The sequence below is a fragment of the Bos javanicus genome, chromosome 9 (assembly GCF_032452875.1).
Source record: "Bos javanicus breed banteng chromosome 9, ARS-OSU_banteng_1.0, whole genome shotgun sequence".
In the NCBI taxonomy this organism is placed as follows: domain Eukaryota; kingdom Metazoa; phylum Chordata; class Mammalia; order Artiodactyla; family Bovidae; genus Bos; species Bos javanicus.
In genome coordinates this window covers 79256731-79328819 of record NC_083876.1, presented here as the reverse complement: position 1 = coordinate 79328819, position 72089 = coordinate 79256731, and positions in this window count along the sequence as shown.

Sequence of the window (72089 nt, the reverse complement as noted above, 5' to 3'; positions counted from 1 at the left end):
ATAAAGTCTGACACTGTTTCCCCTGTTTCCCCATCTATTTCCCATGAAGTGGTGGGACTGGATGCCATGATCTTAGTGTACATAGAAAACCCTAAAGATAGTATCAGAAAATTACTAGAGCTAATTGGTGAATTTAGCAAGATTGTAGGATATAAAATCAATACACAAAAATCATTTGCATTTCTATATACTGACAATGAAAAATCAGAAAGGGAAATTAAGGAATCAATCCCATTCACAATTGCAACAAAAAGAATTAAATATCTAGGAATAAACTTACCTAAAGGAACAAAAGAACTGTACACAGAAAATTATAAGACACTGATGAAAGAAATCAAAGATGACAAACAGATGGAGAGATATTCCATGTTCCTGGGTATGAAGAATCAATATTATGAAAATGACTATATTACCAAATGCAATCTACAGATTCAATGTGACCCCTACCAAATTACCAATGGCATTTTTCACAGAACTAGAACAAAAAATTTCACAATTCATATGGAAACACAAAAGACACCGAATAGCCAAAGCAGCCTTGAGAAAGAAGAATGGAGCTGGAGGAATCAACCTTCCTGACTTGAGATTATCCTACAAAGCTACAGTCATCAAGACAGTATGATAGTGGCACAAAAACAGAAACACAGACCAATGGGACAAGATAGAAAGCCCAGAAACAAACCCAAGCACTTATGGGTACCCTATTTTTGGCAAAGGAGGCAAGACTGTACAATGGGGCAAAGACAGCCTCTTCAATAAATGGTGCTGGGAAAACTGGATGGTTACATGTAAAAGAATGAAATTAGAACACTTCCTAACACCATACACAAAGATAAACTCAAAATGGATTAAAGACCCAAATGTAAGACCAGAAACTATAAAACTCTTAGAGGAAAACATAGGCAGAACACTGGATGGGATAAATCAAAGTAAGATCCTCTATGACCCACCTCCTAGAGTAATGGAAATATAAACAAAAGTAAACAAGTGGGACCTAATTAAACTTAAAAGCTTTTACACAGCAAAGGAAACTATGAGTAGAGTGAAAAGACAACCCTCAGAATGGTAGAAAATGATAGCAAATGGAACAACTGACAAGGATTAATTTCCAAAATATACAAGCAGCTCATACAACTCAATGCCAGAAAAACAAACAACCCAATGAAAGAGTGGGAAAAAGACCTAAACAGACATTTCTCCAAAGACATATAGATGGCTAACAAACACATGAAAAGATGCTCAACTTGCTCATTTTTAGGGAAATGCAAATCAAAACCACAATGATATATCACCTCACACCAGTCAGAATGGCCATCATCAAAAAGTCTACAATCACTAAATGCTGGAGAGGGTGTGGAGAAATGGGAACACTCTTGCACTGTTGGTTATATAGCCACTATGGAAAATGGTATGGAGATTCCTTAAAAAACTAGGAATAAAACCACCATATGACCCAGCAATCCCACTCCTAGGCATATACCCTAAGGAAACCAAAATTGAAAAAGACACATGTATCGCATTGTTCATTGCAACACTTTTTACAATAGCTAGAACATGGGAGCAACCTAGATATCCACTGACAGGTGAATGGATAAATAAGTTTTGGTACATATACACAATTGGAATATTACTCAGCCCTAAGAATGAATGCATTTGAATCAGTTACTAATGAGGTGGATGAACCTAAAACCTATTACACAGAGTGAATTGAGTCAGAAAGAGAAAGATAAATATTGTAGTCTAACACACATATGGAATCTAGAAAAATGGTACTGAAGAATTAATTTATAGGGCAGCAGTGGAGAAACAGACATAGAAAATAGACTTATGGACATGGAGAGAAGGGAGGAGAGGATGAGATGTATGGAAAGAGTAATATGGAAACTTACATTACCATCTTTAAAATAGACAGCCAATGGGAATTTGCTGTATGGCTCAGGAAACTCAAACAGGGGCTCTTTATCAGCCTAGAGGGGTGGGGTGGGGAGGGAGATGGTAGGGAGTTTCAAAAGGGAGGGGATATATGTATACCTATGGCTGATTCATGTTTAGGTTTGACAGAAGACAACAAAATTCTGTAAAGCAATTATTCTTTAATAAAAAAATAAAAACAACAAAAAATTAAGATTTTATTGGAGGTTCACAGCTACTTCCACCCTACCATGGTGATTACTCTCAACAATATTACCAATGGTCAACTTAGGAACACATTGAATGTTTTTTCAGTACATATTGGGCATGTGTTTATTTTGTTAATTAAATTCAAAGAAATAACTCCTTCATATTGCTTGGCACTTAAGTCACCCTTTTATTGTAGATTTCTTTCTGTTCATCTAATTGCTCATTTTCAGTGTTCTGGGATCTTTTTATTCCTTTTATGCTTTAAAGATTTGAGATTCCTGAAGTTCTCTTTTGATCTTACCCTCTTTCTGACATTCTTGTTTTTCACTCTTATCCATATCCATGGCTTCAGTGACCACATATATGCTGATAATTCAAGAACATTTATTTATAGAGACTGTACCAGCCTCTGAGCTCACACGCATGCACACACACACACACAAACACACCCCTCTGCTGGTATTAATATTACCTAGTGTATTTTTCCATTGAAGAGTCACAATCATTTAAACTTAACAGATATGAAGTCAATCTCATTATCTCTTCTACCAAAAATGTCATTTCAATTTACTATTATGATGGAAACTAGGCAATTTACCTCAATACTCAGACCATAACCTTCCCCCCTTCTTCCTACAATCTAGCTCCATAAAATTATCAAATCCTGTTTATTCTATTCCTACTTTCTGTGCGCTTACCTATCACTGTTTCTAATATTTTCATGTTGGCTCTTGTCATTAACTGTGAAGTATGTCAGCATTTCCTATCTGACCTTCCTGACTCCAGCCTCATCTCTCTTTTCTACAATGCTGCCAGGTCAGTATTTCTAAAGTATATATGTGCTTATGCTGCTATGTTCATATATATATATATTTCAATGTCTCTTTTTCTCTTTTAGGATAAAAGCTAGTATCATTAATCATCTAATTATCCCTAGTTGATTGGTGCTAGATCATTAAGAAATTTCCCCAATTTGACAGTACATATCCTGACTGTCTACCTAGTGAAGACCCTCAAGGTGGTTTAGAAGAATTTCTCACTAGGAATCCACACACTCTTTAAATTCATGATGCCATTTAAAGTAGAATTTTAAACAATGAAAACTGAAATGAATTAATTTTAAAAAATCAAAATTTTCATACTCTTAAAAACAGCATGGAATAATGATACAGATCCTAAGAACTTGAAAACCAGGTTTCCCTCTTACTATCTGAATTATCTTGAGCAAGCCATTGAAACCCTTCACAACTCAGCTTTCATTTCTATAGGGGGGGTATAACACAGCAAGCAAAATAATTCATGAAAAGAATTTGCTAAGAGTCAGTTTTTGAAAATACAATTTTCTGAAGAGTCAGATAAATTTAGGAAAAGTCAATTTGCAAAAACATAATTTATAAAAACACAATAGAAGAAGTATAATAGGATCGTTTACCTTGTTGTTTAATTGCTAAGTTGTGTACAGCTCTTTTGTGACCTCATGGACTGTAGCCTGCCTGGCTCTTCTGTCCATGAGATTTTTGTTTATCTACTTCTTATTAATTTCAAATGATTGAAGGCCACTTTATAATTTTCAAATTTGAAGCACTTACTATCAATCTTAATTTTTATCAGAAATAAAACATACATTACAATTAAATTTGAATTTTAAAGTATCTAGGCTAAATCAGATATTATAATTTCATGCCTCTAAGACAAAGCAGTTTGGATCTGACAACTAGAAGCAGTTTTCAGGTAAAACAGAAACTGCTGAATATAGAAAACTGCTGAATATAGAAAAAGAATAATAATATGAATGTAGTGATCTTTATGTTTCATACTTAAACTTTGATAATTTAATTACAAGGAAAAAATAAAGATTCAAAGATAAATTCATAAAAATGACAAAGAAAAAAGTTTGGCAAGAGTAAATGATATAGAGAATTTAAAGTCACTATTAAGAATTCCTTTAAGAAATAATAATTATTTTCAATTGATGAAATGTGATATTTATTATAAATAATATCCTTATTTAATATTTCAGAATTCAAAATACATCAATTACAATCATTTCACATTCTTGGTAATGCTATTCAATCTCCTGTTAATTCTATTGAAACCATTTCAGTCAATTGATAAATGTTTTCATTTGACAAATTTGGAAAATTGAGAATTTGAAATTGATCATTAGATAATTGGATCTTCAGCAATTTGATCACTTGTTGAATATTGGAGGCTTTTATATTAGCAATATGTGATAATTTAAAACCATAAAAATAATTTCTATTTAATGGTGTCATGGTAAGGAAAAATGTGATTATGCAGGTAAAATTTTGGCACATTGTAAGTAGCTAACTTAGTAACTATTAATACAGATTTATTATAATTACTTCATTGCCAGTTCTTACAATTGTTATTGTTGTTGGTGGCAGCAGAACATAATTTTTATGATATTCTTTCTGCTTAACTTTGTAACTTAATTTGTCACCACTTGTTAAATTCTCCAAATGCCATGGAAGAAAGTTATACCCAAACAGATCTTGACAGAGCAGACAGCAGTTTAATGAATGTCATCACGCAAACGCAAAGCAAATAAAACACTCTTGTTTTGCAGAAGTGTTATATTAAGACCTGTTCTGATGTTCAGTGAAACCTTTCTGTTGTCATACCCCAGGGGACAAGAACAGAACACTTTACATAAGAAACCAAGGGATTTACTGTGAAAGAAATCATAAAAAGCCAAACACTCAAGGCCTCACAGTAGAAAGTTAAAAGTGGCCCTGGATAAGGCTAATTGCAATAAAAGGGGAAAAATAAACATCAGTGATCCTAGCAGGAACAGCAAGGTATGAATCGGTGTACCAGCCTCAACATGAAAATAAAGACTGGCTTGAACTTGCTGGCCCAGGATAATCTTATATTAAAGCTGGAAATCTAGCAACTCTGACAGAGTGACATGATTTAGAAACAAGGCTCAAACATGTCGAGTAAGCAAACTAACACATACCTTGATATTATTTGGTCTATTTATTACATATTATGATCAGAGAATTAAAAAAAAAGATATTTTCACTTTACCTGAGATATCCAAATCATGACAACCAAACAGATGGAATGTTGAGTCATTTTCTGTATGTTCACTAAAGGAAACAACTTTATTACTGATTTTTATAAAACTGTGGCAGTCATTGCCTGATATAATTTTACAAAATGACTACTTATCCACTGTGAACAGACTATCTGTAACCTTAGTAAACTCATTTATTTAAGGTACATTTTTTTAAAAAAATCATGATTAAAAAGATTCTTCTAAAATCTGTACTTGCAAAAACATTTGAAAGCTTTTTTCCTCCTTATTCATTTATTTCACAAATAACGCTTTCACTGAGCTACCGCAGTGGATCTAGTCATCGGCCCTGATGATACTGTGCTGCTGCTGAGAACAACACTTCTGGACCTCTTGAACCCAGATGCACAGGATTCTTTAGCTCCCAAGGTGGATTTCACCATTCTACTAGAGAGCTTCCACTCTATTCCTAATTCAGTTCCATTTTCTGAATCAGGTGTTGTGTGTCTCACTAACTCTTTTTCTGGATCAGCATAAATTCTTTCCCAAAACTGTTTCTGGTTCCAAATCTGGTTTGGCTTGTATTTGTGTGCCATTTTTATTCCTACTTGTGGTTTCAGTGGTTTCGACTACATGGTCCAACCAACTTTACCTTTTTAATGTTTGAGTTTTTTGTTTCTTGATTTTTCTGTTTGTTTTGACAATTTTGATTTCTTCTGGCCTCTGAGACACCTGCTTCTCTTTTATCATTTTCCCAAAATGATGGTTTAGTGATGCTGAAAGTAAAGTTTCTGTCACTACCTACAGTGCTGCCTTTTTGGCTGCCAATTGTCAATAAAATCCTGTGTTATTCATTTTCTTGTGTGCCACTGTGAGCTCAAATAAGTTAGAACAAGAAAAAAGAGGAAAAGCAAATTTATGTTCACTAGAATAAAAAGCAGCCAATAGATCAGTAAATACCAGGATAACTATGCTTTTGAGGTTGTCTGTGTCATTCTGACCTTCTGTTCTGAAACTAATGGAACCAACCAATCAATTTTACAAAGACACAACAATCTGTCCATATTTATTTGACCCATGGCTGAAACTGTAACACTGAGGCTACCAATGCATATGTGTATTTGCTTAAATGAGAAAAAGATATAAAAATTTTGTTTTTCTCAAAAAATAAAGGTAATTTGTTTCTCACAATGACCTGTTTTTAACTCATTCTGTGTCTGTAGCTTGCTTATTCCTTTTCTCTCTCTCTCTCTCTCTTTTAACCTCTTTTCATGTTTGGGAGACTTATATTTATTAATCTGTCAAAACTTTTAACAAACTGTCTACATTCAGATGTGTCTAATCCAAAGACATATCTATTATTACTTAAAAAGATGCACTTATAGAAATTGCAGCTTAGAAAATACATAGCTTTGATTATTACTAAGAACTTTGCTGGTTAAGATAATAATTCTATCGAGCAGCCTGAGGGGTTCTGAAATGAGGATATAAATGATACAGGATTGATTGATTCTGGCCTGCGGAGAGCTTCATCTCCTCTTGAGACATCAAAAGGGCTCATAGTGCACAGCATTTCCTCCCTCTTTTCTTAAAAGAAAATAGAAAATCCCTATAGAAATACATAAGTAAGCCAAGTCAATATGTGAGAAAATGCCATATGCACTGAAAACAGGATGTTAATAAACTTAAAATTTGAACTTTAATCTTCACCTACAACTTTGACAGTTATTGAAGAGAATAATGTATAAATGGAGAAACTCAGTTGTAGTCTCTGGATTTCCACAGCTTGCTTTCCATTTTAAGATTATTCTCACATATGAATAGATTTTCTGGATGGATTACTATAACTTTGCCTTTTTTTGTTTGTTTGTTTGTTTGCCTACTGCCACTTAGCAAACCACTTCATAACTCTGTGGCTAAAAACATCAATTTATTATTATATCTATTGGATCCGTGTCCACTAGACTTGGTGGGTGGTTCTGGTTTGAGGCACTGAACTCAGTGGATGGATCTGCAGAGAACTGAAGGCTCCAGCAGACTGTTGGCTCCCAGAGCTGGTAGCTGATGCTACCCTTCATGTGGAAGTTCAGCTGGGTTGTTGGCAGGAGCAATCACACTTGGCTTATCCACGTGGCTTGGGTTCTTAATGATTTGGCAGTTGAGTTCTGCAAGGGAATGTCCCAAGAACAAAAGTTCCAAGACCCGAGACTTCTTATGACCCAGACTTGGGAGTTATACTGTCTCTCCCCCCACATTCTGTTGGTTAAAGCAATTCACAGGCTCAGAAGAGATTCAGAAAGAGATGAAACAGACTCTATCTTCCAATAGGAGTGTTGCATTCAACTGTGGTCTTATTTAATCAACCACTCTGCTGAAATTATTTCTGTTTCTCACACATGGAACAGACACTCATCTCCCCTCAAGGCCCTTAAACTCTCCATATATTATAGCATCAGGGTCAGGCATGAGCTACTGGAGGAGCTCATCATTTCAAATCCTGATGCAGGTGTAAGGTAGAAGTGAGGTTCCCTGAGCCAGATTATTTATTCTTCATCGTGAATGATCCTTTCCTTATATAAAAAATGTCTTGTTTCTGTAGTTGAGTAGCTTTCCAGCATGCTTCCTGTTTATAGAAGATTGGGGCACTAGAAGCTTATTTTTCAGTTTGAACTGCCTCCAGCCTTTTTAGTTTAAGTTGACAGATAACATTTCTACTAACACAAGACTCTTAAAATGGTTTTGAGTTTCCCAGGGATCTTATGGGATTCATTCTCCTGGTTAAAAGCCACTGCTCTAAATCTCAGACATATTTCTCTCTGTCTTGGGAATGAGGGTACTATGGAAAAATATCCTTATGCGGTTTAGAAAAACTTTGTCTACACTCAAAGTCAAGAAGACACAGTTAATATTGATATCTTTAGAAGACCTTTCATCTGGATAAGACGGTCTGCTGCTGCTGCTGCTAAGTCGCTTCAGTCATGTCCTACTCTGTGCGACCCCATAGACGGCAGCCCACCAGGCTCCCCCGTTCCTGGGATTCTCCAGGCAAGAGTACTGGAGTGGGTTGCCATTTCCTTCTCCAGTGCATGAAAGTGAAAAGTGAAAGTGAAGTTGCTCAGTTGTGTCCGACTCTTTGCGACCCCATAGACTGCAGCCCACCAGGCTCCTCCACCCATGGTCTGCTACGGCTGCTGCCAAGTCGCTTCAGTCGTGTCCGACTCTGTGCAACCCCGTAGACAGCAGCCCACCAGGCCCCTCCATCCATGAGATTTTCTAGGCGAGAGTACTGGAGTGGGTTGCCATTTCCTTCTCCAATGCATGAAAGGAAAAGTGAAAGTGAAGTCATTCAGTCATGTCTGACTCTTCTCGACCCCATGGACTGCAGCCTACCAGGCTCCTCCGTCCATGGGATTTTCCAGGCAAGAGTACTGGAGTGGGTTGCCATTGCCTTCTCCAACCCATGGTCTAGGGGCACACAATTAAGATGCTTAGTAACCTTTCCATTTTATTTCCACAGCCTAAGGGACTCTGCCTTAAAATCTTTTTCAGGTGTTAGGAAAAGGTGTTAACAGCCACATGGTGGGTCAGGAATTCATCCTAAACTATATTTTACTGATAGCCCCTTAGGTTTGACTTTTGCCCTATAAAGCTTTAGGCTTCCCTTGTAGCTCAATGGGTAAAGAATCTGCCTGCAGTGCAGGAGACGCAGGTTTGATCCCTGGGTTGGGAAGATTCCCTTGAAAAGAAAATGGCAACTCACTCCAGTATCCTTGCCTGGAAAATCTCATGGAAAGAGGAGCCTGGTGGGCTGCAGTCCATGGGGTCCCAAAGAGTTGGGCACGACTCAGCGACTAACACTTACTATAAAGCTCAAATTTCTTACAGCTTTGAGGTCTGAGAGTAACCTCATTTATTACATGGCCACGGGGCAGATAGCTGGCCGGGGGCAGGGCTTCGAGGCTGGGGTCTTGATGATTGGTTCCCAAAGCCTTAGGCTGCACCCGCTGCATACCTGATGCTGTTCCCACGCCAGCCGTCCAGCAGGCCATGAGCCTCAGCGGCCCAGAATTCTCTTTCTTCCAGACCTGGAGCCCGGAAGTAGAGTGAAAGAGGTGGAGGAGACCATGGATGGAATGCTCCTTCAGGAGCAATTCTTTGCAAATCTGGGACGAAAACATCTCACTCCTTCTTAAGGCCAGAGTGTTGGAAATGCGCAGCATGTAAACCAAAGGGTAACAGCTAAAAGGGCTTTGTAGGGATGGCTGGGCTCCTCGTCCCTTTCCTGAAAGCCTAGTGCTTCAGGCCAAGCAGGGCCTTGGGGCTTTTTCTCAAGTCCTGGGGAGGTGGCGTGGCTCCAGCACCCCTGGGGAAGGAGCTGCCCGTGCTGTACAGGCCTTAGGACGCCAAGGAGACAACGCTCCGAGCCCCCATGGGCCTTTGAGAGCTTCATGGTCCTCTCTCTTATCAGGGATATGGGGACGTGAAACTACACGGCAGCAGCTTGGGTTTTATGTTTTTTTTTTTTTTTAAACTGTTGATTTGATTTCGTCCCTCACTTCATGTAATAACGCGAGGTTTGGATAAGCAGTTGGAACTCACACGTGGCAGTTGGTGCCTGTGAGATGAGCTGGAGAAGGCGTTTCCCGCCAGCGTTTGAGCTGCCTGGTGGTCGCCGGGGACTCGGAGTTCCATTCTTTGTGAAGAGCTTTGCGCGGGATTCAAAGGAAGCTCGCTTGGTGCCACCTGGCTGCTTAGTTCCAGTGTTGGTTGGTTCGTCTGCAAACCTCAGTGTCCACAGACCCAGGGAATCATCTGAATAAAGTTGTCGAGGTTAAAAACAGAAACACCAATCCCCGCTTCCCGAAAAAAACTCCCAAACCTAACTGCAAGAGATGGCATAAGGAAATGATATCCAAGAGATTCAGGTGAAAGCTGACGAACGTTTGTGACTTTTATTCTCAGATTTCGTGCCTCAGTGCTGCCATTGAAACCTGTTGGCCAGATTCAAGGTAAGAGAAAATTGAGTCACAAAAGTTTCGTGACTGTTTTAATTTATTCTTTTTCAAAGAATCCTGAAAATTAGTTAACGAAGTCTCTCATATGTTAAAAAAAAGTTTAGTTTATAGAAAATAAAGTGCAGATAAATATTTAAAATATGACTTCAATACTTTTGAGGAAAGAAAAAAAAAGCGTTTGCTTTAAGTAGTCTGGACTTCTTTTATGAAAGCTTCAGGCACTTGCTGGTGTAGTAACTCAACTAAAAACCAGTTTAGCTGTGAATTAGCTTAATGACCTTGGTTGTTAAGCTGTAAGATAAAGAGTATGAGAATGTGAAGTAATATTAGGCTAGTAAATGGTAGGTGAAAATGCAAGCAATAATTGTTGTCAATCCAATGACAATATTGTCAATCCAATGACAACAATAATGACAGTTATTTAAGACTTGGTAAAGCTACATGTGTGTATGTTTATATACACCTCTCTATATGTGTACATATTTATATATAGATCTCCTAGTGTATTGTGAATCCCTGAAAAAATTTAATGTATTTTTATTTTCTTTTAAAGTCAAGTGTTCTGATTGGGTAAAAATGTGAAAAATATTGTTAGCAGAATGGTATAATTTTCCTGTGGTCACGTATGGATGTGAGAGTTGGACTGTGAAGAAGGCTGAGCGCCGAAGAATTGATGCTTTTGAACTGTGTTGTTGGAGAAGACTCTTGAGAGTCCCTTGGACTGTAAGAAGATCCAACCAGTCCATTCTGAAGGAGATCAGCCCTGGGATTTCTTTGGAAGAAATGATGCTAAAGCTGAAACTCCAGTACTTTGGCCACCTCATGAGAAGAGTTGACTCCTTGGAAAAGACTCTGATGCTGGGAGGGATTGGGGGCAGGAGGAGAAGGGGATGACAGAGGATGGGATGGCTGGATGGCATCACTGACTCGATGGATGTGAGTCTGAGTGAACTCCGGGAGTTGGTGATGGACAGGGAGGTCTGGCGTGCTGCAATTCATGGGGTCGCAAAGAGTCGGACATGACTGAGCGACTGATCTGATCTGATAATTTACAAGAGTCATTTATTTTCTTATGGAAAATCTAATTTAAAATTTCTCAATTTTCAAGCTGACTTTTTAGTCAAGTTTTGTTGATGGTGGTGTTTGTTTTCACATGTGACTTAAAAGCAGGAAAATGTAAAAAGTATGTGTGCAAAACAAATAACAGAAACGGCTGTCTTTTAAACAGTACTCTTACGGGCTTCAGGTATTTTTGAACATTATGTAAATTTAGTTTTTCCACCTAAAATAGCTAATCAAATTATTTATGACAAATTCATGATATCAGTAGTAATTTGTTTTTTGACAATAGGAACCAGATTAAATTAGACTAAACTAGAAAACTACTTTTCTTGTTTTCTTTGTAGAAGAAAATTTAGGTGGTTTTGAGTTTGACAGTGATTTTTTTTTTTAGTTTTTGTGCTGTAGAATTCTATTATTTTCTGTTGACCAATCATGATACAAAAGTATTAAGCAAATAATACCATTACATTACATAATCAGGCTTCCCTGGTGACTCAGATGGTAAAGAATCCACCTGTAATGTGGGAGAACTGGGTTTGATGCCTGGATTACGAAGATCCCCTGGAAGAGGACATGGCAACCAACTCTAGTATTCTTGTCTGGAGAATCCGCATGGACAGAGGAGCCTGGGGGGCTACAGTCCATGGGGTTGAAAAGAGTGGGACATGACAGAGCAACTGAGCACAGCACAGTCACATAATCACGATAGTAAAAGATGTTTATCAGTTTTTACAATCAATAGCCAGACAAAAAATAGAAGATAAACATAGTTGTAAGCCATAATGGAAACATGATTAACCTAACAGTATAAAATAATTACATACATTTTGTGGGGTTAAATAGAGTGCCGTGGTAAATGGAAGTGTATACATGCAATGTTCTCATCCACCCAGCCAATCTGTTTGGCACAATTAATCTATTTACAGTTTAGGTAATTATTTATATGTATGATCCTATTATATGTATGAACCATTTTCTTAATTGTTCTGGATTTATTTTGTGTAGGTCTTTTCCTTCACTTGTGTTTCCTGCTTAGAGAAGTTTCTTTAGCATTTGTGGTAAAGTTGTTTGGTGGTGCTTAATTCTCTTAACTTTTGCTTGTCTGGAAAGTTTTTTTTTTTTAATTTAAATTTATTTATTTTAATTGGAGGCTAATTACTTTACAATATTGTGGGAGATGGTACAGGGAGGGAAGTGGGAGGGGAGTTCAGGATGGGGAACATGTGTACACCCGTGGAGGATTCATGTTGATGTATGGCAAAACCAATACAATATTGGAAAGTTTTTGATTTCATCATTGAATCTGAACAAGGGTCTTAGCTTGATAGAGTATTCTTTGTTGTAGGTTTTTCCCTTTCATCATTTTAAACATATTGTGGCACTGCATTTTTAAATACAACACTGGAAGCATGATCCAAAAAGATAAAAATGATAAAGTATGCTTAAATAGATTTTAATAAAATTAAAATTTCTGCTTGGCTAAAGATGCTGCTAAGACTCAAAAGGCTGGAAGAAAATATTTGCAAATCATATCTAATAAAGGACTTTTTCCAAAACATAAAAAGAACTCAAAATGAAACAAGAAGTATTGAGAATGGGTAAATAATGAGAATACAAAGTGGTAGAGTCATTTGGCAGGTAATTGAGCTTCTAAGTATTTACCCAATTGATCTGAAAACTTAAATCCATACAAAATCCTGCATGTGAATATTTATAACAGCCTTATTCATAATCATTAAAAACTGGAAACCATCATATATCCTTTAATAGGACATTTTCATCTGCACAGTAGAATTTTATTCAGTGATAGAAATAAATGAGTTACCAAGCCACAGAAAGACATGGAGCAGTCTTAAAGGTCCCTGGAGGAGGGCATGGCAACCCACTCCAGTATTCTTGCCTGGAGAATCCCCATGGACAGAGGAGACTTCCAGGCTGTAGTCCATAGGGTCTCAAGAGTCGGTACACAACTGAGTGACTAAGCGCAGTCTTAAATGCATATTGCTGAGTTAAAGACATATCTGAAAAAGACTATATTCTCTATGCTTATAATTACATGAAATTATAAAAGGCAAAACTGTTGAGACAATAAAATAGTGGTTAGTTACCAGGGTCTTGGGAGAGTTGGGGAGGATACATGGCTAGAGAACAAATGATTTTTCAAGCAGTTAAATTACTTTGTATGATGCTATAATAGTGGATATATGGCATTATACATTTGTTTCACCTCAGAGCACAGAGTGAACCTTGGTCTATGTTTTTTTTTTTTTTTCTAACATCACTTGGAAACTCAAGAGATCCCAGGAAGGACAGTAGACTATGACAAGAAAACCTAATTCTATTACAAATGTATAAAACCATCTCACTGAGGTGGATGGGGAGATAGATAATAACTTCAGTTACTTTGGAAATGAGTGAGATCCATAAGACTAAATGGAAAAACATTGTGCAAAACCTGTATTTTAGTTGATGAGGTTCTTTGCTGTGGGGATATAGGTTGAGGGTTCTGATAGTGCCATACATTTGTATTGGAATTGAATAATTAGGCTAATGGATGGCAGATGGTGGGAGCCAGGTTTCTTGCTGGAAGTAGGAATCCATAGATATTAAAAAAAAATGTATGGCTATAGAAGGATTGCATTACTGGTGCTACATGGATTTGCTAGGGTGCTAGTGTATAATAGTTCATTGTTTACTTCCACAGTTTTACAATTTTTCTATGTCTTTTTGGGAACAAGAGTTGGTTACTTTGGTTAATGATATTAAGTATATAATAATCATTTAAAAATATGAGAGAGTAGACAGTTTGTTGTGAAAGCTTGAAGAAAATTTGTCTGTGAGTAACAGTTTGTAATATATTTTAAAAAAGAAATGTACAATATTAAGTGTTGACAAACTTAGGTGAGGTTGGTCACATTTTATAGGTTAATCCATAATATGGAAAAAGATTTGTTACTCTTTTAATGCAAAAACAACTTGTTAAATGGGTTATATGCAGAGTGAAATAAGAGTTGCTTTGTTTTTGATAGTATTTCCTGTTAATAACATGAAAATACAGAAAAAATGGTGTACCATAATCAGATAGATGAAGTTCCTTATGTCACCCAAATGCTGTCAGTTGAAAGCCTATTACCTTATGTTCCATTTTTTTAATACTTTACAATCACTAACAACGTTTCTTCTCTTTTGTAAAAACTAGAATTCCTAATAATTTTTATTACCTGTTCTGTTCACTTCAAATATTGTCAGTTTAACCCAAAACTGATACTATTTCTTTCTTCTAAATACTGAGTATGACCCTGTCTTATATCTTCCTATAATTCTTTTTGATATTTGCTTTCTTAAGAAAATGGCAACCCACTCCAGTATTCTTGCCTGGAAAATCCCATGGACGGAGGAACCTAGTAGGCTACAGTCCACGGGGTTGCAAAGAGTTGGATACGACTGAGCGACTTCACTTTCACTTTCTTAACTTCAAATTTAAAAACTCAGATTCAGAATAATAAAACTGTTAAGAGTTTTTCAAACTCATACTGTCTTTGAGATTTGCTAGATGGCTGATTGACACCAAACAGTTTTTATAAAATAAGAGATAAAAAAAGGTATGCATCTTGGTGGTCTCTGTATTTTTAATTAGTTTGAAATATACAGAGAGTCATGCTAGATATGAAGCCTTCATTCTGTAGAGTATTGGCAAATGAAAAAGAGAAACTCAAACTGCGTCCCTGGGATAAGTAGATACCAGTGGTACTTGAAATATATTTCTGTAGTTGTGCTCCTTTCAGGTTGAATAAAAACACAATCATATTCATGTATAAAGACTTTCAGTAATTGTCATCAGATTGATTTATAAATTTATTTTATAATATAGGCAGTTCATGACAAGCTCAACAAATACTTTATGAGATGAATTAGAAGTCCCTAGAAATTTGTCCTGGAGAAGGCAATGGCACCCCACTCCAGTACTCTTGCCTGGAAAATCCCATGGATGGAGGAGCCTGGTAGGCTGCAGTCCATGGGGTCGCTAAGAGTCGGGCACGACAGAGTGACTTCACTTTCACTTTTCACTTTCATGCGTTGGAGAAGGAAATGGAAACCCACTCCATTATTCTTGCCTGGAGAATCCCAGGGACAGGGGAGCCTGGTGGGCTGCCGTCTATGGGGTCGCACAGAGTCGGACACGACTGAAGCGACTTAGCAGCAGCAGCAGCAGCATACTTGAGATGGAGAAGGAAATGGAAACCCACTCCACTATTCTTGCCTGGAGAATCCCAGGGACAGGGGAGCCTGGTGGGCTGCCGTCTATGGGGTCGCACAGAGTCGGACACAACTGAAGTGACTTAGCAGCAGCAGCAGCAGCAGCAGCAGAGGTTTGTCCATGTCTCATTGTTAACAGTACTTTCTTACTCTTAGGATTATCATTGACTTCATGATTAAAAATGGATTGTTACCTCCACAGAAGATTCCAGACTTCCATTCTGAAATTTCTATATATGGTAATAAATTAACCAAAATCTTTCAGTCTCATTATTGGTTTCTTCTTTTCCCTTAAACTTTTCTACAGGTCCCTGCATAATTATTTTGAGAGAAATTTCAAAAGAATACTAGCCTCAGTAAAGAGCATTACCAAGTATTTTTGATGAATCATGTTTCAGGGAATAGACACATGGGCAGGTTTCTCAAGTTTGAGCCAATATTGTCACTATAAAGAGATCCTGTTCATTCTGTGGAACCAAGACAGGATTCCAAGACTCAATTTAGTAGATGACAGCTAACACCTCTTTTTTTTCTTCTTTAGCTATGTCTAAACATCAATTTCACAAACTACATTTGTATAAACTGTAATGAAATGCTATCTAAATAGTTTCTTGTTCAGATTGACCCTGTATAGTACAGAAAATACAGTATATCAGTTCAGTTCAGTCTCACAGTCGTGTCCGACTCTTTGCGACCCCATGAATCGCAGCATGCCAGGCCTCCTTGTCCATCACAATCTCCTGGAGTTTACTCAGACTCACGTCCATCGAGTCAGCGATGCCATCCAGCCATCTCATCCTCTGTCGTCCCCTTCTCCTCTTGCCCCCAATCCCTCCCAGAATCAGAGTCTTTTCCAATGAGTCAACTCTTCTCATGAGGTGGCCAAAGTACTGGAGTTTCAGCTTCAGCATCATTCCCTCCAAAGAAATCCCAGGGCTGATCTCCTTCAGAATGGACTGGTTGGATCTCCTTACAGTCCAAGGGACTCTCAAGAGTCTTCTCCAACACCACAGTTCAAAAGCATCAATTCTTCAGCACTCAGCCTTCTTCACAGTCCAACTCTCACATCCATACATGACCACAGGAAAACCCATAGCCTTGACTAGACAGACCTTTGTTGGCAAAGTAATGTCTCTGCTTTTTAGTATGCTATCTAGGTTGGTCATAACTTTCCTTCCAAGGAGTAAGCATCTTTTAATTTCATGGCTGCAGTCACCATCTGCAGTGATTTTGAAGCCCAAAATAATAAAGTCTGACACTGTTTCCCCATCTATTTCCCATGAAGTGATGGGACCAGATGCCATGATCTTCGTTTTCTGAATGTTGAACTTTAAGCCAACTTTTTCATCTCCACTTTCACTTTCATCAAGAGGCTTTTTAGTTCCCCTTCACTTTCTGCCATAAGGGTGGTGTCATCTGCATATCTGAGGTTATTGATATTTCTCCCAGCAATCTTGATTCCAGCTTGTGTTTCTTCCAGTCCAGCGTTTCTCATGATGCAATATAGTATATAGAAATTTCTCAATACAGTATACAGTAATGCCTAAATATGAATTAATGAATCAATAAGAAAAATTTATAATAGTGACTCTGAAGAATAGAAATATGTAGTTAAATTTGCCTTACTTACAAAATTACTGAGATCTGTAGTTAAAAATGAACAGAGTACTTTTACCAGTACCCTTATTATTTATGATCATGTGACTATTTACCAAATTCATTAAGTATCCTATTTCAGATAAGAGCTGTACTTTATTTGCATGTTTGGAGCCTAAATGTCCTTTCAGAAAACTAGCATGGTATATGTTCCATAGTTAATGAAAACCTACAGGTCATAATCAATATTTCCTCCTCCCAGGTCAAGTACACTCAAAAACATACTGATTTAAAAAATGAGTAAGAGGATATCTCCAGATGTTAAGTTTCTATTCACAAACTCAGTGTAAATGAATCATCTCATTCTGTCTCTAGACATGAAGTAGTTAATAACAAGTTTGTAAAGGTATAAAAATGATTCCTGGCATATAAATGTGATTGAGTTGTGATTTAACCAACGTAGCTTTAAAATATCTCTAGACAGATGTTAGCTGTCAGGCCCTAGAATTGTCAAGTGTCATATTCTTCTAGTTTTGGTAACCAAGATACAGAGTTTTTATGTATTAATAATTGTATCTCAAGGCATCCATGGAAAAAAAAGAGCAAGAAACACAAACCATAAAATGAATGATATAGAAACAGAAAATTGCTGATTACAACTAGGTGGTCAAATCATGCTTTAGAGATACATAACTTTCAAGGAGGTAAACAGCAAATTGACACCATGTTTTGTCACCATAATTGGTAAGCATGGCTATAATCCCCCTGTCAAAAGTATAAGTATAAAAAAAAAAAGTCCACAGGGCTCAAAAAAACAAGTATAAATTAGATAACAACATTAAAACAAAACAAAGCAACTCTTTACTTTGAGGTAAATAATAATATCAACTACACAAAAACACGGTTTTATCATATTTGAACAAATGAGACATATTGTACCATATTTCTAGCCTCAAATGGTAAAATGCCTTATGAATATTTTCTCAGTGTCCTGACGTCCTCCCTAAAATTTCCTCTCCCTATTTACCAGGCTCTTCCCTATCCATGTGAAAACTTTTCTTTCCCTCAAAGAGGCAGGATGCTTCTCTTTGATGCTCCCACTGTATTGTATGTATACTGTTATTAATATGATTCTCATTTTGATGTAAATTCTCAATTTATTTTCCTCATATATCATAAACTTGATGAGGATTATGCCTTATTGATATGTGTCCCCCAGTGAATAAATCCTACTCTAAACAAATGTATTTTTAATTGAATAGTCTATTGGTAGTTTTTTTGGATAATTTATTTTTTCTTATTATATTTTCTTTTTAGCTTATTTATTTGTATAGGGCATATGACAGCTTATTGTCACCTTTTAAGAGGTTTTTCTGGTCATAGTGTCTTTATACACACTTATCCCCTACTGTGTTAATGAAACATAGAGAATGTTTTAAAATGAAAGTACTCATAGTATGGACTTCATTACAAATAATAAATAATTTTTCGTCCATTTGAAAAAATAACTATGATAAAATACAATTCTTTACTAAGTAAGGATGCACATTTCTATATAAGCCTGTTTATTTATATTTCTCAAATGAGAACAGTAGGATTTTGTTTGACTTAATTTGTGTAAGCTAAAATACATTTAATTATGCATCTGTGGTCTAATTATCATCAGGAAGTTAAAGAACTTGTATTGTTGTACAACAACAGCATAATTGAGAAATGAATACTAGAATACCCTAGAAAATCTTCACTGGGCAGATTCCAGGATTTTCATTTAAAAATGGCACAGATTGGATTAAAGAGCAACAAAAAACAAAAAAAAACTTGTCTTTGACTGCTGAGAAGTGGTATTCTCAGTGTAAAGCCAGTGTTACTTAAAATATGGCACAATAATTTTCAGTGCACTCTACAGCAGTGAATTATTTGTACAGTTACAATGGTTTCCAAATGAAAAATTTGTGCAACTTAAATTAATGTATATGTTCAGGTTCCAGTAAACTAAATAATATTTAATTGGGTAATTAAATCTTCTAATCATTTGCTCGGTAAATGCATTATAGGAGTTGGACCATATATGAGCATACTAAAAGCAAGAGATAGTGTCCAGCTTGTTTTTCACTATTCTGATAAAATGTTATACTTCACTGAATAATCTTTGCTTTCTTTGGTATTTCTTTTGCATGTGTAGTTTCTTCCAGTGAACTGCTTTCTCCTCCCATTCTGTTCCCCCTTATCTCTTATTGCTCCAATACCAATTCACAAACTGCTACCGATCCCTCAAGTTTTGGCTCAAACATTTGTAACTCAGGTGTCAAACACGCCTGTAACCCATACTCTGCTGTAAGATTATTGTCCATTTTAAGAGATGTATATTATCCTGGTTGATTTCACTTGCCTCTCGTTGCCAGGGTCTAGCAGCCCAACACTGGTTCACATTTGGAACTCAGTTCTCTTTTGTTGGTCTAGACACACACACACACACACAAACACACACACACTTTTATACTGATTGTTAAGACATCTCTCCTTCAAAAAAATCTTTTCATCTTTTATGTACCAGAGCTTTAATCTGTTGATTTATTACCTGGAACTTTGACTTGCTCCTGTTACTTGCCAGCAGTTGCAAAAATCATTCCTTCTCATTATTATGGGGTGTGGGTCTACTGACTAAGCATAAATTCACCTGCAACCTTCCTTCCAATCTTGCTATTAGGTTTGCCAAACCATGGGCTTTCTTCTCCATGTCCCAGCTTTAGACATAGCCTGAGAGTATTTGAGAAGTGATGAGATTGATATGAAGTTCCATTCCCCAATGAAACATGATTTTAGCTCCTCTCCATGAGCCCCCATACTTATAATTTGGCAGTAACTAAATCAAGGCAAATTGGAAGTGGTCAAACAGGAGATGGCAAGAGTAAACGTCAACATTCTAGGAATCAGCAAACTTAAATGGACTGGAATGGGTGAATTTAACTCAGATGACCATTATATCTACTACTGTGGGCAGGAATCCCTTAGAAGAAATGGAATAGTCAACAAAAGAGTCCAAAATGCAGTTCTTGGGTGCAATCTCAAAAATGACAAGATGATCTCTGTTCGTTTCCAAGGCAAACCATTCAATATCATGGTAATCCAAGTCTATGCCCCCACCAGTAATGCTGAAGAAGCTGAAGTTGAACGGTTCTATGAAGACCTACAAGACCTTTTAGAACTAACGCCAAAAAAAGACGTCCTTTTCATTATACGGGACTGGAATGCGAAAGTAGGAAGTCAAGAAACACTTGGAGTAATAGGTAAATTTGGCCTTGGAGTACAGAATGAAGCAGGGCAAAGGCTCATAGAGTTTTGCCAAGAGAACGCACTGGTCATAGCAAACACCCTCTTCCAACAACACAAGAGAAGACTCTACACATGGACGTCACCAGATGGCCAACACCGAAATCAGATTGATTGTATTCTTTGCAGCCAAAGATGGAGAAGCTCTATACAGTCAGCAGAAACAAGACTGGGAGCTGACTGTGGCTCAGATCATGAACTCCTTATTGCCAAATTCAGACTGAAATTGAAGAAAGTAGGGAAAACCACTAGACCATTCAGGTATGACCTAAATCAAATCCCTTATGATTATACAGTGGAAGTGAGAAATAGATTTAAAGGACTAGATCTGATAGACAGAGTGCTTGATGAACTATGGATGGAGGTTCGTGACACTGTATAGGAGACAGGGATCAAGAACATCCCCAAGAAAAAGAAATGCAAAAAAGCAAAATGGCTGTCTGAGGAGGCTTTACATAGCTGTGAAAAGAAGAGAAGTGAAAAGCAAAGGAGAAAAGGAAAGATATACACATTTGAATGCAGAGTTCCAAAGAATATCAAGGAGAGATAAGAAAGCCTTTCTCAGTGATCAGTGCAAAGAAATAGAGGGAAATAATAGAATAGGAAATAGGAAAAGGAAAGACTATAGATCTCTTCAATAAAGTTAGAGATATTAAGGGAACATTTCATGCAAAGATGGGCTTGATAAAGGACAGAAATGGTATGGACCTAACAGAAGCAGAAGATATTAAGAAGAGGTGGCAAGATACACAGAAGAACTGTACAAAAAAGATCCTCATGACTCAGATAATCACGATGGCGTGATCATTCACCTAGAGCCAGACATCCTGGAATGTGAAGTCAAGTGGGGCTAAAGAAGCATCACTACAAACAAAACTAGTGGAGGTGATGAAATTCCAGTTGAACGATTTCAAATCCTGAAAGATGATGCTGTGAAAGTGCGACACTCAATATACCAGCAAATTTGGAAAACTCAGCAGTGGCCATAGGACTGGAAAAGGTCAGTTTTCATTCCAATCCCAAAGAAAGGCAATGCCAAAGAATGCTCAAACTACTGCACAGTTGCACTCATCTCAGCAGCAGCAGCACATGCTAGTAAAGTAATGCGCAAAATCCTCCAAGCCAGGCTTCAGCAATACATGAACCATGAAGTTCCAGATGTTCAAGCTGGTTTTAGGAAAGATAGAGAAACCAGAGATCAAATTACCAACATCAGCTGGATTATCAAAAAAGCAAGGGAATTCCAGAAAAACATCTATTTCTGCTTTATTGACTACACCAAAGCCTTTGACTGTGTGGATCACAATAAACTGTGGAAAATTCTGAAAGAGATGGGAATACCAGACCACCTGACCTGCCTCTTGAGAAACCTATATGCAGGTCAGAAAGCAACAGTTAGAACAACAGACTGGTTCCAAATTGGGAAAGAAGTACATCAAGGCTGTATATTGTCACTGTGCTTATTTAACTTATATGCAGAGTACCTCATGAGAAATGCTGGGCTGGATGAAGCACAAGCTGGAATCAAGATTGCTGGGAGAAATATCAATAACTTCAGATATGCAGATGACACCACTCTTATGGGAAAAAGTAAAGAACTAAAGAACCTCTTGATGAAAGTGAAAGAGGAGAGTGAAAAAGTTGACTTAAAAGCTCAACATTCAGAAAACGAAGATCATGGCATCCGGTCCCATCACTTCATGGCAAATAGTTGAGGAAACAGTGGAAACAGTGGCAGACTTTATTTTTTGGGGCTCCAAAATCACTGCAGATGGTGACTGCAGCCATGAAATTAAAAGACGCTTACTCCTTGAAAGGAAAGTTATGACCAACCTAGACAACATATTAAAAAGCAGACATTACTTTACCAACAAAGGTCTGTCTAGTCAAGGCTATGGTTTTTCCAGTGGTGATGTATGGATGTGAGAGAATGACTATAAAGAAAGCTGAGCGCTGAAGAATTGATACTTTTGAACTGTGGTGTTGGAGAAGACTCTTGAGAGTCCCTTGGACTTCAAGGAGATCCAACGTGTCCATTCTAAAGGAGATCAGTCCTGGGTGTTCATTGGAAGGACTGATGTTGAAGCTGAAACTCCAATACTTTGGCCACCTGACGCGAAGAGCTGACTCATTGGAAAAGACCCTGATGCTGGGAAAAATTGAGTGCAGGAGGCAATGGGGACGACAGAGGATGAGATGGTTGGATGGCATCACCGACTTAATGGACATGAGTTTTGGTAAACTCCAGGAGTTGGTGATGGACAGGGAGGCTTGGTGTGCTGCAGTTCATGGGATCACAAAGAGCTGGACATGACTAAGTGACTGAATTGAACTTACGGTAGGTACAGATGTTAAGTGTTTATATTTTCAAACTACCAAGTGTTTTCTACTTTGAAAACTTTCTTGAGGTTCCTCTTGGAAGAGTTAGGTGGATGTTTTTCATACTTTATAAAACTTTCTGCAACATTACACTATGCAAAAGAAGAGCGGAGCTATATCGATAGTAGTGATTCTTTTGAGGGAAACACATGCTTTATTTTCATTGCCCAGCAAGGAAGAAGTGATGCATTTATGATGCATTTCCAACAACATGAACAGTGCCTGCTATACATGAGGAATCAAAAACCCAGTAGTTGAACACACTCAATTGAGTTTTAAATCACATGTTTTCCTAAAATCCACTTGTGGAAAATAAAAACTTTGTATGATTCCTTATGGTAAAGTTTCTTAAGTACATGCAAATTAATATATAAAGCCTCAAGTTACTGGCATTTTATATGTATTCAATTTTAATCTCTCTATATACAGATTATCCTCTTGAAAAATGTTGTACCATTATAAATACAAGAATGTTTTAGTTTCCTCTATTATAAGTACCTTTGTATACTATTTAAGTGATTTGCTTTATAATACCTAGGATGACTAAAATCTTACACAGCTGGGGAATATTTTATATGTTCTGTGAATATCTGTCTGGCTTATATTTACTGAAACATCCCATGAATGTTTATATGGATAGTAGTTTTGAAAATGCCAGTAGGAAAAAAACTGATGAAACAATGGAATTTGGATTCTTGAGATTTAAAGGAAAAATGTTGAAGAAATAGTAACTTACTATAATGATTAAACTGAACTGTAAACTTCTGACACATTTAATTTCTTTTTGTGAATATAGGCCCAATATTCTAAGAAAAGAATCATAGCATAAAAATAAGGAGGAAAATCATTTATTCCATTTCTCAGCATCACCAGTCCCATCTGTGGCTGTCATATTCTCTACAAGTATTTTTCCTCTGCCAGACTTGCCACCACAGTTTTTTTCAAGGTGAATCATGATATGTATATAAAGAGAAAGTATCACATTCTCACATCGTGATGAGTGTAGAAAACTTCATTTGAATTAAAAATACATTTAAACAGACAACATTTATTTTTAAATCTTTTCTCATCTCTGATGTTGCCAGTTGCAGATTCATGGAATAACAGTGCTTCTGATGTGGATAAAATACTTGATATCTAACAATTTTTCTGAAGAATTAGGACCATCCATGTCAAAGCTAAAAAGTTGGTAAAACTTTGTGATTGGCCACCTGATGCCGTTTCTAGACCCCTTCATCGCTTATGTCCCTTAATTTTCTTCTGGTCTACTCCTCCCCCCCTCCACCACCATTTTACACTTTTATAATTTAGTAAAGGGAAAAAACCTGGACATTGTGCAAAGATCAGCAATTAGAGTCTGACAAAGAAAAATCTGCCTCAAGAGAAGTGACCTCTCCTAGGTTTTATTGTGGAAACTGGTAGAAAAAAGAAGGATCTGATAGTGGAATACTACCTAATATAAAATGGTTTCTGGAAAAAAATCAGCATATTAATCACAGAATAATATATCTTATTATAAAATGGGATATTTTTTAGTAAATAGGAAGCAATTCAATTAATCTAAATTCCATCTGGCCTAAAAGCAAATAACCTCAAGTGAATATGACATATACATTTGAAATTCATATTTGTCAGCTATACTTCATTTATAATACTGTAGATTGATTTTATTTATCTTTTAAATTTTATATCCTTTTAAATTGATTTTACCAACATACATACTAAAATATGCATTACTTATATAACTTATCAAGTATATTCCTTCTTATGATCGCTTTTTTACAATTTTTGTTCTTTTTTAATGCCTCTCTGTAAGATATCTGCTGCTGCTGCTGCTATGTCGCTCAGTCGTGTCCAACTCTGTGCGACCCCAGAGACGGCAGCCCACCAGGCTACCCCATCCCTGGGATTCTCCAGGGAAGAACACTGGAGTGGGTTGCCATTTCTTTCTCCAATGCATGAAAGTGAAAAGTGAAAGGGAAGTCCCTCAGTCGTGTCTGACTCTTCGAGACCCCATGGGCTGCAGCCCACTAGACTTCTCCATCCATGGGATTTTCCAGGCAAGAGTACTGGAGTGGGGTGCCATTGCCTTCTCCGTGTAAGATATCTACTCTAAGCCAATTATACACATATATTATTTTACTATTTGAATTATTTTCTTAGAATATATTCTACTGATAAAAATTAAATTGCTAGGGTAAATTATATGAAAATTTTCTATGGCTTGTTACGTTTCAGAGTTACTAAAGTTTGGTAGTATTTTTGTTTACTGACTGAATTCAACAATTTGTTTACTCAGTCAGTAAACAAAATATATAAAAACATATATTTATTAATAAATATATAATATATTATAAATATATAATATATACTTATAAATACACTTATTAATATAAAATAAATGTATATTTATTAAAAATATATATTTATTAACAAATAAATATTTTAAAATTGTTAGAAAATAATTTCTGTTTCCCTCACAAGGATATAGCCTATCAAGATCATAGGCTTCATTGACAGAATATCTTTTCCAAAAACACAGTATAAGACCCAATAGAAAAAGTCCAGAAATTCTTAATTCTCTGTGTAAAAGTGTTTAATTCTCCTTATAACATGGTGCTATTTTTCTAGTCCCCTTTTTAACCTGCTTTTAGAACACTTTGCAGCAAACAACCCTTATTTATCTTCAAAGTTGCTTTTTACCCTCTTAAATTGTAAAAGGAAAACCTGCATATTTTAAGACAAAGAGGCATTTAATTTTCTTTAAATATGTTGCAAGTATTTTGCTCAATGGGATGAAATACATATACAATCTCTTGCTCTTTCCCCTCTCTTTCTCTTTTTACATATTACCTTTCTGTTCATTTAAACTTTATTTGATTTACGGTACAACGTGCAGGCTTAACTAGATTTTTTTCTCCTTCTTACTCCTCCCATGAACATATTGCTAACTAATTACCACAAACCAATTTTAATTGTTGCTTTTCCTTGTTATTAGGTCTTTCCCTTGAAATGTAATTGGCTTCATTTTTGTTTTTCTGAGCATAAAGTTATCATATATCTGAAAATTTAAATAGGGAAAATCCATATATCCCCAGACATCATCCCACTGCTTCCCCACTTCTCAAATATTTGAGAGCAGTGGGTAGAATGCATTGCTACAATAACTTTTGCATGCAAGGACGTGATGTAGGGACACCTATGTTAATTCATTGGAAGGACTGATGCTGGAGTTGAAGCTCCAGTGTGCATTCCAAGTGTGCTTAGGCAGTTTGGTTTAAATAACAAAGGATTTATTCCAAAGGATGAGCCCAAATTTGTGTTAACTTTTTAACAATTTCCCTTTTATAGTAATTTAGTATTTTCCAATATTTTGTGATAATAAACAATAACATCTATTAGCTCAAATACAGCTCTAGGGTAGAAGTGGAATAGAAATGGAATTGCCATATCACTGTTATATGCTGTTTTAATTTTGGTAGATTACTAATGGTTTGTACTCTGTAGAGGTTATACAAATTTAATTTTTCACTAACATCTGAGAATACTTGGCAAACATATTTTCAAACTTTTAAATTATGATAGACACAGAGATACCTGTTTCTATTTATTTCATTTGGAATATTATTCATTATCTTTTCAGTGTATTTAGGAGCCATTTAAATTTTGTCTCTTTTTCAAAAAATTGTATATTTATGTTTTCCTCAGTTTTTATTTGGCTCTTTATTGTTTTTTAATGTTGGTTTTTCTTAGCTTTTTATGTATTTAGAGTATTCCCTTCTGATATTAAATATAAATTGGTATCATTTGTTTTATGTTTATCCATAATATTTTAGTATAATAAAATTATGAGTCTTTATATTTCAGAGTTTCATGTCATATTTCACATTCTGAATTTATATTTTAAAAATTCTCATATTTGTCTAACATTTATATACAATTTAAAAATTTAAATACTTGATCCTCTTGGAATTTATTTTTAATTAAAGAATGTAGAATGTATCCTTTTTTTTTTGAACACTGTTAATTGAATAATTTGTTTTTATTATTGAAATTAATGTGGTCTTTATAGTGCATTAAGTTCCAATACATTTGCCATTATTCCCAGTTCTCTATTCTGCCCCATTTCTTTGTCTGTCTACATATACTACTTAAATCATTACAGCATTATATTATATATTGTATTTAAAAATAGGGAGAGCTACATTCATCTTGTTATTATTTCATATAATTTAAATATTTTCTCTTGATTTTCAGTTTTTTAATAGTATTAGCATTTCCCTTCCTTCTGCTTTTCCAATCCCCTTCCCAACTTATGTCAACTCCAAATATTATGCTGAGGTAATATTTCTTCTCGTACGAATTCAATATCTTGATCTCTACACCACTTAAAATAATATGTTTATTAATTCAGGATTTAATAATTTCTCACTTAACTTTTTATATTCTGCTATTTGCATGGGCTTTCCATGTGGTTTAGCTGGTAAAAAAAAAGTCTGCCTGCAATGTGGGAGATCAGAGTTCAATCCCTGGGTTGAGAAGATCCCCTGGAGAAGGGAAAGGCTACCCACTCCAATATTCTGGCCTGGAGAATTCAGGGCTGCAAACAGTTGGACATGACTGAGCAACTTTCACTTTCACTTTCTTTCATTTGTATGAAACAGTTGAGTTTGCTTTCTATTTGAAGCATTATTGTCATAAACATTGTTTGGTTTCTTTTTCCTGTACTGATGAATTGATCTCATTATTTTTGCAGAAAGAAGAAACATTACCACTCACATCTTATAGTTTTGTCATTTTATCTACTGAGTAAAATGTTTATCATTCCTCTTGAAGCCCTGGTGGCTCAGATGGTAAAGCGTCTGTCTACAGTGTGGGAGATCCAGGTTCTATCCCTGGGTTGAGAAGATCCCCTGGAGAAGGAAGTGGAAATCCACTCCAGTACTCTTGCCTGGAAAATCCCATGGACAGAGGAGCCTGGTAGGCTACAGTCCACGGGGTCGCAAAGAGTCGGACACCACTGAGTGACTTCACTTTCACTTCCACTTTTCATTCCTCTTGAAGGCATTCATCTTGAAACTTCAGTGACTTTCTGTTTTAATTCAAACCTGTTGCATTTTAAACCAGTTACCCAGTTTTGCAATGGAATTTCTAGGAAATTTAAACGTTTCTCTATGAATATCATCCCCATTTTGTTTTAAGTATGTTATCACTAACTTTTCCTAAATAGTTACTTTGGAAACTAACATAAACCAATTGTTCATTAGTGATTCTCTCACAGTATTGTATCAGATTATATTGAAGATAAAATCATTTATTAAAGGAGGATTTATTAACAAGATGGCACAGAACAGTTTGTAAAAGCTCTTTTGTAAGTTTGCTGTAAGTCTGTTCTGTGTTCTTTAAGTGTAATGACCACTAACTTGAACTCAAGGGATATCTGACAACATTCTAGAGGCAATATGCTCCTATCCTTACAACTGGCATTAGGCAACCAGAAATCCTTCAAAGTGAGATTTATTCAGGAAGCACTCTTGGGTCACTATTTTTAAGATTAGAGACTACAAGTGTCAGTCTCTGATGTAACTACCCAAGGCACATGTCTTGAATATATTATTTTCATCAGTGAGAATCCATTTTTAAATATAATTTTATGTTTTAGAGCAGTTTTAGATTCAAAGCAAAGTTAAGCAAAAAGTGCAGAGAGTTTCCACATAGTCCTCTTCTCCACAAATGGACAGCCTGTCTCACTGTAACATCTGCAGTCATGTGTGCGTGCCTGGTCTCTTCAGTTGTGTCTGACGCTTTGCGACCCCATGGACTGCAGCCCACCAGGCTTCTCTGTCCATGGGATTCTCCAGGTGAGAATATTGGAGTGGGTTGCCATGCCCTCCTCCAGGAGATCTTGCAGACTCAGGGATCAAACCCATGTCTCCTGTGTGTCCTGCATTGCAAGCATATTCTTTACTGCTGAGCTACTGGGGAAGCCTCAACATCCTGCATAGGGTAGTACATTTGTTTAAACAACAAATAAAAATAAATAAATAAAATTCTGATCCTTAAAATTGTAAGAACCAGATAATCACCAGATTTCTTATTTTAGCGGTCTTGGATGTTAGAAAGCACATTCTTCATGTTTTCAAGAAAAATGACTTTATTTTGTAGTGCAGGATCTGGGACTTCAAACATCACTGTTCCCAGATCCCCAGGCCAAATTATCTACAGTTAATGTCTCCAAATGGGATGCACCAGTAGAAGTTTTGTTGGAGTGGAAAGTAGAGAAATGATTCTGTCTTCTTGCCCTTTTTTTTTCCTCATGGTTTTTCTGGCTTGAAGAACATTAACAGCAATAACAGTGTTCATGACAGTGAGAGTGACAGATACAGCTACAAAGAGTAACAAGAGCCTGGGAATGCTGGCTCTTTATTTCTTGCTCAGGCCACGTGGTTCCCTCAAAAGTAGCAGTGTCCTAGATATGCCTGTTTGTGGAGTCCATATTAGGCAACATGACTTCAACAGAGCTGTTAGCATTATGACACAGGTCCTGGGCTTAATATTTACTTGTTTGTAGCAGTGACTAATTTTTAATAATGTTCCTTCTCTTTTGCTCCTCTAATCCTTCCAAATCATATTATCTGATTATGCATTAAAATCCTCCTATTTGAAATACATAAAATGGTTTCTGATTTTAAATAGATCATAACACTTGCAATGGGAAAACGTTGATACTTAAATCCTACTATGATTTCAGATAAAAGATAGCTAGAGACTATGCTTTTTTATGCAAATATTGATGCAGATGTTTGAAATAAAATCGTATTAGCTATTAGAGAAAAACACATTAAAATGAATAAATAATGATTAAATCAGATTAATTTAAATAATCCAGGGGTGGAACAAGATTATAAAATCCATTAATATAGCTAATGTTTTAAGTAGGTATAAGGAGAAAAATGTATATCATTCCCATGAAAAGTTCTACACAAATTAAATACTTTTTTCTGATAAAAACACTCAGTAGAGGAGTTAGTGATTCAGTGCTCTTCAAGTATGACTAATCCAAAACTTAAATAATGGGAAATGCTGGACCAGTTTCTGTTCATTTTAGAGAAAAGGGAAATGAGCTCATTATTGCTTCAGTTTTTACTATTGTACTGAAGATATTAAAAAATAAAATCCAATAAAAGGAAATGATTAGAGGCATGAGTTAGAAAAAAGGCAAGACTATCTGTATATGCAGATGTGATAGTTTACATGGAAAGCTACAGAGAATCAAAGAGAAGGGGAGAGAGAGAGGGAAAGGGAGGGAGAGAAGGGGGTGTGGAGAGAGAGAGAGAGATGAAATTGAAGTAGCAATATAAGACAAATATTTTAAACTTAAAGGTCCTTATGATGGTTTATTGTATATATTAACTTGGCTAGTCTATGCTACCAAGATATTTGGTCTAACCTAATTCTAGATGTTTTTGTGAAGGTATTTTTTACATGAGGATAATATTCATCAGTAGATTTCAAATAAGTTTATATAGATGGTCCTCGTCAATCATTTGAAGGCCTAAATAGAAAAAAAGTCTGACTTCCTCTGAAGAGAAAGGAATTCTGCCGGCAGACTGACTTTCCATTCAAGCTGCAACAGTAACTCTTCCTGGGGTCTTCAGTCTTACAATATATCCTGCATATTTTGAATTTTTCACCTCCATGGTCTTGTGTGTCAATTCCCTAAAATCTATGTACCCATATCCTGTTAGTTCTCTTTCTTTGGAGAACCCTGACCAACATAGGCCTCATATATAAAATTGATACCCAGTTAGAACTAATAATTTATGGAAGGACCCATTACAATCAAAAGGTAATATCCCTAGGTAATATTCCTGTGAATATACTTATCAAGAAAGGTACAATTTAAATGAGAAGAACTATAAAACACTCCTAAGGGACACAGAAGTGGACTTAAACAAAAAGAATGGATAAGATGATAGAACATCACAGAGACGTTCCTTCTGCAGGGGATCTTCCCAATCCAGGGATCAAACCCAGGTTTCCTACATTGCAAGTGGATTCTTTTACCAGCTAAGCCACAAGGGAAGCCCAAGAATACTGGAGTGGGTAACGTATCCCTTCTGCAGCAGATCTTCTCCACCCAGGAATCAAACCGGGGTCTCCTGCATTGTTCAGTTCAGTTCATTCGCTCAGTCGTGTCCGATTCTTTTCGACCCCATGAATCCCAGCACGCCAGGACTCCCTGTCCATCACCAACTCCCAGAGTTCACTCAGACTCACGTCCATCAAGTCAGTGATGCCATCCAGCCTTCTCATCCTCTGTCGTCCCCTTCTCCTCTTGCCCCCAATCCCTCCCAGCATCAGAGTCTTTTCCAATGAGTCAACTCTTCTCATGAGGTTGCCAAAGTACTGGAGTTTCAGCTTTAGCATCATTCCTTCCAAAGAAATCCCAGGGCTGATCTCCTTCAGAATGGACTGGTTGGATCTCCTTGCAGTCCAAGGGACTCTCAAGAGTCTTCTCCAACACCACAGTTCAAAAGTATCAATTCATTGGCGCTCAGCCTTCTTCACAGTCCAACTCTCACATCCATACATGACCACAGGAAAAACCATAGCCTTGACTAGAAGAACCTTTGTTGGCAAAGTAATGTCTCTGCTTTTGAATATGCTATCTAGGTTGGTCATAACTTTTCTTCCAAGGAGTAAGCGTCTTTTAATTTCATGGCTGCAGTCACCATCTGCAGTAATTTTGGAGCCCCAAAAATAAAGTCTGCAACTGTTTCCTCTGTTTTCCCATCTATTTCCCATGAAGTGATGGGACCAGATGCCATGATCTTCGTTTTCTGAATGTTGAGCTTTAAGCCAACTTTTTGACTCTCCACTTTCACTTTCATCAAGAGGCTTTTTAGTTCCTCTTCACTTTCTGCCATAAGGGTGGTGTCATCTGCATATCTGAGGTGATTGATATTTCCCCCGGCAATCTTGATTCCAGCTTGTGCTTCTTCCAGCCCAGCGTTTCTCATGATGTTCTCTGCATAGAAGTTGAATAAGCAGGGTGACAATATACAGCCTTGAAGTACTCCTTTTCCTATTTGGAAGTAGTCTGTTGTTCCATGTCCAGTTCTAACTGTTGCTTCCTGACCTCCAATAGGTTTCTCAAGAGGCAGGTCAGGTGGTCTGGTATTCCCATCTCTTTCAGAATTTTCCACAGTTTATTGTGATCCACACAGTCAAAGACTTTGACATAGTCAATAAAGCAGAAATAGATGTTTTCCTGGAACTCTCTTGCTTTTTCCATGATCCAGTGGATGTTGGCAATTTGATCTCTGGTTCCTCTGCCCCTTCTAAAACCAGCTTGAACATCAGGAAGTTCATGGTTCACATATAGCTGAAGCCTGGCTTGGAGAATTTTGAGCATTACCTTACTAGCATGTGAGATGAGTGCAATTGTGTGGTAGTTTGAGCATTCTTTGGCATTGCCTTTCTTTGGGATTGGAATGAAAACTGACCTTTTCCAGTCCTGTGGCCACTGCTGAGTTTTCCAAATTTGCTGGCATATTGAGTGCAGCACTTTCACAGCATCATCTTTCAGGATTTGAAATAGCTCAACTGGAATTCCATCACCTCTGCTAGCTTTGTTCGTAGTGATGCTTTCTAAGGCCCAGTTGACTTCAATTCCAGGATGTCTGGCTCTAGGTCAGTGATCACACCATTGTGATTATCTGAGTCATGAACATCTTTTTTGTACAGTTCTTCTGTGTATTCTTGCCATCTCTTCTTAATATCTTCTGCTTCTGTTAGGTCCATACCATTTCTGTTGTTTATCAAGCCCATCTTTGCATGAAATGTTCCCTTGGTATCTCTAATTTTCTTGAAGAGATCTCTAGTCTTTCCCATTCTGTTGTTTTCCTCTATTTCTTTGCATTGATCGCTGAAGAAGGCTTTCTTATCTCTTCTTGCTATTCTTTGGAACTCTGCATTCAGATGCTTATATCTTTCCTTTTCCCCTTTGTTTTCGCTTCTCTTCTTTTCACAGCTATTTGTAAGGCCTTCCCAGACAGCCATTTTGCTTTTTTTGCATTTCTTTTCCACGGGGATGGTCTTGATCCCTGTCTCCTGTACAATGTCACGAACCTCATTCCATAGTTCATCAGGCACTCTATGTATCAGATCTAGTCCCTTAAATCTATTTCTCACTTCCACTGTATAATCATAAGGGATTTGATTTAGGTCATACCTGAATGGTCTAGTGGTTTTCCCTACTTTCCTCAATTTCAGTCTGAATTTGGCAATAAGGAGTTCATGGTCTGAGCCACAGTGAGCTCCTGGTCTTGTTTTTGCTGACTGTATAGAGCTTCTCCATCTTTGGCTGCAAAGAATATAATCAATCTGATTTCGGTGTTGACCATCTGGTGATGTCCATGTATAGAGCCTTCTCTTGTGTTGTTGGAAGAGGGTGTTTGTTATGACCAGTGCATTTTCTTGGCAAAATCTATTAGACTTTGCCCTGCTTCATTCTGTATTCCAAGACCAAATTTGCCTGTTATTCCAGGTGTTTCTTGACTTCCTACTTTTGCATTCCAGTCCCCTGTAATGAAAAGGACATCTTTTTTGGGTGTTAGTTCTAAAAGGTCTTGTAGGTCTTCATAGAACTGTTCATCTTCAGCTTCTTCAGCATTACTGATTGGGGCATAGACTTGGATTACTGTGATATTGAATGGTTTGCCTTGGAAACGAACAGAGATCATTCTGTCGTTTTTGAGATTGCATCCAAGTACTGCATTTTGGACTCTTTTGTTGACCATGATGGCTACTCTATTACTTCTGAGGGATTCCTGCCCACAGTAGTAGATATAATGGTCATCTGAGTTAAATTCACCCATTCCAGTCCGTTTTAGTTCGCTGATTCCTAGAATGTCGATATTCACTCTTGCCATCTCTTGTTTGACCACTTCCAATTTGCCTTGATTCATGGACCTGACATTCCAGGTTCCTATGCAATATTGCTTTTTACAGCATCAGACCTTGCTTCTATTACCAGTCACATCCACAGCTGGGTATTCTTTTTGCTTTGGCTCCATCCTTTCATTCTTTCTGGAGTTATTTCTCCACTGATCTCTAGTAGCATATTGGGCACCTACTGACCTGGGGAGTTCCTCTTTCAGTATCCTATCATTTTGCCATTTCATACTGTTCATGGGGTTCTCAAGGCAAGAATACTGAAGTGGTTTGCCATTCCCTTCTCCAGTGGACCACATTCTGTCAGATCTCCTGCATTGTAGGCAGATTCTTTACCAACTGAGCTATCAAGGAAGCCCACAGAGATGTTAGTTTGCCTCAAGTCAGTAAGATTTGATGTAATCACGGTAAAAATATCAGCTTTTATTTTGGTATGGAGATAGATAAGTTGATTCTAAAGTTCATATGGAAAGATGAATAATCACTAGTAATGAAATTTCTTTAGAAAGCAGTATTGAAAGGGGTTAATTAAATCGACTATTATAATTAAATCAGCATCTGTAATTAAGAGTACAGAAAAGGTTAGTTTTCTTTCCAACCACAAAGAAAGGCAACACTGAAGAATATTCAAACTAACACAATTGTGCTCATTTCACATGCCAGTTAGGTATTGCTCAAAGTCCTTTAAACTAGCTTCAGTGATACTTGAATCAGGAATTTTCAGTTGTAGAAGCTGTATTTAGAAAAGGCAGAAGAACCAGAGATCAAATTGTCAACATCCGTTGGATCATAGAAGAAGCAAGAGAATTCCAAAGTCATCTATTTCTACTTCATTGACTATGCTAAAGCCTTTGATTGTGTGGATTGCAGCAAACTGTGGAAATTTTTTAAAGAAATGGGAATACCAGACCACCTTACCTGTCTCCTGAGAAACCTATATGCAGGACAAGAAGCAACAGTTAGAACTGGACATGGAAAAATGGACTAGTTCCAAACTGGGAATGGAGTACATCAAGGCTGTATATTGTCACCCTGCTTATTTAACTTATATGCAGAATACATCATGCAAAATGCCAAGATGGATGACTCACAAGCAGGAATCAACATTGCTGGGAAAAATATCAACAACCTCAGATATGCAGATGATACCATTTTAGTGGAAGAAAGTGAAGAGAAACTAAAGAGCCTCTTGATGAAGGTGAAAGAGGAGACTGAAAAAGCTGACTTAAAACTCAACATTCAAAAAAACCAAGATCATGGCATCCAGTCCTATCACTTCACAGCAAATAGATGGGGAAAAAGTGGAAACAGTGACAGATCTTATTTTCTTGGGCTGCAAAATCACTGCGGACAGTGTTTGCAGCCACAAAAGATGCTTGATTCTTGGAAGAAAATCTATGAGAAACCTAGAAAGCATATTAAAGCCCAGAGACATCACTTTGCTGACAAAGGTTCTTATAGACAAAGCTATGGTTTTTCCAGTAGTCATGTATACATGTGAGAATTGGACGATAAGGAAGGCTCAGTCCCGAAGAATTGATGCTTTTGAACTGTGGTGCTGGAGAAGACTTTAGAGTCCCCAAAGGGACTCTTTGGTAAGGAGATCAAACCAGTCAATCCTGAAGGAAATCTCCACCCTAAATATACATTGGAAGGACTGATGCTGAAATTGAAGCATACAAGATCAGAGATAAGAATGTTCATTTTCACTGTGAATTGCAGTAAATGACTGGCCTAGACTGCATCTTAGCTGTTTGAAATAAGATCTACTGGTTCCTTCTGGGACTTATTCTCAGTTGCCTGTATGTGTTACTGTAGAAAGTGAAAGTCTCTCAGTCATGTCCAACTCTTTATGACCCCATGGACTATACAGTCCATGGAATTCTCTAGGCCAGAATACTGGAGTGGGTAGCCTTTCCCTTCTCCAGGGGATCTTCCCAACCCAGGGATTGAACCCAGGTCTCTCACACTGCAGGCAGATCTTTACCAGCTGAGCCACAAGGGAAGTTCGTCATTGTAGAAGGTCTACTTTAAGTCACTGAGGTTGGATTGACTTCTTCCGTTTGGGACTTGTGAGACATAGAAATACATTCTGTCTGCTATCTAACAGTCTGAGTCACTCATGTTGATGCCTATAGTAAGAGCCTGTTCTCTAAGTCTTACTGGAATAAGCTGGCAATCAAGCCTACACTGTCCAGAATCACTGTTTCTACTCAGATTTATTATTGCAGTAGGCATGGCAACACATCTATCATCCCACACTGGCCATACAGTGAAAGTGAAAGTAGCTCAGTCATGTCCAACTCTTTGCAACCCCATGGACTCTCACATTGCAGGCAGATTCTTTACCAGCTGAGCTGGGGGGGAAGCCCAAGAATACTGAAGTGGGTAGTCTATCCCTTCTCCAGCAGATCTTCCTGACCCAGGAATCGAACCCAGGTCTTCTGAGTTGCAGGTGGATTCTTTGTCAAGGACCGAGATATAAAGGACTATATATTTGTGATTAAGAAGCTATACTTTGTATTAGACTTGTAACTTCTGCTAGAAGTTGGCCCTTTTGTCTTACAGTGAAGAAGGCCATATTGCATGGGACATTGCCTCAACCTAACTTGAAAAATTAACTGGATGGACCTCTGACCCTTGTTGAGACTAACAACAGTGCCTCACTGTTAACATATTAGTAGGTTAAGATGTTATTTGCATCTGATTAGCTTTCTCTCATCACACAATTATGGCTCATCGAACTAAACTATGCCATGTTTTCAGCTTTCTGGACCGCTTATAATCTGATATCACTATCCTTATTTTCTTTTCATACTGTTCATGGGGTTAGGCCACTCCATAATGGGCTGATATTCAATGTATTTGAGAAACATTCACATTCCCTATCAGCTGCAAACTTGTGGCATTGTTGAACCCTAGAATTAACTACCCAAGGATCAAATCAAAAGAATTTCTGACTCAATTTCCCTCCCTCATTATGGTCCATAGCCTTAATAAGGCAGAGTGATCACTGAATGCAGACAAAATTCATCTCTTATCCATAGACAAGATTCGTCTCTTATCCATCACTCCTGGTTAATGATCAAAATGGAAGGGCTAGATAATTATGCAGACTTATTTGGAAAATTTTGCTTGGCATCTTCACCATTCTTAAGCATGGTGCATCTCTCTCCTGACAGCAAGTCCAGGTCAACTTGCTTGATATAGCCTTTTGGTGGCAGCCCAGTTAAAAGGGATGCTAATGGATACAAACCTAATTCTGGTTTAGTCACCTGGATTCTCTTGCTGGAATGACCTAATTTTATACTATAAGGATAATTGCAGTTTGGTTCAGTACACTGTTAACTCAGTACCACATGGTGACCCAAGGTAGGTTGCATAATGAGTCTTTGTAAATTTAATAAAAATGCCCTTGTGCCTTTTGTTCTTGAACCACTGCCTCCCTCAAGATGAGAAGTCTAGGTGTCAGTAGTAGATGATTTGAGAAAATTTGGAGATAGAGCTGCTAGGATGAGATATTTATTATTTCACAGCCATGAAGTAAGAAGAACAATAACAGTGTCTGGGGAGGAAATACCAAAGATTCTGAGGTTCAGGGAGTGGGAAGCAGTTAATGTTCTTTGTCCCCAAGATCCCAAAGCACAGCCTGATTAAGCAGTCATTTAACAGCAATTGTAACTGACCTGCTTGCTGCAGGCTTTGCCATCTCCATTCATGTGTGATATAAACAGAAAAAGTCATGCAGACATGCCCGCTCCTGGAATATTCTGATGTATTCATATGCAATCAGTAGTAGCTTCTGAGTTTGGGGTCCTCACTGTCCTTGCACTGTACACATGAAAACACACAGGCCAGCAAAATTTTGTTCAGTTTAGTGGCTACAAATATATGCTTTCTCTTGTACCTGAGTGACTCTGGGTTGTGCCATGGTGGCAGGAAAACTACAACCATTCAATCCTATGGCCCATGTAGCTTAACCAAATCAATGTAATTGTAACCCAAATCAAGTGTAAAAATAAACCCTAAACTGGAATGACTTGTGCTCCTCCAGGAAATGTATATCAGTGGAGGGGACTGAGCCATGGAAATGTCTTTTCATTGGAAGTGGGTTTACTTGTTGGCTCATCTGTGGATCTCTATAATTATTTGCAGTAACACCAGAGATCAGAATGTTTATTTTCATTGTGAATTGAAATAAAAGACTGGGTTAGAATACATCTTAGCTGTTTGAGATAAGATCCACTGGTCCCTTCTAGGATTTATTCACAGTTGCCTGAGTGTGTGACTGTAGGAAGTCTACTTTAAGTCAATAAGGTGGATGGGCTTCCTCCTGACCCCTGGATTCTGGCAGCATTAAGTTAATAGTTGATAAAAATAGAATCAATTTGATCCTGTCCTCTGCCAGTAAGATTTATCAGAGTGACCACTGACTGTCATATTCAGGTGGAAATTTGAGCTCAGTCAAGAACATGTAGGAACAAGGGATGGATCATTGGACCCATCAGTTCAGTTCAGTTGCTCAGTCATGTCCAACTGTTGGCAACCCCATGAATCACAGCACACCAGTCCTCCCTGTCCATCACCAACTCCCAGAGTCCACCCAAACCCATGTCCATTGAGTTGGTGATGCCATCCAACCATCTCATCCTCTGTCGTCCCCTTCTCCTCCTGCTCCCAATCCCTCCCAGCATCAGAGTCTTTTCTAATGAGGCAACTCTTCTCATGAGGTGGCCAAAGTATTGGAGTTTCATCCTCAGCATCAGTCCTTCCAATGAACACCCAGGACTGGTCTCCTTTAGAATGAACTGGTTGGATCTCCTTGCAGTCCAAGGGACTCTCAAGAGTCTTCTCCAACACCACAGTTCAAAAGCATCAATTCTTTGGTGCTCAGCTTTCTTCACAATCCAACTCTCACATCCATACATGACTACTGGAAAAACCATAGCCTTGACTAGATGGACCTTTGTTGGCAAAGTAATATCTCTGCTTTTGAATATGCTATTTAGGTTGGTCATAACTTTCCTTCCAAGGAGTAAGCGTCTTTTAATTTCATGGCTGCAATCACCATCTGCAGTGATTTTGGAGCCCCCCAAAATAAAGTCTGTCACTGTTTCCACTGTTTCCCCATCTATTTGCCATGAGTTGATTGGACCAGATGCCATGATCTTCGTTTTCTGAATGTTGAGCTTTAAACCAACTTTTTCACTCTCCTCTTTCACTTTCATCAAGAGGCTTTTTAGTTCCTCTTCACTTTCTGCCCATCAGAGGTCCTAAGAATCCCTGCCTATTCTTTTCAGGTGCCAGGAATGCAGGGCACCTGATTGCTCTGTATCTAGGCCCTTTCTCACATAGGGCAGGAAAATTAAAATATGCTTTCCTGACGAGTTCCTTTTCTGACTGACTGACTTTTCCCAGACCATCCTTTAAATAAGGATATAGTCTTCATAGATTTATAGCTTAAATAGGAAAAGGAGTTCGTCAAGACTGTATATTGTTACGCTGTTTATTTAACTTACATGCAGAGTACATCATGAGAAACGCTGGACTGGAAGAAACACAAGCTGGAATCAAGATTGCTGGGAGAAATATCAATATCCTCAGATATGCAGATGACACCACTCTTATGGCAGAAAGTGAAGAGGAACTAAAAAGCCTCTTGATGAAAGTGAAAGTGGAGAGTCAAAAAGTTGGCTTAAAGCTCAACATTCAGAAAACGAAGATCATGGCATCCGGTCCCATCACTTCATGGAAAATAGATGGGGAAACAGTGGAAACAGTGTCAGACTTTATTTTTGGGGCTCCAAAATCACTGCAGATGGTGACTGCAGCCATGAAATTAAAAGACGCTTACTCCTTGGAAGGAAAGTTATGACCAACCTAGATAGCATATTCAAAAGCAGAGACATTACTTTGCCAACAAAGGTTCTTCTAGTCAAGGCTATGGTTTTTCCTGTGGTCATGTATGGATGTGAGAGTTGGACTATGAAGAAGGCTGAGTGCCGAAGAATTGATGCTTTTGAACTGTGGTGTTGGAGAAGACTCTTGAGAGTCCCTTGGACTGCAAGGAGATCCAACCAGTCCATTCTGAAGGAGATCAGCCCTAGGATTTCTTTGGAAGGAATGATGCTAAAGCTGAAACTCCAGTACTTTGGCCACCTCATGAGAAGAGTTGACTCATTGGAAAAGACTCTGATGCTGGGAGGGATTGAGGGCAAGAGGAGAAGGGGACAACAGAGGACGAGATGGTTGGATGGCATCACTGACTCGATGGACGTGAGTCTGAGTGAACTCCAGGAGTTTGTGATGGACAGGGAGGCCTGGCGTGCTGCGATTCATAGGGTCGCAAAGAGTTGGACATGACTGAGCAACTGATCTGATCTGATCTGATCTGATGATGGAGTTACATATTCAACTTCCCATTTTTCATGGCCCTCATCTTAGTCTGTTATTCCCCTATTTTTGATTGTTAACCAGCTAAGCCCTGGGATCCTATTTGTTGTTTAATCTCTAAGTTTTGTCCAACTCTTTTGTGACCCCATTGACTATAGACCTCCAGGCTTCTCTGTCCATGGGGTTTCACAGACAAAAATACTGGAGTGGGTTGCCATTTACTTCTCCAGGGTATCTTCCTGACCCAGGGATTGAACCTGTATCTCTTGCATTGGCAGGAGGATTCTTTACCACTGAGCCACCAGAGGTCCTATTATTGGCATTCATTCCTAGAATGGTTATGGCCTCATGTTCACTTTCCACTTATTTTCAGATAGCTGTTTGTACTTTGACCTTCAGGGAATTCTCCTACTTTTTATGTGAGCTCAATAATGTATGAAAAAGTCATAGATTTTGTAGATCTTGTGTTTTTCAGAGAGAAAGGATTTGAAAATATTGAAGTCACCATATTGTTTTTGTTAATATTTCTATTCTATTAGCTATAAACTCCATGTTTCCTTCATCTGTGAGATTCTCTCATTAATAAATTAATGTATTTTGACAAGTATTATTTTTCAATTTCACAAAGATTGGTTTGTCTCTAATTCAAGCCTAAAGGTAGATAGGCCAAAAGCTATCATTAAGGCTTCATGTGGCCAGTTCACTTCATAAAGGTGGGCGACTTCAGAAAAATATGATACTAAGGAGCATGTCTGAAGGACAGATTTGCTGGTAGTGAATAGTTTTGTCAGTTGCAAATAGTTTTATCAGTTGAGGATGAATTATGGTTCTTACCATCTCCTAATATTCAAACTAAGTAGTCTTGATATACTTTAACATCATGACAATATAGTCATCAGATATCCAGGTCTTAAATTAAAAGAGGAAATTATTTATTTCATAGCTAGTTCCCATAATAGAATTTTTCCTCCTGATAATTATATCAAGATACTTCTCGATAAAAAGGGAGCTCTTTTTGACATGTATACCATATTGAAATTTATGTTCATATATTTGTTTTTTGGCCATACTTCATGGCTTGTAAGATCTTAGTTCCTCGATCAGGGATCAAACCCAGGCCCACAGCAGTGAAAGTGCTGAGTCGTAACCACTGGACTGCAAGGGGCTTCCCTTATGTATATTTTAGCTCACCCAAAGCAAGAGAAAATTAAAAATAGTGTCTACTATATTAAAAATAAGCTATATGGAAAAGACATGTTTTACAAAATCTATCTGTTAACCTCAAGGTGTGTTTTGAAGTAGCTGGAAAAATTACTAGAGGAAAAGGAGAAAGAGAAGTGTTTCCTCTCGATCCTTACTAAAATATCTGCATAGGCCTCAAAAGATTTGTCATTATTTGCTGTCTCAGCAAAACTGCGTATTTCTTTCTTTATGGAATTAGACTTTATTTTTGCAGGTTTTCAAACTAATGCCATTCTAAGGGAATTAAATATTTCTTTCACTTCACTTATTTTTGACAAGTCGTTAATATTCTTCCTGTGAAGAAATCTCAGGGGAGTTAAAAATAGCATTTAAAAATCACTTCTCCTTGCAGCCAGGTCTGGTGAAATGCATTCAAAATATGATTTCAAAAAAGTATAGGGGGTGGAATAGAGTTGCTTTGTTGCTTTTGCAATGACTAGTGAGATTTCAGATTTTCACTTTTGCTCTCTGAATTTATCTATTGTTTGACGTGCAATATAAAATAAACTGTCTGGTCTATTGCTTTCTACCTATAACTCTTCTATACATAGTAAATAAAATGTTTGCAAAAGACTTTGATTCTATTGTTTAATAGTTTTTATAGGAAATCCTAAGATGTCTAATAATTTTTATAAGTAGATTTATAAAACTAGATATATTACATTAAATGTTTATTGAAAAGGATTGTGCCAGAGTGCCTTGTTTAATGAGCAAAGGGTTTGAACAGAGAGGAACCTATTCTTTACATATTGTGAGAGTTTTATTTATCATTTGGTACTCTTAAAATGCTATAAATCATTCTTTAATTCATTAAAAAGCATGTATTTTGAACCTTCTTCAATTTATTGCTCAAATGTTGCCTTTTCCCTAGGCCTGTCTGACCACAATTTGAAAATTGCCCCTTGCTTTCCTCATTTTCTATTATAAGTCCCTTTTACCCTGATTTTTTAATAGTAAAATATACTTCTTTCAGCACAACATATAAAATACATATTTTGTATTTATCATGCTTTACTATATGCTGGAGAAGGAAATGGCAGCCCACTCCAGTGTTCTTGCCTGGAGAATCCCAGGGACAGAGGAACCTGGTGGTCTGCCGTCTATGGGGTCGCACAGAGTCGGACATGACTGAAGTGACTTAGCAGCAGCAGCAGCAGCACTATATGCTGAGTACTCTTTTTTTTAATTCCTTTAAATATTAGCTCATTTAATTTTCTTATTAAACTTATGAAGTAGATGTTATTATAGAAAGGAGAGATAAGAAAGCCTTCCTCAGCAATCAGTGCAAAGAAATAGAGGAAAACAATAGAATGGGAATGACTAGAGATCTTTTCAAGAAAATTAGAGACACTAAGGGAACATTTCATGCAAAGATGGGCTCGATAAAGGACAGAAATCGTATGGAACTAACAGAAGCAGAAGATATTAAGAAGAGGTGGCAACAATACACAGAAGAACTGTACAAAAAAGATCGTCATGACCCAGATAACTACGATGGTGTGATCACTCACCTAGAGCCAGATATCCTGGAATGTGAAGTTAAGTGGGCCTTAGGAAACATCACTACGAACAAAGCTAATGGAGGTGATGGAATTCCAGTTGAACTATTTCAAATCCTGAAAGATGATGCTGTAAAAGTGATGTACTCAATATGCCAGAAAATCTGGAAAACTCAGCAGTGGCCACAGGACTGGAAAAGGTCAGTTTTCATTCCAGTCCCAAAGAAGGCAATGCCAAAGAATGCTTAGACTACCGCACAATTGCACTCATCTCACACGCTACTAAAGTAATGCTCAAAATTCTCCAAACCAGGTTTCAGCAATACATGAACCGTGAACTTCCAGGTGTTCAATCTGGCTTTAGAAAAGGCAGAGGAACCAGAGATCAAATTGCCAACATCTGCTGGACCATCAAAAAAGCAAGAGAGTTCCAGAAAAACATCTATTTTTGCTTTATGGACTACACTAAAGCCTTTGACTGTGTGGATCATAACAAACTGTGGAAAATTCTTCAAGAGATGGGAATACCAGACCACCTTACCTGCCTCCAGAGAAATCTGTAAGCAGGTCAAAAGGCAACAGTTAGAACTGGACATAGAACAACAAACTGGTTCCAGATTGGGAAAGGATAACGTCAAGGCTGTATATTGTCACGGTGCTTATTTAACTTATATGCAGAATATATCGTGCAAAATGCTGGGCTGGATGATGCACAAGCTGGAATCAAGATTGCTGGGAGAAATATCAATAACCTCAGATACACAGATGACACCACCCTTATGGTAGAAAGCAAAGAAGAACTAAGAGCCTCTTGATGAAAGAGAAAGAGGAGAGTGAAAAAGTTGGCTTAAAACTCAACGTTTGGAAAACTAATATCATGGCATCTGGTCCCATCACTTCATGGCAAAATAGATGAGGAAACAATGGAAATAGTGACAGACTTCATTTATTTTGGCTGCAAAATCACTGCAGATGATGATTGCAGCCATGAAATTTAAAAATGCTTGCTCCTTGGAAGAAAGAAAGACCAACCTAGACAGCATATTAAAAAGCAGAGGCATTACTTTGCCAACAAAGGTCCATCTAGTCAAGGCTATGGTTTTTCCAGTACTCATGTATGGATGTGAAAGTTGGACTGTGAAGAAAGCTGAGCACTGAAGAATTGATGCTTTTGAACTATGGTGTTGGATAAGAACCTTGAGAATCTCATGAACTGCAAGGAGAGCCAACCAGTCCATCCTAAAGGAAATCAGTCCTGAATAGTCATTGGAAGGGCTGATGTTTAAGCTGAAACTCCAATAGTTTGGCCACCTGATGGGATGAACCGATTCATTGGAAAAGATCCTGATGCTGGGAAAGTTTGAAGGCGGGAGGAGAAGGGGATGACAGAGGATGAGATGGTTGGATCTGAAGATTAGTCTGACATGAGCTGGACATGATCTGACACATGTCGGACGTGATGGATTTGAGTTTGAGTAGGCTCTGGGATTTGGTGATGGATAAGGAAGCCTGGCCTGCTGCAGTGCATGGGGTCATAACGTGTTGGACATGACTGAACTGATGAATAAGGGAATAAATACAGAGAGTTAGCTAAATCAGAAATCACAGAGCTAGGAAGTGATTGAACTGTGATTTGAATCTATGCAGTATGCCTTCAGAGGCCATGCTCTAAAACCCATCAATATGCTGCTTTTAAAATCATTATAGTTTCTCTCTGGAGAGGATGTATTCTTATCTATTTAGTTCACTGTTGTATCTGTGGTGCCAAGAATGGTGTATGGAGCCTAATAGGTGCTAAATTAATATTTGATTTCCTGTCATGTACCAGATAATGCTCTAGATCAGCAGAAAGAGCTTTCCTTAGGTCAGGAGAGGAGATGAAATATATATTTAATGAATCATTTCAGAAATGTGTCTAAGCTTCAAAAACATAAAAAAACTGTTAGGAAACACAGAGTATTCTGACAAGGTTTTACATGACATATACATAATTTTGACTGGGTCAGTAAAAACATTTGATTCAAAAAAAAATCCTTGAGGTCTACTCAAGACCTGAAGGATTGAGTAGAATCTACCAAAGTAAACTGAGAAGAATGAGTTTATCAGAGACTGGGGAACTAGATGTGTTAAGTCTAACCAGTGAGACTGTATGAGAGTCAATGAACCGAAATTCCAATATAACTGGAAACTAAGTAGAATAGAAGACCTGCAGAAGGGAGACTATGAAGGCAGTAGTTCTTTTGGCAAGGACCTTGTAGTTCATGTTAAGGTGTTTGGATTTTATTTAAAGGCAGTGGGAAACAATTAGAGTCTTAAACAGTTAATTAACTGATTGGATTTCCATTTTGGATGTCTGAATGCAGTGTAAAGAACAGATTAAAAGCAAGCAAGAGAGAAGGTAAGTAGGTAATGTGGGAAGTTATCCAATAGTACAGTGTTCCAGACTGAGAGGTGATAGTGTTTCAAACCAGACTAGTTGCCGTGGAAATGCAGGCAGTATAGGTATTCAGGAATGGAATCTGTTGGATTCAAGTTTCTGTTGGATGTTGAAGGTGAGGAAGGAAGAGGAGCAAAGAAAAATTTCCTGAATTCTGGCTTGAGTAACATCATATTGCCACCTAACACCATAGGAAAAATTTTAAAAAGTAGGAGAATTAAGTTTTATGAGGCAAATCAGAAGTTCAGCTTTGAACAGTGTGGCCATATCTACATGAAGCTCTGGTGATATGTCTTTAGGGTGCAGAGATTTGTCATCTCTTGGCACATTGCAACTATCACTACTAGTGAAAGGTATTGGGTGAGAATAGAATGACTGGTTATAGTCTTCAAAGTGAAAATAGTAGATTAACTGGAAGAAGGAATGCCTTCATGATAACAATCAGAATGTTAAATATGGCTTGAGCAAGTGGAGTCTTTGCAACCCTGAGAATGAATAGCAAAATGTATGAGAATGCATATCCCTGCATTGTTTATGGTAACAGGGAGGTTGAATCAACTTAAATGTCCATCATTAGGGAATGGATAAATGTGATGGAAGCAAACCATGTATTATTATGCCTTTTTAGAACAATAAACTCCTGATTGGTTCCCTCAAACTTCACTCCAGTTCCCTATTTGTTGAAGCTGAAACCTAAAATTACATTGCCCAGTGGCTCAGCAGTAAAGAATCCGCCTGCAATGCAGGAGACATGGGTTTGCTCTCTGGGTTGGGAAGTTCTCCTGGAGAAGGAAATGGCTACCCGCTCCAGTATTCTTGCCGAAAGAATCCCCATGGACAGAGGAGCCTGGAGGCTACAGTCCATAGGGTCACAAAGAGTTGGACATGACTGAGCACACACACACGAGTCCACTATGGGAGGGTTTGGGAATAAATTAGATTCTCACCTGAGATTCTCTGAAGAGTACATGAGAAGGAAGCCAACATCCCCAGTAATTTGGGGATGTTTCTGCTGACCATGTTGTGAAAATGTGAGACTTTGTTTTTCCTCTGAAGCACCTCTCCAGCTTCGTCAGGAGCAGCAGCCCTGTCACCTTTCTTCTAACACAGATTCAGTGGTGGCCTTGGAGAGAGTATCTGTTTTAGTTCTTGACTCTGTATTTTTTTGGGGGGAGTCACTCTTGGAGGCCCACCCTAGGATCTACTCTAGTAAATTCAGTAATTTATAAGCATCTAAATTTATTTCTGATAAAATGTGTAGAGTAGGTTACTCTCTCTTGCACCACAAAGGGTGAAGAGATTCTTGGCAGACAGACTCCAACGGATGTCCATACTGTGCCACCGCATGTTTGAGAAACATCCATATCTCTTGTTGTTATAATCTATGACTATTATGGATTGAAAGAGTTTTAGAGATGATGATGATTACATTATGTATTAGCTCTGAGCAACTAAGACACTTGACCTAAATTAAATAGCAACAATTGCTGTATTTCTTTTTTAGAAGTTATTCCAAATAAGAAAATCATATCTAAAAGTGGCTTATTTTATGATGTATTTCTTGAGAGCAACTATGTATGTTCTCATTTTTGAAATCCAATGAAATGAAGGAGAATAGCTGGTTATAGGTAATGTAAAAGATGGGATGTACTTTTGTGCATGTACTGAAATAAAATGTAAGTTATGCTTATATGTACATGAATTTTACTATAAGTACAATTTCCTAGACTCTAAACTTAATTACTTGGCATTTAAAAAATTATAGACCATTGAATCAGTTCAGGTAAATATTCTGGCCTCTCTCGTTTTGAAGGCATTTTCAGATTTAATAACTAAGCCAGCTAAATGCATTTTTAACTTTACGATTACCCTAGAAAATGTGCTAAATAATATTTATTGATGTAAATACAATAGTTATTACAATGTCAATCATAGTTGTCAAATTATACCCAAAAGCATCTGATAAAGCAACTGGATTCATTCTAACTATGCTATGAAAAAGGATGACTGGGAATCAGATCAGTTGTCTGAATTTGAAGCCACAAAGAATGTACCTGAGAAAAGGCTATTTGGGAGATTTTCAGACAATTGTTTAAATCAAACTAGTTAAAGTAAAGAGTGTTCTAAGGATCAATTTGTAATCAGTCTCTAAAAATAACATACTTCCATTTCCTCCTCCATGGTGTATAAAATGAGATTGAATTATACATTATAAACAATAAAAACATTTGAAAGACAATTGGTGTAAGAATCTGTATTTCATAATGGATGATGAAATTGATGTCAACAATTTAAGAAAAAAAATCACTCAAAGTTTGTTTATTTCAGTTAAGATCCATCAATGTTAGAAAAATACATGTACTTTTTTATTGGTACTATAATTTTGAAATCTGTTTGGAGAAATGAAAAGAAGTGAGGGAAAGCACTATATTTGTATTGCAACCCACAGTTCTTAATTTTTGACCTTTCTTTTCACCATAGGAAATATGTTGTGCCTCCTTGAAATCCATGATAAATTCCTCTGATTACCTATTATTTAATTTTTTATTTTATTTTATGTTTTTTACTCTAGGAGATATTACAGGAATGGTTCAAAATATAAATATTTGTACTGACAGTTTTATTGAGATATAATTCATATACCATAAAGTTCACCTTTTTACAGTATACAATTAAGTGGTTTTTAGTAGATTCACAAAGCTATGCATCAGTCACCACAATCTAATTTCAGAACATTTCATCATCCACCCCCAAAAGCCCTATACCTATTTGCAGTCACTCCCCATTTCTTCCTTTCCCACCACTATTAATCTGTTTTCTGCCTCTATAGATTTGTCTATTATGGACATTTTGTATTAAATGGAATTGTACAATGTGAGGCCTTTTGTATCTGGATTCTTTCACTCAGCACAATGTTTTCAAAGTTCACTCATGTTGTATATTGAATCAATATTTCATTTCTTTTTATGGCCAAATAACATCCTGTTGTATGAATAACTGGTAACTTATTATTGTTCTGTCCACTTTATCTTATACCTTTTCTTTCCACCCTTCTTCTGATTCTTATCCCCAATATTATATTTCCAGGCCTTTCTCTCATATTTCACACACTGCATAGATAAATCATCAACATAAGATGCTAAGGACAATCTCTGGTCAAGATTTGATACTTTTGTCTTTCTAGACCAACATCACACTGATTTAATTATTATTGTGTAAAATGTGTTTGATTTTGGTAAGTAACTCTTCCTTTTTGGTCTGCCTTCTCAGAATTGCCTTCTTTATTTATGTTATTATATTCTTTTGTTTAAAGTTTAGACTAAATTTATGATTTTTATGCCCCAAATCCTATTGGACTTTTACTTGGAATTTTATTGACTGTATAGACCAGTTTTGGAAAATGATGTTTCCAGTGTTACACTGCTAGCATTTCTAATCCATTAACATCATTTACCTCCCCAAGGTTTTCTTTTCTTAATTTGATTGAGTTTCTGAAAAGGTACTTTGCATTTCTGTTAGGTTATTTACTGATAATTTATATCTGGGAGGCTATTGTAAATGCAACTTATACCTGCTTTCAGTTTTCTAATTAGATATTCCCTGTGTTAGAGCAGACAGCTCTTCTGCTATGCCTGGATACCTCAGTTTCATTTACCGTCTTGTGTGCCCAGTCCTGGGCTTAACGAATGCTTGGCTGCTCTGGGCTCAGCTCTGAGACTTTTCAGAAGACTGCTCCACCATCCCTTCCCTCTCCCCCAGTGGAGAACTTAAGGTGAACACTTTTGCAGACCTAGGCATATCACAGCCAATGGCTGTCTAGAATGGAATCACACAACCAAAGTTACACTGAATATTTAATTTAAACTCTGGACTTTCTTGTGGCATTAGTTTAAGGCTATGTGACCTTTCCTGTTTTCGGTATTATGAACGACTCTAGAGAACAATGAAGCAAACCATCTTTTCTGGGGAGGAAAGAAAAGCTTGTAATTTGTGGTTGGGAAGATGTAGGTGGGATAATTTCTATTACTCTGAAAAGTGGATGAAAAATGGGAAAGGTGAGGAGACAAATATGGAAATTTGAGAAGACTGGAAGAAGTTAGAAGTGTATTGATACTTTTCAGTGCTTGGGAAGCAAATTGATTACCAAAATGTAGTAAAATTCTCAGACAGTATTAATATAAATCATAGTCAATCTCATCTATTGGGTTGGCCAAAAAGTTTTTCCATAAAATCTATGGAAAATGAACTTTTTGGCCAACCCTATACATGTGTGAAAGCTCAGACTATCTTAGTAACACAATAGCAGAAGGAAGATTATATAAGATCTTGGCAATGGCCTGATTCTGTACTCCATCCCTCTCTCTGAATAACAAGTCTGACACACCTGTACCAGTTTTCATTGATCTCTGAATTCAGGTTTCCTGGGGCCTCAGAATAACTTTGACTCTAAGCTGATAGCTACTGAGAGTCCTAGCTCACAGAAACTTCAAATTGCTCACAAACTTGTAAAGCTCCATTATATCCTTTGATGATCAAAACTCTATGCCAAAGTAACACATATTTTTATTGTGTCAGCTGTGTGTGTGTTAGTCACTCAGTCATGTCCAACTCTTTACGACCCCGTGAACCATAGCCCGCCAGGCTCCTCTGTCCATGGAATTTTCCAGGCAAGGCTACTGGAGTGGGTTGCCATTTCCTTCTCCAGGGGATCATCCCAACCCAGGGAGCAAAACTAGGTCTCCTGCATTGCAGGCAGATGCTTTACTGTCTGAGCTAAAATCTTTATTTAGCCCCACATTGTCCATAATAGCCACCTGACAGTTTTGTGCCCAGGGCTGTAACCTGGGTTTTCTGGCTTATATTCTGTCTTGTCTAATCATTTAGTATTTGCTAAGCTAGTCATAGGAGACATGCTTGCTTTTTTGTTTCCTTAAACTCTGAACTTCCTGTTTAAACTTTCATATCTATTGGATTCTCTACTTAGTACATTTCTTTTTCTAAATTTGGGTTTTGTTTTGCTTTATGCTATTTTACTATTCTTCCCTTGGCTGGATCTCATCCGACCTCTACTGAACCAATAAAATAAAAACAAATAAGTGCTATTTGTAAAGTACAGTCTTTTCCCACAAAGCAGTATGTAAAATTGCCTGAAAGGAAAGGAACTGAAGAGGGATTTGGGGTCCTTGTTAATTTACATTTAATTTTAGCTTCTGAGATTCTTAAAGGCAGTGGTTATGTCTGCATGTGAATAGGGATATTTAATCAGTCTAGGCTGTCAGGTTGATAGTAGTGCTTATCAAGAAATTAGAGAAAAATGTGCTACCAAGTCCATCCTCCTGCCATAGAAGGAGCAACAAATCAGATATGGAAAGCCAAACACTATGATTAAAAAGCTCATCTGCCCTAGGGAGTCTTTCATATATATATTTAATATGCAGCTTGAGTGTACTACTATGAAGACAGCTTTTTGTATGTGTTAGAGATTTTAATTGTAATACCTCTTGCATCTAGACTGCAGATTTTCTTTTTTGAGAAATGCTACTGATTAGTATTTTAAAGCTTGAAAAGCAGAGAGTCATGTTGGAGGAACATTTTGGTGACTTTCAAACAGGTATCTTTCACTAGAAATGTTAGGAAAGTACCACTTTAAAATACAAACATATATGAAGTTTATATTTCAAAGTCCTCAGTTTATGGGAGTGTTTGTATCTTTTCTATTTAATTTTATTTAGTATATTCTAATAGTATTAGCTTAGGCACAGAAATGAATATTTCACTCTGCCACCATGAGTATTTTTAAATGTTCTTTTAAATGCACATCAGTTTTAAAGTTTTAGCCATGAATAACAATAATTATGTTTGACAGTATCTTACTGGAATGTTTTAAGCTACATTGGTCTGAACTATATTCTGATTCTCAGAATAGCATAAGAGCAATTTTTCTTCTCTTGGCTCAGTCCAGTTCCACTTTGGCCTGGTCTTCTTACCAGGGAATCTGGGGAATCCTTGAGAGTCTCAGAGTCTTCTGACAATCTCTCAGACTATGAACTGTCAATAAATTTGGCTGTTTCAATGAATTCTGATATATTTGAGTTCTTAGAACCAATAATTCTTTCTAAGGAATTTATCAGCTAAGGTCTAGAAGGCCCTTGTCTTAGCAGCTATACTTTAACTGGTAAGGTCTGTAACCTCTATTCTCACATAGAACCTGGTTGTTTTCCCAGCATTGGAACCAGAAGGGAAGTTTTTTTTTTTTTTTTTTTTGTCTAAGAAGCCTGTTTCCTTTTCACTACATAATATCTCTTGAACTCTAATCTGCACCAAACCTCAGAGATATAACTATTTCTCTTTATTGAAAAAGGAGCTAAATAATTTACTTCTTCTTCCTTTATTCCATCAGAAATTTGCTTAATATAAAACTGTCTCTGAAACTGAGCTGCTGACTATCTCATGGGACTCAAAGATAAGTGGAGTATGTGGCCTGCCAAATAAGAGACTCCTGTGTATACATCCCAGGCTTTCATTTGGAACACTCCCAGAAATAAATGCAGGGAACAATGTTGATTCAAATTATGTCATCTTGCATAGAGACGGAATGCATGTATGCATGCTAAGTTGCTTCAGTCATGTCAGACTCTTTGGACTGTCGCCATCAGGCTGCTCTGTCCATGGGATTTTCCAGGCAAGAATGCTGGAGTGGGTTGCCATGGCTTTCTCCAGGGGATCTTCCCAACCCAGGAATCAAACCCACATTTCCTGTGGCTACTGCACTGCAGGCAGATTCTTTACTGCTGAGTCAACCTGAGAAGCCCATGGAGACTGAAAGCCAGTTTCAAATCAGTTTAATCCATATTAGATTAGGCTTATAAAATTTTCCTACCATAGTTTCTGCTGAAATTGAAAAAAAAATCCTTAGAGAAAAGTAAAATAAGAGACTCACATTTTCTCTACAAAGTTTTTATATGAGCTATATATAATCATTAAAAGATTTTAGGCATTCTAAATTATTGAAAAACATGAGGAAAAATGATGTTAGAAACTGACTCAAAAGAAGCACAGATGTGACGCAGGAGTTCTTGTACATGACTTTTAAAATAACTGTGATTAAGATGTTCAAGAGATTAAATGACATGTAATTTTTTGAGAAAAGAACAATTAAATGACAGTTTTATCACTGAAAACATAAAAATACAGCAGCTGATACTGGAACCAATAGCAGGATTTTGCAGAAGATTCTACAGGTGATGAGAGAATTAGAGAACTAGAAATGAGACCATAGTATAATATCCATATTGAAGCATATATATAAAAGTGTAAAAAAATAAAAAAGGTATAAGAGACATACAATACAAGTGACAGTTTCAACATATATTTAACTAGTTTCAGAAAGAGAGGAGAGAGTGACTGAAGCATATATTTGAAGAGATAATAACTGATGATTTTCCAAAATTGATGAAAGACATAAAGCCGCAGATTGAAGATACTCTGAAAAAGCCAATAAGGATAAATAAAGAGAAAACCATGCCTAAAACAGCATAGTAAAACTACCTAAAACCAAAGATAGAGAAAAATGTTGTCTGTAAATGAGCAGCTCTAATACGCAAAGAGTCGGACATGACTGAGTGACTGATCTGATCTGAATACTGGTATGATGCAGTGGAACTGTCAAAAAAAATGGAGGCTAGAAAAATATGGAATCATATCTTTAAATTAATTAGAACAATAAAATGCTGTTCTTTTTTGCTAAGCAAATTTTTTTTTGTAATTAAGGCAAGTTAAGAAGTTTTCACAGAAAAAACTCTTAAGTCTTCAGCAAAACATATGTGATAAAGGATATACTAAAAAGTATTCTTCACACAGAAAAAAAAAAGAAAAGATCCAGATAGAGACAAAGACGTAGTGGGTGATAAAGAACAATAGAAAGGGTACATACATTATAAAAAAAGACATACTTAACAATATAAATGAAAAATACTAATACCTCATGGAGTTTAATAATGAGGATTAAGATTAAACACAATAATTACACAAATGTGATATGGTATAAATGAACCTAAATTATTTCAAAGACCTTTTATTGTCTAGAATGAGGTAAAGATATACATGTATACTAAATTTTAATCACTGAATAATGCATATTCTTATGCTTAGGATTTCCTATAAAAGAATAATAAAAATGCAAGGGAATTTATAAGGGAAAACAGAATAGTAGAAGTAGTTAAACTAAAGCAGAATTCTTCAGTTTTGACTGTACTAATGTTTTGAGACAGATAATTAACTGTTCTGTGCATTGTAAGATGTTTAACAGTATCCCCTGCCTGTACCCAGATAGTAAAGCATCTGCCTGCAATGTGGGAGACCTGGGTTCAATCTCTCGGTCGGCAAGATCCCCTGGAGAAGGAAATGGCAACACACTCCACTACTCTTGCCTTGAAAATTCCATGGACTGAGGCTACAGTCCATGGGGTTGCAAAGAGTCAGACATGACTGAGCAACTTCACTTTCTTTCTTTTCTTTCCCGCCTCTACCAATAATTGCTTGCACTATCTTCCCCCTACTATGTAAGATTAAAAAAAAAAACAAAACTCTAGATATTGCCATATGTTCTGTGGGAGACAAAATCACCACCATTTTAACACTTCTGAACTAAGGAAAGCAGTACAGCTAAGGGAAAAAGGTATATAAAAATATTGCATAGGCAGTAAATAAATAGTAATATGGCAAATTTAATTTAGAATAATTTTTATTAAGTGTAAACAGGAATTTCCACTTCTAAGTAAAATAAAACAGGTGCTGACAACCATGTTTGGCTGGTACAACTGAATAAACCATAGAAAAATCCAAAATGTAAGGTCTTTCCCTGCCATAGGCTATTTGATGAATTCTGGGTTTTAAAGGAAAATGAGTGGTACAGAGTTGGTAAGGTAGACTCTGCACCATCACTAGGTACTTAGTGGGCAAATTCCTGTTAGAGGGAGAAGACCTGCAAAATACAGAGGGAATTTTTAATCTATGCATGATAGAGAGAGGCTGAAGAGCCAATCTCAAACTATTTATGTGATAGACTTATTAATTCTGAGAATATAGAATCTCTAAGCTTTCAATCTAAAATCCAAGGAAAGTCAAGCTCGAGGAGTAAGACAAACTAGTGGAGAACAAGTTCATCCCTTGCTCAAAACATGATTTTATTTAGGTGTGAGATTTTCCTAACATATGGAAAAGGGAACACTCATGAATGAAAAGGGTTTCACTCATGGGTGAAAGTTAGCCATTCATTTCTTTTATACCCAATACTTAGGGCATAGTACAAATTTGCTAGACATGTAAAAAGGCAGAAAGCTTTGATATTGATAAGGTTGGAAGAAAAAACACTGTAGCAGACACACAGATAAACCAGTTATTGAGGTTGGGAAATGAGGATCAAAAAAATTACTGTGATAAATGTATAACATATGCAACAATTTTATAAATGGAAAGATGCATTTTAGTCATGGTTTGAATGATTAAATATCACTATGGAAATTCTTCCCAAGTTGGTTTTTTTTTTTATTATTTTATTTTTTAACTTTACAATATTGTATTGGTTTTGCCATGTATCAAAATGAATCCGCCACAGGTATACATGTGTTCCCCATCCTGAACCCTCCTCCCTCCTCCCTCCCCATACCATCCCTCTGGGTCATCCCAGTGCACCAGCCCCAAGCATCCAGTATCGTGCATCGAACCTGGACTGGCAACTCGTTTCATATATGATATTATACATGTTTCAATGCCATTCTCCCAAATCATCCCACCCTCTCCCTCACCCACAGAGTCCAAAAGACTGTTCTATACATCAGTGTCTCCTTTGCTGTCTTGTAAACAGGGTTATTGTTACCATCTTTCTAAATTCCATATATATGCATTTCTATACTGTATTGGTGTTTTTCTTTCTGGCTTACTTCACTCTGTATAATAGGCTCCAGTTTCATCCATCTCATTAGAACTGATTCAAATGTATTCTTTTTAATGACTGAGTAATACTCCATTGTGTATATGTACCACAGCTTTCTTATCCATTCATCTGCTGATGGACATCTAGGTTGCTTCCATGTCCTGGCTATTATAAACAGTGCTGTGATGGGATCTAATTAAACTTAAAAGCTTCTGCACAACAAAGGAAACTATAAGCAAGGTGAAAAGACAGCCTTCAGAATGGGAGAAAATAACAGCAAATGAAGCAACTGACAAACAACTAATCTCAAAAATATACAAGCAACTCCTACAGCTCAATTCCAGAAAAATAAATGACCCAATCAAAAAATGGGCCAAAGAACTAAATAGACATTTCTCCAAAGAAGACATACAGATGGCTAACAAACACATGAAAAGATGCTCAACATCACTCATTATCAGAGAAATGCAAATCAAAACCACTATGAGGTACCATTTCACGCCAATCAGAATGGCTGCGATCCAAAAGTCTACAAGCAATAAATGCTGGAGAGGGTGTGGAGAAAAGGGAACACTCTTACACTGTTGGTGGGAATGCAAACTAGTACAGCCACTATGGAGAAGAGTGTGGAGATTCCTTAAAAGACTGGAAATAGAACTGCCTTATGGCCCAGCAATCCCACTGCTGGGCATACACACTGAGGAAACCAGAATTGAAAGAGACACATATGGACACCTTATCTTTGACAAAGGAGGCAAGAATATACAATGGATTAAAGACAATCTCTTTAACAAGTGGTGCTGGGAAATCTGGTCAACCACTTGTAAAAGAATGAAACTAGAACACTTTCTAACACCTTACACAAAAATAAACTCAAAATGGATTAAAGATCTAAACGTAAGACCAGAAACTATAAAACTCCTAGAGGAGAACATAGGCAAAACACTTTCTGACATACATCGTAGCAGGATCCTCTATGACCCACCTCCCAGAATATTGGAAATAAAAACAAAAATAAACAAATGGGACCTGATTAACCTTAAAAGCTTCTGCACATCAGAGGAAACTATTAGCAAGGTGAAAAGACAGCCTTCAGAATGGGAGAAAATAATAGCAAATGAAGCAACTGACAAACAACTAATCTCAAAAATATACAAGCAACTCCTACAGCTCAACTCCAGAAAAATAAATGACCCAATCAAAAAATGGGCCAAAGAACTAAATAGACATTTCTCCAAAGAAGACATACAGATGGCTAACAAACACATGAAAAGATGCTCAACATCACTCATTATCAGAGAAATGCAAATCAAAACCACTATGAGGTACCATTTCACGCCAGTCAGAATGGCTGTGATCCAAAAGTCTACAAGCAATAAATGCTGGAGAGGGTGTGGAGAAAAGGGAACACTCTTACACTGTTGGTGGGAATGCAAACTAGTACAGCCACTATGGAGAACAGTGTGGAGATTCCTTAAAAAACTGGAAATAGAACTGCCTTATGATCCAGCAATCCCACTGCTGGACATACACACTGAGGAAACCAGAAGGGAAAGAGACACGTGTACCCCAATGTTCATCACAACACTGTTTATAATAGCCAGGACATGGAAGCAACCTAGATGTCCATCAGCAGATGAATGGATAAGAAAGCTGTGGTACATATACACAATGGAGTATTACTCAGCCATTAAAAAGAATACATTTGAATCAGTTCCAATGAGATGGATGAAACTGGAGCCTATTATACAGAGTGAAGTAAGCCAGAAAGAAAAACACCAATACTAACGCATATATATGGAATTTAGAAAGATGGTAACAATAACCCTGTGTATGAGACAGCAAAAGAGACACTGATGTATAGAACAGTCTTATGGACTCTGTGGGAGAGGGAGAGGGTGGGATGATTTGGGAGAATGGCATTGAAACATGTAAAATATCATGTATGAAATGAGTTGCCAGTCCAGGTTCGATGCATGATACTGGATGCTTGGGGCTAGTGCCCTGGGACGACCCAGAGGGATGGTATGGGGAGGGAGGAGGGAGGAGGGTTCAGGATGGGGAACACATGTATACCTGTGGTGGATTCATTTTGATACATGGCAAAACTAATACAATTATGTAAAGTTTAAAAATAAAATAAAGTTAAAAAAAAAGAAAATTTTAATCTAAAAAAAAAAAAAAGAAAGAAAGAGACACGTGTACCCCAATGTTCATCGCAGCACTGTTTATAATAGCCAAGTTGGTCTTTAAATCTAATGTCATCTATATTAAAATGAAAGAAATATTTTAAAAATAAAAGTTGACATCCTTATTCTAAAATATATGTGGAAAAAAAGACTTAGTACAGCTATAACAGAAGTGAATTATGCCAACAACTTGGATGAACTTGGCTGCAGTCCATGGGGTCGAAAAACGGACACAACTTAGCAACTGAATAACAGTGATTTCTAAGTTAATCAACATAATTAAATTAATCATTAATCCTCATAATTAAGTTTGGGTCAAATTTTAAAAATCACAAGAACCATGAGAAATGAATGAAAGTGAATTCAAAGCAGATCAAAATATGAGATGTATTAGACATTTAGATGTATTAAAAATTGGCATTAGACATTTATGGCATTAAAAAGTTATTTGAAGAAAGATGTGTCTGAAAACAATGATCAGAGCTTCTATTTAAGAAATTGGAAAGGTTTTGGTCATATTTATATCTGTTAATCTACCTATATACTTACCTCCTTAACTGTATATCTTTCTATCTTTTGTCTACCATTTCTGAATAAGGATTCAGACTGCTGAAAGAATATTCAAAACAATAGCTATGGTAGTCTATTTCCTCAGATTTGCCTTTGTAGTAGGCAGGCTTTGTCTTCAGAAGAATGGGTAATATTTTGTTAATTTCAATGCAGCTGAGTTTTGTTCCTGAATTCTGGGGGGACAGTGTATCAGAGAGTGTTATTTCATGGTTACCCTTTCCTGTAATCCCTCTAGTAAGCTTTTCTGTGGCAAGTAAATCATGTAAACATTCCATTGCTGGCAGGCATTCTCCATAGTTCCTTGTGCTTCTAATTTATTAAACTGTGTCTTCTTCAGCAGCACCTTATGAAAGCTACAACATTAATCAAAGCTACCCTGTCAGGGCCTTATGCCAACAGCATTTGTTCAGCATTGTTATCAACTCTTGTTTTATGGGAGATTAGAGATAATGTTTTTCAGAGCTCTGTGACAATATAATTTAAATGAATATAAAAATTATAACTGTCTCCAGCCTACCACTATTTCTTAACAATTTTAGTCCAAAAAATGTTATGATCTATGTATTAGCCTTTGTACAAGTACCATCATCAGGAACAAATAGAAGCTTAAAAAATATTTTAAAATAACTTGAATAGTGAATTGTTTGTTACTGCCTACTATGAACAAACTTTGGAGCAGTTAATTTGCTAACCTTGTGTACTATTGGTATATCTTCTGATATGATCATTAGAAAAGTTATGTATTTATTTGGGTCTAATGTTTAAGGCGGTAATTATGCGAATGCACTATTTATAAGTATACATATTCTGAACACTATAAGAATTCTTGAAGCTTTCACAAATATAAGGCATAATTGTTAGAAATATAATTGAATTAATTTATACAAGTGGCTGATACTGTGGTCTTTTTGTCTTAATACCAAATGGTAAAGCGAAAGTTATTGCTGTGAAACTTTAAAAAATATGCTTGGGATCTGGACAAAGATAGTAGTTTAGTGAAAGAAATGAATAGATTTAAAATCTTTGGAAGGAAAAGGGTGGCAGATTTTATAGAACAAAATATGTGTAAGAGTAAAACTGTAAGTTAAAAATGATCTAGAGTTTCTAGTTTTATGTTTATTTTTTTCTTCATCATTGTTAGTAAACTTAGGGCAGAAGAAATTTGAAGAGGAAAATAATATATTAAAATTGTGAGAATCTTATAAACAATGCTAGTGAATTTTCTCTTTAAATACATTCAGCTATGAAAGGTATTTCATAATATTCTGTAAGTAGTAGTTCTATGTGGCTTTTAAATGTGTCTAATAATAGCTCATTGATTTGTTTCTTAGGTGAGGAGAGAAAAAGGTGAATTATTAGAAAAATGGAATCTTTTGTAAACATTTCATCAAATATAGCAGACATAATGGAAATAATAAATTAATAATGTACAGCTTGATAAATTTTACATCCATAAAACCAACACACAAAAGAATAACAAAACATGACTGTATTCTTCCTCCCAATGATAAACACCATCATGCATTCTAACACCAAGAGTTAATTTTGCCTAATCATGAGCATTATGTAAATGAAACCATAATAGACATTCACTTGTGTCTGGTTTTTTACTTAATATTTTTGAGATTTTTGTAAGTTGTTGCATGTGGTCATAGTTCATGCATCTAAAATTCCTCATGGTAATACATTGTATGCCCATAGCATCGTTTATATGTTCATTTTGATGTGTGAAATATTTGGCTGCTCCAGGTTTTGCCTACTACAAACAGGGCTGCTTGTACATGTATTTTCGTGCAAAATGTACTCATTTCTATTGGTTTTATATATCGGAGGGAAATTCTGGAGTGGTAGCTTATATATTTATATTCTAGTTTTTGTAGTTACTAAATTTTCTAAAATGTAAATTTAAATTCTTATAGCCATGATTTATCAATTTAAATTCTTATAGCCATGATTACTTTTGCCTGTTTCTGAAGTTTTAGAATTACACTGTATACATTCATTGTAAGCATTAATTTTATTCAGATTACATTAGTTTTTATAGTTTACTTCATTTTCCTTCATCTGAAGTATATGAAATATATGATTACTAGATAATTTATCAATTCTACTGTCAATGAAAATTTTGGCTTTGTTTGTATTATTTTGTTTTGCTCTTTCAAATAAGGCTGTAGACTCCAAGCAACATTCATTTTTTGTTTCCTTACAAATACATTCAAGGGTTTCTCTGTGATTTAAACCTGGAAGTGGAATTTATGTGTCTCATAATAATAATAATAATGAGCGCATTGCTTATTATTATTAGGAAATCTTGAATTCTTTCTGTAGTCTCATGACTCAAGAGCATATGTGTATTGTTCCTCCATACCTTCAACAATGCTGTGTACTTTTAAATTCAATTTTGCCAATTCTGTGGGTAAGAAGTGTTATGTTTTCATGATAACTGTTAAGGTAAAATGCATTGATGTAGACATTGATTTATATGTGTTTTCCAAATGGCTATGGTGTTTTTTTCAGCAAATTATATTTTATAATTTAATTTTAGATAGTATTTCAGATAATTACCATCAAAGTGATGTTACATAAGATTTGATAATTTTGAATAATTGCAGATTAGGATAAAATATATAAATACTTTATAAAGTCTCAGGCATTAAGTGTCTTATGTCTTATTCTTGAAAATTAACATTAAAGATATTGGGGAGGGCAGTTTTCCAGTCCATGTTTATCTGTGTTGAAACTGCCAAACATAAATAGATTTTTCTTCATAGCTCTCCTAAAAATTTGATGCATGGCTGTTTTTACCTTGAAGGAAAGAGAAGAGTAAGTTTACAATATTGTATTCATTATCTGTGGCTGTATCGCATGTTACCACAAATGCAATAGCTTTAAGCAAAACAAATCTATTCTCCTCCAGTATTGGTAGGTCTGAAGCTTGGCGCGACTGGTTTCTTTGCTTACCAGATTAAATCAGGGTATGTCATCCTCTTCTAAGTTCCTTCTTTGTCTCATGTTTTCCACATGTGCTGTGCTTAGTTGCTCAGTCGTGTCCAATTCTTTGTGACCCCATGGACTCTAGCCCACCAGGCTCCTCTGTCCAAGGGGATTCCCCAGGCAAGAACACTGGAATGGGTTGCCTTGCCCTCCTCCAGGGGATCTTCCCAACCCAGGGATTGAACCCAGGTTCTGCACTGCAGATGAATTATTTACTGTTTGAGCCACCAGGGAAGTCACTCCATGTTTTCCACATGGTCTCTTCCATTTTCAAGGCATCAGTGGCACATTTGAATCTCTTAATTTTACTTGTATAACCACTAGCTGCTTTTTAGGGCTTATGTGATTAGACTCTGTGTGTGTGTGTGTGTGTGTGTATGTGTGTGCGTGCTCAGTCACTCAGTCATGTCCAACTCTTTGCAACCCCATGGACTGTAGCCTGCCAGACTCCTCTGTCCATGGAATTATCCAGGCAAGAATACTGGAGTAGGTTACCATTTCCTCCAGGGATCTCCTCAAACCAGGGACTGCATCCACATCTCCTGTATCTCCTGCATTGGCAGGTGGATTCTTTACCACTGAGTCACCTGGAAAGCCCTGTGATTAGACTAGACCCACCTAAATAATCTATTTTGCCATATAATTTAACATGATCATAAAGTGACACCTCGTGTGATTTATCTAACAAATTGACCTAACAAATATACCCTTCACCAACACAGTACTGTAAAGAAATTATCCCTCAACTAAAAATAAATAAATTTAAAAAACCAAAAAAAAATTTTTTTAAACTTAAGCCAAAAAAAATTATGCTGAGAAAAATATGCATACATGAATTAAGAAGGGGCATACTGATCTGATATGATTGAACATATAGTATAGAAAACGCAACCTGTTTAAAAATTAACCTTCCTTCTTTTCCCACTTACTTTCCATCTGATCTGACATAATCTATGAATTCTCTCTACTTGGTTTTAAGGCATTCATTTATTGAATTGCATATTAAGAATAAACCACACTATATATCATAAAGTATATAAGTAAGAATATTCATATCACTTTAAATATTGCATTAATGCAAAACAAGGGCAGCATCAAACATTCAGTTTAGTTCAGTTCAGTTCAGTCCCTCAGTCGTGTCCAATTCTTTGCGACCGCATGAACCACAGCACGCCAGGCCTCCCTATCCATCACCAACTGCCAGAGTCTACCCAAACCCATGTCCATTGAGTTGGTGATGCCATCCAACCACCTCATCCTCTGTCATCCCCTTCTCCTCCTGCCCTCAATCTTTCCCAGCATCAGGGTCTTCTCAAATGAGTCAGCTCTTCGCATCAGGTGGTCAAAGTACTGGAGTTTCAGCTTCAACATCAGTCCTTCCAATAAACACCCAGGACTGATCTCCTTTAGGATGGACTGGTTGGATCTCCTTGCAGTCCCAGGGACTCTCAAGAGTCTTCTCCAACACCACAGTTCAAAAGCATCAATTCTTCGGCGCTCAGCTTTCTTCACAGTCCAACTCTCACATCCATACATGACTACTGGAAAAACCATAGCCTTGACTAGATGGACCTTTGTTGGCAAAGTAATGTGTCTGCTTTTGAATATGCTATCTAGGTTGGTCATAACTTTCCGTCCAAGGAGTAAGCGTCTTTTAATTTCATGGCTGCGATCACCATCTGCAATGGTTTTGGAGCCCCAAAAAACAAACATTACGTATCTAATTAATCTATTTGAAGTGTGACCTCGTTGTTATTGTCAAAACAAATATTAAAATTAATTTACCAACTTAAATTGAGCAGTATTTTTTTGAGCACCATATATGTACCAGATCCATAGTTAAGTATTAGGATTGTAAATATTACACTTGTTTCAGTCCAGCTGGACACAAGGACATCCATGCAAATGTAAGTGATATGTAGCCTTCAACTTCTAGTTGGGATTCCCTCATAGCTCAGTAGTTTAAAATCCACCTGCAATGCAAGAGATTGGGAAAATACCCTGGAGAAGGAAATGGCAACCCACTTCAGTATTCTTGCCTGGAGAATTCCATGGACAGAGGAGCAGGGTACAGTCCATGTGGTCACGAGAGTCATACACGACTTAGTGACTAAACCACCATAGCTTCCAGTTGGATTTTTACCTCCTTTATCATACTTTGTCCTTTCTTGATATTCTATATAGCTTTACTTGCTAGAAAATTAAACAATATGTATTTGTGAATGGAACAAAGTTTATTTCATTTGGTTCCTTATAATTGGACTTATTCATCAACATTTTTATTTGTTGGTTTTAAGTACTGATACTAAAATAATGTTATTTTTTAATTCAATAATATCTCACTACTCTTATAATACACAGTATATTTTAATTTTTAATAATTAGGTGAAGTTTAATGAAGTTTGAAATTACTTATAAATAACCATAAAGACACCAGAGAAGTTGAAATCAAGCATGTAAACTATTGACATTAATTACTGAAGTGAAACCCTGAAGCATGAGCTGGAAATATATCAAACTTTTTTAAAGCATGAATATGTACACTCTCAATGTAGTCCTGTTTCTTCTAAAACAGCTTTGAATTCAAAGAAGATTGAATAGAGGAACGGTTTCATAATCTAACATGTAACATCTATTTTTATATTCCTATAACATCTTGGTTCCATGGACCACTAGGGAAATAGATAATATTCACTCTTTCAATCCAGGAGGAGCTAAACACAACAAAACCATATAGTATTTATTTTATCTGGAAGAAGATTTACAACATAACTCTCTCCTCTCCCGTTATTCCATGTGTATTTTCTAATGAAATCATAAAGTGAAATTTCTTTATTTCATCACAATAAGCTTTGTTCAATTTGTTCAGCTTATTTTCATCTCTGCTTTTATTGTTTGGCTTTGGATCTATTTCTAAAAGTTTTTGAAATTAAAAAAAGTATATCATGCAGTGTTTAAAATATAGTTTGCTACTTTGGTTTGTTTGCATTTTAACCGATGACTCCCTATAGAATTTTTTCCTAGCTTGCTCTGTTAAAAGGTGTGAAGTTCATTGGAGCAGTAATCTCACCAACCACAGGTTTCAAAACTTCTGAAAATGTCAGGACAACTAATTGGAACAATTCTGTCATCTCTTACTGGAAACTACCTTACTCATGCTCAGTGGCTTTAGTCGTCTCTGACTCTGCAACCCTATGGACTGTAGCCCCCCAGGCTCCTATGTCCATGGGATTTCCCAGGCAAGAACACTGAAGTGGGTTACCCTGCTCTCCCCCAGGGGATCTTTCCTACTCAGGGATCAAACCCATGTCTCCTGTGCCTTCTGCATTGCAGGTGGATTCTTTACCCACTAAACCACCTGGGAAGCCTAGAAACTACCTTATTTAGTTTAAAATTATATGATATGAAGAATTGACTATAGACAAAAAAATAAAAAAAAAGATTGTGAAAATTGTTGCAGACTTTATTTTGAGATGCATCCAATAGCCACACAGTAAAATTGCCATGTGTTTTGTAATGTTATTTAATCAGAAGGCAATCAAATATTTTTAGACAAGATCCACAAAATCATATTTGTCATATAATATTCTTCATTAACTATTTCTGCAAGTTTTTCTTGAGAATGATGAATCAGAAAAGTAAGAGATAAGGGAATATTCCTATTCAGAAATCTTTTACACCTAACTGGAATAATTTAGTTAAATTTTGTTTATTGCAAATGATTGGCAAATAACTATAACTGTTGAAGAAAATATATTAAATCAAACTAAGTATGGTTGATGCGAAATTCTATTTTCTATTATAGGCTCTTTATGGTCCTAGAGGAAGAGTTTGGGAGTTATTACTTCATGCCTAGTTTTCCATTCCCTCATTTGTTCCTTCTCATGGGGAGAGGAATAATTTATCTGATTGTCAAACTGAGACGAGACTAACATTTCCCGAGCCACACAAAGCCAAGAATACATAACTATAGAAAGTTATATGGTATCTAGACAACATAGTCTATAGTCGACATTCTCTCTTTACTTTATTCTCTCCCTCTCTTCATTACCTGGGTTATAAGATGGCATCCAGTGTTGTTTGGATCCTCGAGCTAAGTGTAGCAATCACAGTACTAAAGATAATAAAATATCTTCATCTGTACTGACCTTTTTAAGATGAGAAAATTTATTACAAATATTTCATATGGAGTAAAAAGTCAAAGTGTAAATATTATCAACTGCTATTTCAGGTTGGTTTGGCAGCTTTTGATCCAAAAAGCATTTAACTAAAAAATCACTTGTTTTGATGAATTGGTGTTTTTGGGTTATTCAGGAGTTTTCCTCTCTCAGACGAGTCATTACTTTATAAAGTGAAATTCTGTATTTCACTTTTATGATTGACTGAGACATTTGAGTCAAAGGTATAAGATGATAAAAGATCTCTTAAAGTCATGAAAGACAAAACTTATTATGAGAGAGTGGTGCCTCCTCCAAAACATTTGAGTTTATATATATTTTTAAATACCAGAGTACATGAGGAGTAGATAAACTGAATAATCATGGATGGACAAAGAACAGAGGTTAATTCCCATATACAGTAGTGATTTATTTTGAATCTAACATCTGTCAACATAGGTGATATTATTTATTTGAGATGTGACTACATTCCTAAAATGGAAATTTTAAAGACAAGTTACAAGATGTCTGGGAAAAAGCAAAAACAAGAGAGAAGAACTTTTCCTCTGTTTGTTTCATTATTGTTAGTTTGTTATTAATCAGAACTAATTATCATATACTGCTCCTTTTGCCCAAAGGGACAGTGCCTTATGATTATATTATAATGGATCTTTTATGGCCAGCTAAACCTTTGGCATACCACTTGACTTCTGTAGTTATTTTCTTCAAATGCCTTCAAATAGATAGGTTTGAGTTAAGCCATTGATTATTCTTGAAATATATAACTTTCTTATTTTTCTGATGTTTTAAAGATCTAAATTTAAAGTTGTCATATTTTTGTTTCTTCAAAGTATTTTTCACTTAGGTATCACTAATTTTTAACAAGTTATTTTCTGGACTGATATTCCATGGTATGGTTTCACAAGTCCTGTGGTGTTTGCAATTTAGTATTCACACAATAATAGTATGCTCTATAACAAAGAGATTTAAAATGAAACAAGAATGTATTGGATATTTTTCACTATGTATGTTTAGTAGCAGAAATAATAACCAGTAATCTCTTGTGAATTTTTGAGTTGAGACTCTTATTTACCAGTGTGTAATAAAATATACCTAGGAGATATTATAAATATGCCTAATGGAATGGATATTTAACAGAGCTGTATCTTTTTGTTTTTAATAACAGAGCTATATCTTAATCATTATCCTTGTAAACACACATTGCAAACACACAGAGCCCAGAATGAGTACTATTAATATATCATGGATTTTTAATTAAGTTAAAATAATTAATTGCATCTGTTTTCATTGTTCTCCAAGATATAATAGTACATAAATATCTCAATGAGTAGACTTTCTTGATAATGATTTCTTCCTTAGAAATTATGAAAAGCTTTTTTATGATGTTCATAAAATACTTTGCATCATATCTGAAACAGAGACAGTACCCACTAAATAGGTCAATGCTAGGATTACTATTTCATTAAAAGTAATAATTTAAACATTAGGCTGAATAAAAGCCTTAAATTTTCTTAATTCTCATTCAGAGTTACTTGCATATCTATAGTGCAAAAGTATGGATAGATGTTAAATTTGTTGTTGTTCAGGTACCAAGTCATGTCCAACACTTTGAGACCTCATAGACTACAGTACGCCAGGCTTCTCTGTCCTCCACTATCTCCCAGAGTTTGCTCAAATTTTTGTCCTTTGAGCCAGTGATGGGATCTAACCATCTCATTCTCTGTTGTCCCCTCTACTTTTGCCTTCAATCTTTCCTAGCATCAGGGTCTTTTCCAAAGAGTTGGCTCTTCACATTAGGTGGTGTTAGTGTTGGAACTTCAGCTTCAGCAATAGTCCTTCTAATGAATATTCACGGTTGATTTCCTTTAAGATTGACTGGTTTGATCTTGCATACCAAGGTACTCTCAAGTGTCTTCTCTAGCACCACAATTTGAAGGCATCAATTCTTCAATGCTTAGTCTTCTTTATGGTCCAACTCTCACATCTGTACATGACTGCTGAAAAAACCATAGCTTTGACTATACAGTCCTTTGTCAGCAAATTGATGTCTCTGATTTTTAATACACTGTCTAGATTTATCATAGCTTCCCTTCCAAGGAACAAGTTTCTTTTATTTCATGGCTGTAGTCACCATCCACAGTGATTTTTGGAACCCAAGAAAATAAAATCTGTCACTGCTTCCATTTTTTTCCCTTTCTATTTTGCCATGAAGTGATGGGACTGTATACTATGATCTTAGTTTTTTAAATATTGAGTTTCATGCTAGCTTTTTCACTCTCCTTTTTCATCCTCATCAAGAGACTGTTTATTTCTTCTATACTTTTTGCCATTATGGTGGTGGTATCTGCATATCTGAGGTTGTTGATATTTCTCCCAGCAATCTTGATTCCAACTTGTGATTCATCAGCCATTTTGTGTGATGTACTCTGCATATGAATAAAATAAGCAAGGTTTCTCAGGAGGCAGATAAGGTGGTCTGGTATTCCTATCTTGTTAAGAATTTTCCACAGTTTGTTGTGGTCCACATAGTCAAAGGCTTTAGCATAGTAAATGAAACAGAAATAAATGTTTTTCTGAAATTCCCTTGCTTTCTTCATGATCCAGTTACTGTTGGCAATTTGCTCTCTGGTTCCTCTGCCTTTTCTAAATCCAGCTTATACATCTGGATGTTCTCTGTTCATATACTGATGAAACCTAACATGAAGGATTTTGAGCATTACCTTGCTGGCATGTGAAATGAGTACAATTTTGTGGTAGTTTGAACATTCTTTGCAAAGCCCTTATTTAGAACTGGAATTAAAACTGATCTTTTGCAGTCTTGTGGCCATTGCTAAGTCTTTTTTTTTTTTTTAACTTTTAAAAATATTTATTTTTAATTAAAGGATAATTGTATACAATATTGTTTTTTTATTTTTATTTATTTTATTTTATTTTATTTTTTAACTTTACAATATTGTATTGGTTTTGCCATATATCAACATGAATCTGCCAGAGGTATACACGTGTTCCTCATCCTGAACCCTCCTCCCCCCTCCCTCCCTGTACCATCCCTCTGGGTCATCTCAGTGCACCAGCCCCAAGCATCCAGTATCGTGCATCAAACCTGAACTGGCGACTCATTTCATATATGATATTATACATGTTTCAATGCCATTCTCCCAAATCATCCCACACCCTCCCTCTCCCACAGAGTCCAAAAGACTGTTCTATACATCAGTGTCTATACATCAGTGTCTCTTTTGCTGTCTCATATACAGGGCTATTGTTACCATCTTTCTAAATTCCATATATATGCCTTAGTACACTGTATTGGTGTTTCTCCTTCTGGCTTACTTCACTCTGTATAATAGGCTCCAGTTTCATCCACCTCATTAGAACTGATTCAAATGTATTCTTTTTAATGGCTGAGTAATACTCCATTGTGTATATGTACCACAGCTTTCTTTATCCATTCATCTGCTGATGGACATCTAGGTTGCTTCCATGTCCTGGCTATTATAAACAGTGCTGTGATGAACATTGGGGTACACGTGTCTCTTTCGATTCTGGTTTCCTCAGTGTGTATGCCCAGCAGTGGGATTGCTGGATCATAAGGCAGTTCTATTTCCAGTTTTTTAAGGAATCTCCACACTGTTCTCCATAGTGGCTGTACTAGTTTGCATTCCCACCAACAGTGTAAGAGGGTTTTTGATCACCACCTCCTGTACAGTGTTAGAAACTTCTGTCCACAGTTATTTAGGAACTCCGTCTAACAGATCTAATCCCTTGAAACTATTTGTCACTTCCACTGTATAATCATAAGGGATTTCTGATATAGGTCGTACTTGAATGGCCTAGTGATTTTTCCTTCTTTTTTCAATTTAAACCTTAATTTTGCAATACGGAGTTCATTATCTGAGCCACAGTCAGCTCTAGGGCTTATTTTTGTTGACTGTATAGATTTTCCACCATCTCTGGCTCCAAAGAACATAACCTGATTTTGGTATTGACCATCTGGTGATGTCATGTGGAGAGTTGTCTCTTGGGTTGTTGGAAAAATATGTTTTCTATGACCAGCATGTTCTCTTGACAAAACTCTGTTAGCCTTTTCCCTACTTTACTTTGTACTCCAAGGCCAAACTTGCCTGTTATTCTGTGTATCTCTTGACTTCCTATTTTTGTATTCCAATCCCCTATGATAAAAAGGACATCTGTTTTTGGTGTTAGTTAAATAAGGTGTTGTAGGTCTTCATAGAACTAGTCAACTTCAGCTTCTTCGGCATTAGTGGTTGGGGCATAGTCTTGGATTATTTGATGTTAATGGTTTACCTTGGAAACTTAACTGAGATCATTCTATTGTTTTTGAGATTGCACCCGAGTGATGCATTGGACTCTTTTTGACTAGATGTTACATACAAAATAAATATAATTGTAATTTAAACCTCACAGTCTAAATTTCACTTTAATATTTTGCATGAAGAAATAAATTCCCATTCTCAATAAAGATACCAGACATCTTCTGTTTTAGCAGATATATGGATTTTTTAAAAATATTAATTAATAGGTTTTTCTAGAGCCAATTTTAGGTTTATAGAAACATTGAGCAGAAAGAACACAGAATTCCCATATATTCCCTTCTCATTCCTGCCAAGTTTCTCTTTTAATTTATATCTTGCTTTGGTGTGGTACATGTGTTCCACTGATGAACCATTACCAATGGTTTCTATTATTAGCTATAGTCCATAGTTTGCATTAGAATTCACAGTTTTATTTTTATTTTTTAATTGAAGTAGAGTTGATTTAAAATTTTATTTTAAAAAAATTTCTGCTATACTGCAAAGTGATTCAATTATACATGAAAGTGAAAGTGAAGTTGCTCAGTCATGTCCGACTCTTTGTGACCCCATGAGCTGTAGCCTACGAGGTTTCTCCATCCATGGGATTTTCCAGGCAAGAATACTGGAGTGGGTTGCCATTTCCTTCTCTAGGAGATCTTCCCGACCCAGGAATTGAACCCAGGTCTCCCACATTGTAGGCAGATGCTTTACCGTCTGAGCCACCAGGGAAGTCACACACACACACACACACACGTATATATAATGGATTTAATTTGTACCTGTCTGTCTTAGTGGTTTTCTTTGGTTTAAGCCTGAATTTTCCTGTGAAGAGCTGATGATCTGTGCCACAGTCAGCTGTACAATAACAACAATATATATACATTCTTTTTCATACTCTTTTCTATTATGGTTCATCACAGGATATTGAATATTGTTTCCTGTGCTATATAGTAGTAGTTTGTTGTTTATCCATTCTCTGTATAATAGTTTGCATCTGCTAACCCCAAACTCCGACTCCATCCCTCCCCCAACCCTCCTGTCCATTAGCAACCACGAGTCTGTTCTCTATGTCTGTAGCCTTCATTCTTTGTGTTTTGACAAATTCATAATATCATGTTTCTATCACTACAGTATCCTACAGAATGTTTCTTCACCCTGTATATAAATTTTGATTTTGATTGAATGCTTAGTATCTTGTTTTGTGCAATCAGTTGAGTCTTTCTTAATTTCTTTTATGTTTCTTACTTTCTACTAATATATATATATTAGAAATTTTCAAATGTATAGGAATTCTGTCTGCTGGGTCTTCTCCATACTTAACTGTGGTTACCTATCGGCAGTATATATCTGTAATTTTTTAGTCTTATATTGAAAATTGTGTAGGGTCATACATAAGGTTAGAAGTTATGTGAAGGAGATTATGCTTCTGAATATTAAGAAAGCTCAGATAACAAAAATTAAACAATTGATTTCATTAATATAATTTAATATTCATAAAATCATAATAACTCAGCATGATAACAGAAATATCAACTATACATTAAGGGATTCATATTTTCTGGTTATTGTGGTGGGGGTTTTACAAGTTTTACTTAAGGCTGTCACCATCCTGCAGGTTGTGTTTCCAAACCTTGCAGATAAGAAAACCAGTGCTTATAAGCTTTATGTAATTCATCTAAAAATCACATAAAAAATTAAAATTCAAGCTGTAATATGCCTAATTTCAGAGCCTCTGAAGTTCGCATTATACCATAAAAGCATTATTTTTATATTAAAACATTAGATGAAAAGAAAAAGACATGTGGGGAGAGGAGGATAAGAAAAAGAATAGCAAAAAAGAGAGGAAGAATAGGACAAAGGATGGTAAAAAAGAGGAGGAGGCAGAAGTACAAGAAGCCTCATTATTCACACTGGTTATACCTGTCTCATTTCAGAAAGAGCTTTGACTTTATGTGTTTATAGAAACGGTCTGAATCTATAAACTCACTTGTGTATTCATTATTTGCATTGGCTTTAAAAATGCTTCCCAATAACCTAAGGAAATTTGATTGACTTTCCCTGCAACGCAGCCTGCATGGTAACCAGAGCTCTTAGTAGTACTTCTCACAGAACTTTATTTTTTAATTTTTATTTTCCAGAGAGAGAGCGGGAGGAGGGGAGAGAGTTCTTTAAACTATTGAATGATATTTTCATGAAATCTTTAAAAAATGTTACTCTGTGTCTTTTTTCCTCCCTTACTGAGCTCCCTTGTGGTAAGTATATGTAATTTGTCCTTTGGGACAGCTTTTTTGAAGGCTTCACAGGGAATACACATTATTTATTACTGTATGAATCGTATTGTGTTTAAACATTAAGCAATATCACTTAATAACTTGCTTGAACTGTACTAAAATGGGAGAGGAAAAATGGTTTCTCGAACTTTATTTTTAAAGTATTTTCACCTATTAAATATATAAATGTAGATTTAGCACTTAAAGAATATATGATGCTTCTCTTGTTGAAATACACATATATTTATCTATGCTGCTGCTGCTAAGTCACTTCAGTTGTGTCCGACTCTGTGCAACCCCATAGA